Genomic DNA, 72,089 nt, shown 5'->3' with positions numbered 1-72,089 from the left:
CAGTATTTGAACCTTTAATCTTTGTGTTGGAAGCAGACCTTCGTAGCAGAACAGCTGATGTATGAGGCTATCTTACAGTAATAATTATAGAAAGAATGGGCCTTGTGCAAAAAAGCTGTGACATTGAGATCTTATTAAACCTACTACATGCCTATCCTCACTTATCTTATAGTGATGCGAGTTTTATCCCCCACATCAAAAAAATCACAGCCTGAACAGTGTCCTCAGTTGTTCGCTTGTGAGATACGTATGAGTTTACAATTGGACACAATTTATAACATTAAAATGAGTGACAATAGTGAGAAAATAAAATGCAGATATACATGCTGGGATGTATAAGTTATGTAAATATGTCAGCAATGCATCAGTATCTTAAAGCCATCCAGGCTCTATTCCTCACTTAGATTGTCTGCTTAAACCCTGTGTTACTGCACCTATACACATCAACGGACAACAGAAACGTGTGACAAATCTTCCTTACTTATTACTAGCACAAGTTGTCTCTTCGTGTTCTTGTCAGTGTGTTCGTGTTAATTGTTTCGATTCCCCAGCCATACTGTGACATGAAGACTAGCCCCGCTCTAGGAATCGTCCCTCATGAACCTGGTTATGGCAAATTACATCACGACTACTGTGGGAGAAAGAGCATTATGTCCAACTTAACCTTTTGGGAAGTTTTTTTTATTTTCTAATATGGCTATTTTGCCCTTTGCACCGTCTTTTGCAGCACAGTTTTACCGGATATGCATCGCAGCTGAATTTAATTCAGCCAAAAGAAACCATTTCATCTAACTTGAAATTCCCGGAGGTTATAATTCAAATGAAATACCTAAAAGAGTCCCACCACTCTGCCTATTTTGGGGTCTGTAATGTCTGCCGCATGAGGCCTCATTTTCATATCTGAACAGATGGGCCAAATTGCCATTAACAGAATCTGACAACTCTAAAACTGAAATATAGATGGAGAGGAAGAAATCTGATGATTCAAAGCAATGCTATTGCGCTGAATTCCAAAGGAACTAATAATGACCTCCAAAATGTTATTCCGTATTTTAATGCCCACATATTTTATTATGTACAATTCGACTGTTCGCCGTATAGGTTCATTTTTAATGTTTAGCTGGCTGTAACACGCTCCAGCCTTATTATGATACAAGCCGTAGGAGCCAGGCATTGCGAGGGTTATAAAGAGCAGTACTTAAGGTGACCATAATGAGCATTAATGCAGTTAGAAGGCTCTGAGCCAAGGAGCAGTTGCCTTCTGGCTTGAAACATTATAATAAAGATTGGCTTTATGAGTTGCAAATAGGCGCATACAACTATATTTATATTGTAGTGTGTGCCATATGTACCTATTTTTCTTTTGCTCTGTATATTTATAATGCACATATTACCATTCAAAATCAGTACTTAAGTGAGAAGGTTTTCCTTCCTGTGACGAAATCAGGTTTATCGTGGGTAAAATCAAAAGCATTCATAAGCATCATCTGTGGAGATGTTACTACGTCGAGCACTTTGGTGTCTTTTTTTCGTCCGCCCTCTAATCAATTGTCACTCGTCTGTACTAGGCGAAATACAAGGAAAGATCATTTCCGGTTGATAATGTCTACGTGCCTAAAAGACAATGGCATAATTAATATATCCAGAAATCAAACTTTGAGGTAAAATTTTGACAGGTTCGTGGAAAATAAACGAGACAGGCAAAACATGAATTACGTGTATGCGTGTGTCTTTTTCTGAGTCTCATGTATTTAGATTTGATTCACACAAAAAGTATAATTGGCAACGTATATTAAAATACAGTATATGTATGGTATTCACATAAGTACTGGCAAGAAATGAAATCTGCACACAACAAGTTTGTGTTTGACTAGTCCTTGCCAGCCTATTTCCATCCTTCCAAAGTCGATTAATTGAGTGGGATGAAAATGGATGTAGTAGCGCCTGTTTAGAGCACTTAGCTATGCCAAAGCAGCGCTCTGAAGCACTATTTTAAGAAGTTAATGTTGGAACAGAGACTTACAACACCCATTTGTAATACTTGTGCTAGCGCACCTGGTCCTTAGTAGGTAAACTTACAAGGGGACGCCTATAGGCCGATGAACCTTTTGATTCCCATGGAGTATCCTAATCATGTAGTAACTAATTTTACCAATAATCAATACACCAATCAAAAAACATTGAGGAAAAACATTAATCATCAATCAATATTATCAACATTTCATGAATAAACACAATTCGATATACGTTTAACAAGATTTATTTCCCTATTAATTACAATTCTAATGCATGAGGTTAATCTCTAACTTTATTCAATCGACTCAATATTAATTCATTAGTGACCACCAATAGCATAATCTCATTAGAATTTGCAAAAACATACATTCTAATGCTTCAGCATACGCCAATTAAGAAGAATATGTCAACATCAATAGCAGAGTTCAGCAAAACAGTCTGTCAATCATTTGTCACTGCATGTCAATGTCTCACTTATAAAAAAACCCTCAACTATTCCAAATTAGCATCAGCATGTGGGACTTCATGCAAAAACAGTTTAGATCAAGAATTTGGAAAAAATCTAACTAGGAGAAAATCTATAAAACAGCGCAGTTGGCACCTCCTAGAAAAGGCACAAAAGTTAATCAGTCACATTGTCATAGCTACCTATCCACAGAATGGATCAGCAACAAAATCAGTCTTTGTCTTCAGGTCATCAATCTGTTAGCAACGCATCAGGCTCTCAGATGTTTGAGACCAATGATAAAGTCTCAAATTGCATCTTCTGACATCTAACACCTGCAGCAATTCTCCCCTCACATCTGAAGTTTTTGCTTCCTGTCATGACACTTTATTAGAGTTTCCCAGTCCATCGCCTAATTCCTAATTGGTCAATTAATCACCATATGTGACACTACCCAATACATTAAATTCTCAAATCTATGAATTCTAATATTTTGTCGCTCTCAGGTTGATGATTTGTTCAGGGTGCGATGTCCTCATCATCCAGTTCGTCAGGTATCGAAAATGTTGCATCTTCTTCTCCAGTCAGTGTCTCTATTGTTCGAGTCCTGGGAAAGTATATCCTGTCTGCCTTTCACAGTCTATGTTTCAATTTAATTCCATCATCTCCAGTCCGTCGGTTCAGTGAAGAAAAATCGAACTAAGCAGACTTTATTAACATGAACAGTTCAGGGTCAGTTCAACATCTCAGCTTCTCTACAGTGTACGGATATTCAGCTTCAGCTTGAGGCCTGGCAAAACTAGGCCCCAACTTCGGCTAAGTTAGCTTCTACAACATAATGTAAAACACACCTTATACATCTTACTATGACATAGTACTACATTTTTATTCTACATTTTCATTGTTTCACTCATTTTAGTCTTTTTTAGTACAACCCGTGAACATTGGTAGCCACTGTTCATGGTCTCATATTCAAACGTGCACATTAATTTATCTAGATTAATAATTTCTACCATTTTCTTATTAATCAAAAATACATAACACCCATTAATAATGTTAATTAGCATATCTGCTTCAACAGTCCTTCCTCTGATGACTAAAAATGTCATCACACCACTTTACCACCACCATTTTCATAATTCTATTTCCTCTGCATTTTGACTCCTTCTCAAATCTTTTCTATAGATTATTTCCCTGTTTCGTTCTTCCCTTCTCTGATTATTTTTAGCCGTTTTTAATTTGATCTTTTGACACAATTCACATGAACCCCATAATCCTAATGTGCAAGCAATCACAATTAATATTCCGTGTATAATTTTAATAATCCCCCATTCCAATTGTTACTAAGCCAAATTCCCACTGAAGCAAATCCCTTTCCAACCTTTTCCCAAACACCTAGTTCTTCCAATTCCTTCAAATCCTTACTTGAGTAAATCAGGTTAGTGAGTAAGGGCCAGATTTACCAAAGGATTTTACCCATTCTCTGTCTATGGGAAAAAGCTTTCGTACATATGGCCCTAAATCTCTTATCTTGTTATCATTGTTAGGAATATATGAGCAACAATGTCTAGAGTTAATCATTTTATAGACTCTGCCATCTTTCGCTAAAAGGATGTCTAAAGCAAGCCAATTCTGAAGCGTCATAGCTCTATCCACGGCTAATTCAGTATCTATCAGGAGTATTGACCCTGTAAAATTTGTCAGCATGTTATCCACAATAGTAGACAACTTTCATATCTTGATCGCATTTAGAATGACTCCCACTGAAGGACTCACTGCACCAAAGATATCTCCCACAACTGCTTAAGAGGTTTCCCTCCTCTGTCGCTTACGATGTAATTCAGTCAAGTTCGGTAACTTCTTTAGGTCATCTATCTGATAAATCTTTGAGAAAACTATCCCCAAACAACACGTCCCATACCATCCTCTTGGAAGAAGGTAATAAGCATTAAGTCCACAAATATAATAGATACCAGGAATCGCAGGGTTTTCACCATTCAACATAAAAGTCCACTTACTTTGAAACAAAAACACATGCCTACATTCACTGGTTCCCACAAATATAGTGTCAGTGAGTGATTTTGGCCTATAAATACAAAGCTTCCCTAAGTGTAATGCATCTAATGCTAATTTCCCTTGCGCTTTAATTACAGTGTAAGCATAACCATTCTTGTAAGTCCTTTTTTCTAAGACTTGTTCTAATTTTTCTTTTAATGCTTTTTACCTGTCATCAGTATGCCCTATGAAGCTCTTTGCTAATGGTGTAAGCAAGCACGTAATATTGTTCTTATGTGCGTAAGCTGTTCCAAATGTTAGTGTAGGCTCAAAGAATCCTCTAACTAATACTATATCATGCTCTTTAGCTACTCTACTCAAACATCTAATAATAGGAACAAACAAAAACATGACATCATAGTCAGAATAAAAATACTGTACATACTCTTGGATATAAAATTTTGTTAGTAGCAGACTACAGCTTATTCCATAGGTTAAAGGTAAGCTGTGGTGTGTAACTTCTTCCTCTACTGATGAAGGAATTTGCGTACACACCAGACAATCCTTTGCATCCATCGTTTCAACATACTCAGTCAACAAGCGATAGAAGACAATAGAAGAAAGCTCTCCTTGTGCATTAAGATAGTCATGCAAATAATTCTTGTCTAACTTGAACTTTTCTAAACCAGTTAGTGCAGTAGTCTCAAAAGCAGGTATTTTATTCCTCTCTTTCACGTCAAATACAGATATTCCCACAATCACCACTATAAACAATATCCCACACATAATTGCCAATCCAACACTAATTTATCTACAGCGCCTACCTAGCTTGATTATTCAACTCACCCATAATCTGTAAAGAATCAGAAAGCAGAAGTATCTCTCATATAAAGTGCAGTAAAAGAAAACTTCTTCTCTCTCAGTTTAGTTTCACACTCAGGAACCCTTTTCCTTTGTCAGAATTGATTAGCAGCTTGTCACATCTGGTTTTCAATGTCAAATCTGTTTATCAATGTCTCTTCCAGTTTACTTTATTCCACAGTCTCTTCAAAGCTTTTCAAATTAGTTCACCAATTCAGCTCTGTGATCGCCTTCAGGTTACATCAAAGTACTGACTTGGAACTTCTCTATCGAAACAGATATGCTAATCTCTTTCTTTTCAACTTTAAATCACCACTTAGTTCTCCTTCACTCAATTCTTCGTTCCTTGTAGTGCCTACTTCTTCCTCTATTGTTTCATTTATGACCAATTCCTTCTTCCCTATCTGCGATTCAGGCCAGTTTTCTCCCTTTCTTGATCCTTATGTCAGTATTATTCTCAGGATTGGACTCTTCTCCTTCTCTTTCTCTATGGTGTTTTCTCTTGATGGACCTGCAACAGGCTCAGGAGGAGTAGGATCACCTTTACCTTGATCCGTCTCGACTCTTTCCCCCTCATGGTCTGGCACTTGCTCTGTTTGTTTCTCAGCACCATCTGCCTCAGTGAGAACCTCTGCTGAGATAGGCTCTCTGGCTGTATCTGTTGAAAATGATTCTTCTGCACCCTCCTGTAATTCTTCTCCTTCGTCTCTTACAGGGGTAATAGGACCATCTTCCACAAGCTCTGGTTCAACTTCAGGCTCTCTTGGGTCTTTTTCTGGTTCAGTTGCGGTAACATGCTTCGCTGTTGTCGGTGCTCTCAACAACGCTTCTTCATGCTCCTGCGGACACACCACTGTCTTTGTATGACTCACGTGTATCCAGTTTGGGAGTCCTGCACACTTTACAGCTATCGTAGTTGTCAGGACCACCTGGTAAGAACCTCTCCTGTGTGGCTCTAAACCCGTCTTGCGAACATGTTTTCGGATAACAACCCACTCTCCGGCTCTCAGATTGTGCCCTGGTCCGTGGATGGGTGGCAGGGTGGTGGCCTGCACCTGCTGAGAGAAAGAGCGAACCACATCAGCCAGACCCTTGCAGCAGTCCAACACCATATCACCTGTAATATTCACAAGTGCATTGGCTGGAACTGCTGGTAACCTCATTGCTCTACCCATGAGGATCTCATGGGGCGACAGCCCTGTCTTTCTGTCGGGTGTGTTTTTCATCCACATCAACACCAATGGCAATGCATCTGGCCATTTCAGATTCGTAGCTGCACACATCTTTGAAATTCTTGATTTCAAGGTACCATTCATCTGTTCCACTAGTCCTGATGCTTCAGGGCGATAGCTACAATGCAACGTTTGCTCAATGTTTAGTGCTGCATAAGAGTTTAATCACCTCGTTATTGAAGGGAGTTCCCCTATCTGATTCTAAAGAGAGCGGAAACCTGAAACATGGTATCAACTCCCTAAGTAACAGCTTTGCTACTGTGAGACTGTCATTCCTTCATGTGAGGTATACTTCAATCCTGTAACTAAAAATGCACCAATCACCAACACATACTTCAAACCTCCACATGCAGGCATCTCGATGAAATCCAGTTGCATTCTGCTGAATGGTCCTCCTGCTCTTCCAATGTGGCTCAAATTCACCACTGTCCCTTTCCCACATTTTGCTGCTGACAAATTATACACCGATGACATACTGCTTCGGTTGCCTGTCTAAAGTTAGGATTGAACCAGTCTATCTTGAACAACCAAACAATGGCATCCCTCCCAATGTGTGCCTGGCCATGATAATAACAGGCCATTTGCAACAATAAACTATTTGGAAAAACCATCTGATCCTCCTCTGACACCCAAATCTCATCAGGTCTTTGGACACATTTTAATTTTACCCAGAGTCGTTTCTCTTCTTTGTCAACATTACTCTGCAATGTTTTCAACTCTTCCAAAGTATCAATCACATTCAATGCAAAAGTTGAACATTTACTTCTTCCTCTGACATCAATTCCCACTTGTCCTTAAACGATATGCAGTTTAATGCGCAAAACCTTGCGACTTGATCCGCATATCCATTTCCCAATGAGATGTAGTCCTGTGCCTTTTGATGTGCACTGCATTTCACCACAGCAATTTCTTCAGGCAACTGTATTGCATACAGCAATTCTTTATTTCTGTCACTATTTCTTACTGGAAACCCAGTAGAAGTCAGGAAACCTCTTTGTGACCAGAATTGACCAAAATCATGAACAATTCTAAATCCATATTGGTTGTCAATATAGATAGTGACTCTCAATCTGGCAGAAACATGGCATGCTCTAGTAGGAGCTACCAATCCTGCCACTTGTGCAGAATACACACCTCGAAGACAAGAAGATTCTAATGTACCTGGAATTGTGCATACAGCATATCCTGCTCTCAATGTCCCTGTGCCATCTCTGATACATGAGTCATCAACAAAGACAATTTGGTCATTTTCTTCCAATCGTGCATCTTTGATTTCAGGTCTTGGTTTTGTGCACAACTCAGTTACCTCAAGACAATCATGCTCAATGTCTTCTTCTTTTTCGATTTCAACAGTATCACTTGGAAGTACTGTTGCCTGGTTCAGCACTGTGCATTTTGTCAGTGTTACATTTGGAGCCCTTAAAAGGCTCGTCCCATACCTTGTCAGTGTGGCACCAGTCAAATACTGGGTTTTTATTCTTGTCAGTAAGATCTCAACAGAGTGAGGAACCATTACCGTTACAGGGTCTCCCATCGCTACTCCCTCACATTGGGAAAGATTTTGATCAACTGCAGCAACGGCACACAAACAACCTGGTAAGGCTGCTGCAACTGTGTCCACGGTAGCTGGAAAATAGACTACTGGGCGATAAGCACCTCCATGGACCTGTGTCAAGTTAGACAAAGAACAAGCATCACGTTCATGACAAAACAACGTGAATGGTTTTGTGTAATCAGGCACTCCCAATGCTGGAGCTCTGCACAAACTCTCTCTCAACTTAATAAATGCCTTCATCTGATCTTCATATAGTGTAATGGGATCTGTAACATCCTTATGTAACATCCATTGTCAGCAATGGTTTGGCAATCTCAGCAAAATTTGTAATCCACTGATGACAATACCCTACCATTTCCCAGAAACATTCTGACATCTCTCTGTGAGTCGGGGGACTTCTCTGCAATATCATTGTAATCCGTTCTCTGGATATTCTCCTTGACCCTTTCTCAATTTGGTGTCCCAGATATTTTACTGATTTCCGACAGTATTGCAATTTCAAAGGTGACACTTTATTTCAAAATTTTCCCAAATGATTCAACAGGGCAATCGAGTCGGACTTGCACTCGTCCCTTGTCCTTGAAGCAATCAGTAAGTCATTAATGTACTGCACTAGAGTCGATTTGTACGGTAGTTTCAACGAATCCAAATTCTTTTTCAGAATCTGATTGAACAGAGACGGTGACTCCGTGTACCCTTGAGGAAGCCTGCACCAGCTGTATACTCTGTCTAGAAATTTGAAACTAAAAAGAAACTGATTATCCTCATGAAGAGACACGGAAAAGAAAGCGTGTGACAAGTCAACCACTGTGTACCACTCTGCATCGCATGGAATCCGAAACATTATTGCTGCTGGATTTGGCACTACGGAACAACATTTCACCACCATGTCATTTACTTTTCGCAAGTCCTGCACAATGCGTACTTTCCCACACAGCTTCTTTATGCCCATTATCAGTGAATTACATGGACTGCTCAACACTTCTTTCAAAACCTTGTTTCAGAAAATCTCCAGTTATCTGCGCCACTTTCATCAGAACATCCTGGGCCATGTTATACTGTGAAAGCTGCGGGAATAAAACATTCAGCTTTAAAGTGACTTTGATCGGTTCCACTCCCTTAATCAGACCCACTTCTTTACCTGTCAGGTCCCACACATTTGTTTGTACTGTTCCCTGTAAGTCCGCATGTAATTCTTTCATCGTAAACATCGGGAAAAACTCAATCAATGGGTATTCCTCATTAATGGCTTCATTCTCAGTTCCAGGAGTTTGTTCTTCCTCGTCATCACTAATTGTCTAAACCGCTATTTCAGCAATTGAACAATTAATCGAACATCTGGTTTTGCACAATAAGTCCCTTCCCAGTAGGGATACTGGACTTGAGTCACAAACGTATGCGGTCCTTGAAAGTTGTCAACTGTCTGTTTGCTACTCCTACAACCTGAACCGTTCTACCTGAAAGAGGTAAGTTCGACATTTCTGCACTTCTCACTGTAGAGCATGTAGCTCCTGTATCCACTAGGAATGAACCCTATGACCCATCACCTTCCCTTACACGAAAGGACCTCGTTGATCTACTTCTAATGAAGCTGAAAGCATACATGGCTCCTCATCCGAACTAATACTCATACATTTGTGTTTTATTTAATTCTCACTATGTAATGGGAATTGGGGCACTGTGTCACTATTTCTGTCTTGTCTCTGACCAGCGACCTGCTGAATAAGCATCATCTGTTGCTGTTCCATTGGGGCTTGTGGTATCTGCATTTGCTGTCTAGGTACCATAGGAACCTGCTGCTGCATTGGTTGCAACTGTGTCAATTGTGCGCAAGGCATTTGCACCTGCTGCAAAGGTTGAAAATTCTGCACTTGATTTGTGTTATTCTGGAAATTCGGATAAAGTCCTCTCATTCTAGGGACTTTCACATTTTGAAATGTATTGAGAACACCACTTTGCTGAACAACACCATCCTGCACTATCAACGGACACTCCCATTTCCAGTGTCCCACGTTTCCACAAAGATGACACAGTAACATATTTTTTATCCCTTTCACATCATTCTGAACCACTACAGTACTGAAATCCGGACCGCGATTCATATTGGCTCCACGTCCCCTACCCCTCATCTGAGGTTGGAACATAACAGTTCCCTGCTGCTGCGGTCTCTGTTGTACTAAAGCTCCTTGCACTCCTGTTTGAGCTGCCTTAATCTGCATCACCATGGCCTTCTCCTTCAACTTCTTCTGCTTCAGCTCAATCTCATCACTACAATATTTCGCATACTGCAACACCTCATCAATCGGCTTCGCTTGCCAACAAATCAAATGACTCTTACTCATCTGACCTACTTCAGGTCTTAATCCTTCCACGAACCTGAACACCAAGTGCAACATGTCTTTTGGTTTGATCGCTTCTTTACCACTGTACTCTTTGAACGTTTTCAGCAATCTCTCATAGTAGGTATGTATCGACTCCTTTACCTCCTGTACTGTCCTGTCAGTTCTTTGCCAATCAATATTTTTAAGTGAGATTCTCGTCTTCAGGAAATCAATCACCTTATAATAATGTTTCATTACCTCAGGTGACGGTGCACCTGTAACTCTATCCCTCTCTGGTTCACTTGTCGGCCAATCCATTGCCCTTTTGCATTCAACCCACAAGTCAGCTTGAACCACTATCTCCAGTAAAGTATTCAAGTCTTCCCACAGACATTTTGAGAGCTTCACAAACCTATCTGTCTGCTGGTACCACTAAACCGGGTTCTCTCTTAGTTTTGGATAATCATTTGTGAATGACAGAATATCACTACTGTGCCAGGGAACATGAACAAACTGCCCTCCTGGAATTTCCCTCATCGGCAAAAGTTTCACTGGATCCTTTTCTTTATGAACACTTTCAGACCCTTATTTGTTTATCCTTCTTCTTTGCCCATCTGCCTTCCCACTTCTCTAATGCTCCCCAACTCTGAGCACTCTGCAATAATTCTTTAAGATGCGCTTTCATCCCTGCTGACCTCATGTGTTCAAAATCTTTTGCCTCAAAATCTAATCTTTGTCTTCTCAATTTCTATTTCATGTTTATCTGCCAGATTTGTCAATTTCTGATGTATCTTACCTACTTCTCTCCGAATTCTCGGACACAAATATCTCAGCTCTTCTTCTGTGTAGGATTCTAACCTGTTCACTCCCATTGATCCCTCGATTAGTTCAGTTATCTCTGTAGCCAGTCTCACATGATCAATCTGCTCTTCACCCCTGGATGTATTTCGAGGTGTATTTAGACTATCTAACCACTCATTTAATTGCTGTGCTGTCAATCCCTGCAATGAGATATTACTTACATTTGGCAGCAGCACCTGTTGTACCACTGCATCTGGAGTTTGCGGTGTCAAAAGCTTCAAACTCTGACTTACACTCGCACAATTTACCACATCTGGAAGCGCTACAAGTGGACTAAGGTCCATTAATGGCCTAGATCCATCAAAGGTCTGCCCCATAGATGATATTACTTGCACATGATCTCTCACCCCCTCCTCATGAGGATCTGTGACATTTTACCTTGCTCTCCTGCAATTGGCTTCTTCTGCGCAAACAATGGTACCGCTGGACCAACAGTAATTGGCAACTATATTGCATCTGGTGCTGCTCTCGCACCCGCCTTCTGTGGAAGGGCAACTCCCATGTCCTGATTCATCACTGGTGTCATATCTGACTGTGTCCCTGTCAATGGTGTGAACTTCGACAAACCCTGTGGCTGTGCCTGAGGCATCAATATTGGAGCCCGCTCAGTCTGAACTAACACCGGCCTCGGAACCACTTGCTCCGTAGGGACCACTAAGTTAGAAGCTTTCTTAAGAATTGGTACCTCTGGATAAGCTCTCTGTACCAGTGGTGGGTGCATCTGTGCTTGGACTCCTAAAGTAATCACTGCATTTGGAGTACTCTGCACTACCCCCTGTACCTGTCCACTGTCTATTTGTACTAGTCCTACTGTCCCCGACACTTGGGTTGGGGCAGTTGGAGCGGAACTAGTACTTGGACCCCTTCATGTGCCGCATATGGCTGAGGTCGAGCCCTCCACATCTGAGTAATAAGATCCTCAACATCTGAATCTTCTCCTTATACGTAAGACTTCTTCTTCTTCTTACCCCCTGATGAAGTCTTATCACTCTTACCAGTATCTTCTTTCTCTTCTGACTCATCCTCCTCTGTAATAGCAGGAAACAACTTAACATCCTGCAATGTCGCAATTCTCCACTTTTTCTGTTTCCAATCCCATCCCGCCTCTACTAAGGACTTCTCTACTTTTCTTATTCTCCTCTGGAATTTGATCTGTTGCTGCTGCATCGCTATGAGTTCCCAAACCGCTAATGCTTCAAACTGTGCTGGTCTCGGAAGTGGTATCGTCTCATTTAGTGTCATTCGTAACTGATCCAAAATTCTCAAATTAAGCGTTCCATGCTCTGGAAACACTAAAGCTCCCTGTTTCTCTGTCAATTTGCACCACTGCTTTAACCAAAGACATGGCGTGACACCTCGCTCCTCCACCACAATAAATGCCTGAGAATTTTCCGGTGGGGTAGGCTTCCCCACTGTCGCCTGAATGTAAGTATAACCCTTCATGGCACTCCTGAATGCTTTGAAAAACTTCATCTTTCTGTTTTTTGTGTATTTGATTCAATGAGGAAATGACCTTTTCTCCCAAGATTCCTTTCTCCCGCTTTCTCAACCAATTGCCTCTTGCGGACAGCTGCCAATCCTCTCACGACTCTTCTCACTAACCAACCTATCCCAGCGTGACTCACTCTGACGTCACACTCACGCACTGCGGCTGACACAGTCTTGCAGCTTGTCCTCCTGATCTCCAGTTCACGCAAACTAATGCAAAATGATTGCGTGCATTAACCAAAAACCAATAACCAAAAACAAATTAGCTGGTTTACTATAGGAAGGTACACAATCGCTTCAGAGACCTTACGGATTTTCACTCATGGCCCTTTCGCTCATGCAGTTATTCGTCTTTCTCAGTCTCCCACATTTGAAGTTCGATGGCTTCTCTACTCTCACGCTGCAGAGTACGCACACTCCTACTAAACCTCAACTGGAGTATGCAGACTCCCTACTTTACCTCACCTACATCACAATTCATCTGCGACTCGCTTAAGCTGTGCAAGCGCAACCTACCACTTTCACACTATCACTAAAAATGCCGAGAACATCCCCAACTTTACTAGCGGGATCCAGGATCTGAGAAAGTCATTTCTGGCTTAAGAGGACATCATTCTTGCTACAATTGCCATTCCGAAAAAATAAAATCCAAATCACAATAATAATGAGCAACTAATCCAAACTCAAACTACCACCATAACCATTAGTCACACATAACTAGTTCTTCAAGGAAACTAACCATCAAGATGCTACCAAAAACTGCTAGCGCGCCTGGTCCTTAGTAAGTAAACTTACAAGGGAACGCAAATAGGCTGATGAACCTTTTGATTCGCATGGAGTATCTTGATCATGTAGTAACTAATTTTACCAATAATCAAAACACCAATCAATAACCACTGAGGAAAAACATTAATCAATATTGTCAACATTTCATGAATAACCACAACTCGATATACGTTTTACAAGTTTTATTTCCCTATTAATTACAATTCTAATGCATGAGGTTAATCACAAACTTTATTCAATCAATTCAATATTAATTTATTAGTGACCACCAATAACATAATCTGATCAGAACTTGCAAAAACATACATTCTAATGATTCAGCATACACCAATTAAAAAGAATGTGTCAACATTAATAGCAGAGTTCAGCAAAACAGTCTGTCAATCATCTGTCACCACATGTCAACATCTCACTTATAAAAAAAACCTCAACTATTCCAAATTAGCATCAGCATGTGGGACTTCATGTGAAAAAAGTTTAGATCAAGAATTTGAAAAAACATCTAACTAGGAGAAAATCTATAAAACAGCGCAGTTGGTACCTAGAAAAATAGGCACAAAAGTTAATCCGTCACATTGTCATAGCTACATATCCACAGAATGGATCAACAACAAAATCAGTCTTCGTCTTCAGGTCATCAATCGGTCAGCAACGCATCATGCTCTCAGAAGTTTGAGCTCAATGATAAAGTCTTGAATCGCATCTTCTGACATCTAACACCTGCAGCAATTCTCCCCTCACATCTGAAGTTTCTGCTCCCTATCATCCCATCTGCCTTTCACAATCTATGTTCCAATTTAATTCCATCATCTCCTGTCTGTCAGTTCATTGCAGAAATTTTAAACTAAGCAGACTTTATTACATGAACAGTTCAGGGTCAGTTCAACATCTCAGCTTCTCTACAGTGCACGGTTATTCAGCTTTGGCATAAGGCCTGGCAAAACTAGACCCCAGCTTCGACTAAGTTAGCTTCTCCATCATAATGTAAAACACACGTTCTACATCTTGCTATGACATAGTACTACATTTTTATTATACATTTTCATTACTTCACACATTTTAGTCTTTTTTAGTACAACTCGTGAACATTGGTAGCCACGCTTTGTGGTCACATTTTAAAATGTGTACATTAATTTCTCCAGATTAATCATTTCTACCATTTTCTTAATCAAAAATACAGAACACCCATTAATAATTTTAATTAGCATATCTGCTTCAACACGTGCACTTTGAACTATTAGACAAACATAGGATGTAGAGATTCTGTGTGAGCTATACTTTCATATTCAGTCTTTTTCCTGTAATAAAACGTATTTCTATAAATGTTACAAATCTCGATAGAGTTGATGCTGTAGTGACTGGTGCCATTCACCCTACATTCCACACAACTACGTCCTATACTAGTGACACAGCATGTCCACAGAAAAAATGACACCTTTCTGACGTTGCTCTATCTTAAATATTTTAATTTCCAAATGAAATGTAACTCTGTGTGCATGTGTCCACACATGCCAATTAATGTAAATAAGCATAGCATACATTATGCACGGGCATCACACACGTACATGTGTTCATTGTAATTATACAATATCCTGTGCACATTCTGCATGTTTTCTGGGTAAATAATTACAGAGGAACACTTTATCTATTTGTGAATCTGCCACTTATGTTCTGGTTGTCTGAATTTGCAGAGATTATGATAGGTTTACAGTTTGAGTACCTTGTCTGCCAAACCAATGGTCTTCCTATCCTGCTTAGAGTCTTTGACTGCCATACATTAAACGGCTACAAACCTTTCTTTTTCAAAAACAAATACCCAAAGTGGGAGTTTGCTATTGAAAAACAAAACTCCTAATGAGCTCCACACCAAGCAAGTTGTTTCCTTGTTGGAAATTGAGTTACTGGTGGAGGTGGGTGAACCCCTACTTGAGCAGCAACCACAATCTCTGTCAGGGTGAAACAGAAGCAACCCCCAAATTGACATGTGCTTATCCCTCTGGTGGCTTGGCACAAGCACAGTCAGGCTTAACAGAGAGGCAATGTGCAAAATATTCATCCAGTTTTTCAAAAAGTAATAAACTACAAATAGAAGTAATAACATGAAAACACAAAACAAGAAAAGTCCCTCACAAACTTAGAACAATGAAGTAAAATTTTATAAATGATTAGAGACCAAAATGCTCAGTAGAAACAGATATATGCAATTTTAAAGATTTCATGTAGACATAGCTCCTAAAAGCACGAAGGGATGAAGGGTGCAGGCCCAATCTTCCTTTTCAATAAGCAGGACAGCAGGCAGTAGAGCAGTAAAGCAGCAGAGTATCAGGGCAGCAGGGTTGCATTCCTTCTCACAACAGAGCAGCACAGCTATGTCCACAGGATCAGATATGCACTGCAGAGTTGGGTCTGAGGGTCCAATATTTATACCTGGTGTCAACTGTGAAGTTGGAGAAGGTTGTGGAGGTCTCCACCCCCAGAGGTATCTGGAATTTCCTGTCTCCTTGCCCTGGCCCCGGTTTTTCTGGGGTCACAAATGACTAGTGTCAAAATCCTTATGAGGTTGCTCAGGCAGGATCTTTGCAATGTGCAAGTTTAGCAGGTGACAGCTCCTCCAGCTTGCCAAGTCAGAGGTGGTGCATCCCGTCAACACATATTTTGCCTGTGTCTCACTGTCTGGGAGCAGTAAACAAATGCCAACTGCCAGCTACGCTAAGTCATGTTAACCAGGATGCAGGCTGAAGGCACCAAATAGTTAGGACAAGAAAATGCCACATTTCTAAAAGTGGCATTTTCATAATTGTGAATTAGAATCAATCTTCATCATTAAAGAGAGTTTTAACAAACAATCCCATAGACACCAAACACGACATTCCAACCTGCTCCCAACTAAGCTGTATCACTTATTAAATGTAATAAGTTAACCCAGTTTTATCTTATGGGACAGGTAGGCCTCACAGTAGTGAAAAACAAATGCAGGAGTTTTTCACTACCAGAACATGTAAAACCTAAACGTATGTACATTTTAAACACACTGCACACTGCACTCTGGGCTGTGTGGGCCATACCGTAGAGGTGTCTTATATGTATTAAAAAGGGAGGTTTGGGCCTGGCAAGAGGTTATCTTGCCTTGTAGACATGGCAGTTTAGAACTGCACACAAAGGCTACAATTGCAGGCCTGAGACACATTTTAAAGGTCTACTTATGTGGGTGACACAAGAAGTGTAGCAGGTCCAATAGTATCATTTTATTTACAGTCCCTGTGGACACTGAGTACTTCTCTGCTAGGGACGTACGAGTAAATTAAATAGGCCAATTAGGTGAAAGCCAAATTTATCGTATTCAAAGGAGAGAGCGCAAGCACTTTAGCAATAGTCAGCAGTGGAAAAATTGTGCAGAGTCCTAGGGCCAGTAAAAATAAAGTCAGCAAAAACAAGAGGATGGAAGGCAAAATGTTGGGGGAAAGCCATACCAAGGATGTCAGGGTCAACAGTAATTATTTGTTTTTTTCTGTTCCTCACCTCCAGGCTGCCAGACAGATAGAGAAGACCTCACACCAGCCCCCCAAAGTAGAATGGAAGGTGTAATGTCCTTCCTCTGATGTTCCATTCTTCATCAGTCGTTTGGAAGACATTTTCCTCTGTTGGAGGTAATAGGGGCTCTATCAACAGAAAGCTGCTGGTCTTCCTTACTCTAAATAGGGTGGGCAAATCATCAGTTTGGCGGAAAGGGTAATCTGTCGCATTTCAGATGGATTACTTGTCACCAAACTCGAAATCACCTCTTAATTCAGAAAATGAACTCAATGCTAGCTGAGTTATGAGTTGGCATGTGCCACATATAAATACCTCCAGTGTTTGGGAACTCCTCTCTCTCTAGCAACCTTCAAGATCTCTAGAATCGATCCCTGGAACATGCAGTTCTTCTTTACAGGTACTGCGACTTTTTCTTGTTCTCCTTTCTGCTAAGAAAGATCTCACATCATTTTTATACAGTTTGAAAGGAGCACAGCTCTTCAGTCAGCGTGGAATCAAACAATATTATTTATCACATTGTGCACAATGAAAACTAATGTTATAGTCAACTGTATTAAATGTCAAATGTATTAAATGATAAAATGTTCCAGGGGAAACTATACAAACAAAAACATCAGTAACAAAAATAGCTTTCCTCACCCTCAGTAATGCAATACATTTTACATACTGTAGGTTTGTTGAGAACGCCTGAGAATTCAACAAATTCACTCAATAACTTTCACATATTTCTTCGAAACAGAATATAAAGCAATGAATTTTATTGCCAACAAGTGGACAGTTTAAATATAATATGACAGTAGTGCGTGGCATATTATGCCCCCTCCAAGGTCCAATAAAACATATTGATCAGAGTTCCTAAAGTATTCGTCTGAGAAATCAACGTTTTGCTGTATTCTTCGAATTTCTTTTATTTTGTATACTCTTGTTACCTGATATTTAATCTCCGAAATAGCTAATCAGACCTACACTATAGGTGTGGTGCAATTAAAAGGAAAACAGTTCTTTCTGTGAAAGTGCCGTATTTGACACAGATTACTAAAGTGTAATGGTGCAGAGTGATGACGCAGAAATGAAGGTTTTACATTTATTAGCGCTTAAACGTAGTGCCGCAATAATCAAGTGTGACTTTAATCGAACAAATAAAGATTGTACGGGGACGAGTGTGCCCTCAGAGTAGTTTGCCAACATTTATAAGCGTGCTTTATATAACGTGATGTATTAGGATTGTACGAATCTGACATAATCGTAAACGTGTTCTACGATTTGCTTGTTTGAAACGTTTTAGCTTAGCATAACTTTAGTGCAGGCTTCGGCCTAGTTGCCTTGTCTCACGATTTGGATGCTCGTATTTTTCTAATGTGCTAATAAACGTGTATTTCTGCTTGAATCTGTACTTTTCAACTGAGATCGTTCACATGCTTATCTTAAGGTTTCGTGCCAGCCTGGCATCTTCTTCTTTGCTCCAAGGTCAATCTGCAGGTGCGGACAATGGAAGCTCTGAAAGTGAGTTAATTGGTATAAAATGTTGCAACTTACGTAACCGTCTCCAAGGATAATGTATGCCTAGGTAGAAGCTTGAGAACTGTTGTTTTTGATTGGACAATTTGAAGCCAACCTATGAACCCTCCAATGGAAGACCCTACTGGATTTGAACTGTTGTCTATTTAAACCTGGTGCACGAGAAGAAAGTAGCCATTACCCGGACATCATTGCCATTACTCGCCATTACCCGCTATTTTGCAGGACTTTGCAGCTATTATGGCCCACCTTGCTGCGACGCCATTTTGAAAGAGACTCTGATGCTTTCTCTAATCGAGAGAAAGAGACTTTTAAGAAATTCTCGCCCTAGAGACTTTAACTTTGATCTGTCCCTTTGCATGAAGTAGTAGTTCATCTTGCCGCCGTGAGGCAATTGCCCCGTTCACCCTGCCCCCTTTGCCCCCGTCCCATGCTGATCGAAAACGATACCTGTGAGACGAAGACTTCCTTGAATGCTGATTGAAATTGGTAAATATGAAAGGAAATTATACAATTGCATTGTGTTTCTTTTAGGTAACCAACTGCTGATTTTTGATAAGAGCCCTAGCTAGGAGTTTTCCAAATTAATGTTGCTAAATTGTTTTTGCATGAAGTCCCACATGCCGATGCTAATTTGAGGTTAGATGAGGATTCCTTTTGTTGCACGATGCAATTTGAGACCTTGTTATGCTGACTAATGTATGCAATTAGCTCATTACAGATTATAGTTTTAGTAGTTTGCGTTGCCATTATCGAAGGCATTGTTATTCAAATGCTGCATAGATTGCATCTTTTCCGCCGTTATGGACAGCTATTAATGTTCATTTACATATATCATTTGGTGTTGAGACACATCTACATTGTGCTAGCTTTGTTAATATAGGGAAATAAATTCATTAACTTTGAATAAATTGGTGTGGTTATTCATGACCGAAAGGTCATGGTTCGCCGAAATGTATTCTGGATTAATTGTGAAATGTTATGTTGATCAGGGTATTGCTTATGTTCGTTATTGATTATTGATTGGATTAAATTGACTGATCTCGGGTGAAGAGAGTCCCACTTGGTCAAAAGATTCATCGGCCCAAGAGCGTCCAAAACCCAGGTAAATTATTAATACGGAACGCTCTATCAAGAGCAACCTTCCATCGCTCTCAAGATCAAATGTGGGATGCCAGCCGATACTATATGCACTCATACATAAAATATGAAATGCTCAAATCTCATATTTGCAGACGCCTGTTCTTAAATGTGTGACAAAGACAATAAATATACACCTGTTATCTTTTCTTTGGAACATGAGACTAATTTCAATTACATGGCATAAAGGTAAATACCTATACCCAAATTGTGGTGAAACTTATTTTTTGACCATGTACATTCTTTCTACATTTTATAGTCTGTCATTTGCCTGACCACTGCTATGCAATAGTGTTACCAAGTCCTGATATAATTTCTGTGGTTGAACCCATGGTGGTTCACATCTTATCATCTACTTGAGTGATTCCCAATTTTCTGACTTCTGTGGACTCCCACTTTATCATTACTGGAACCCAGGGACCCCCACTGATTCATTGTTGGAGTCCTGGTGCCCCCCTCCCCACTGAGTCATTACTGGAAGCCAGGGACCCAGGCCTAAATGCTATTGATGATTTGAACTGTAAAACAACACATCAAAAATACGGAAACAAGCATTCCATCAACCACCTACACAAATGATAACACATTTTATTTAATTTTCAAACCAATAAAATAAAAATAAAAGCAATAATAAAAAGGTTGGAGCTTTTCTGAATTCAATTGAAGCCAGGTATCATCCATACTATATTCTGTTTGATGCACCTGCACGGCTCCCATGAAACAATCTGAGAATACTACTTTAATTTTTAGCCACCAATTTCAAATTACTTGACACTTACAGCACGTTTTACAATTTTCACTTGTACATTTACTCAATTTATTTATATACCTTTGATTCATCTATTAATATTTTAGAGAATAGCGGAGGTGCGACTCCGAGTGTAGAAGTAGGGAAGTCGTCGAACTTCATAGAAATAGCGGAGGTGCGACTCCGAGTGTGAGAGTAGGGAAGTCGTCGAACTTCACGTGTATGTGGCGCTTTGTGCAGAAAAAGGTCCACGTGGTTGTTGTTGTTGTTGAGACGGGCCCTGCGAGGTCAAGAGACTCCGGAGTATGTTGAAAAGTGTATGAGACACTTGTTTTATGTTGTGGTCTGGTCGGTTTAATAGGTTGATCGGGCGTGGTCAACGAGTCGGTACGTGTGTTAAGGGAGTGAAAGAAACTTCGACTTCGGGCTTTGACAAAATTCTAAGTGCACTAGAATAGATCATTGACAAGTTGAGAGCAGAGTCTGCGGGTCAGATTTGCTTGCGAAAGTGGGGACCGAGAAAGATGGAATAACTGCTGAGGCTAGTGAAAAATCCCTAAGGTCCTGAAGCGATTGTGTTACCCTTCCTGTAGTAAACTGACAGATCTGTTTTATTATTTTTTTTGGTTGCTCGCGATACATGCTAGAAGTTGTTACGAGAGGAGCTGAGTGAAGGAGGACAAGCCGCGAGGCTTTGTCAGCCGCAGTGTGTGAGTGTGACGTCACTAGGAGCCGCGCTGGGATAGGTTGGTAGCAGAGAAGGGTCGCGCACGGATTGGACGCAGTCCGTGGGGCTCGATTGGAAGGGGAAAGGCAAGCGAAGAGTATTCCGGGAATTAAAGTCACTTATTGATTACAAACTTTGTGAAATAAAGACGAGAAAATGAAATTTTTAAAAGCATTAAAGAGTGCGATGAAGGGGGAGTCTTACATTAAAGCGAGCGTAGGAGAGGAGACGCCACCCGAAGGTACACCAGCTTACATTGTAATGGAGGAAAAAGGGGTAGCTCCGTGCCTTTGGCTAAAACAATGGCACAAACTGACAGAGAAACATGGGAGCGTAGCGTTCCCGATCCATGGGACATTCAATATAAGGATCCTAGAGAATTTGAGATTCGCGATGTACGACATGAAGGTACCTCCAAGGCCAGCACAGTTTGAGGCTCTAGCGATTTGGGAACTGATGTCTAGACAGCAACAGCAAAATAAGTTCGAGACCAGGATGAGAAAGGTAGAAAAGACACTAGCGGACGCTAGGTGGGATAATGCACAGAAGGTGTGGAGGTCAGATGTATTGCAGGGGATAAAATTGTTTCCCGCAATTGCTAAGGAAGAAGAGGCGACAGGCAAGAAAGCTACCTGTAAGACAAACAGGAGGTGTTCCAAAGATAGAGAAGACGAGTCAGAGGATGAGGAGTTCATCATCCAATTGCTGAACGACCGTCCACCACCCTATGCAGCGAGTGGGCAAGGTCCAAGTACCAGTTCTGCCCCTCCGGCACCGGTACAGAATAATGAAACTCCGAATTCAGAAACGCCATCGGGATCTAAGGACCCGAGTTTACTGTTCACCCCGCAGATACCGCAGGTTAGGAGAATATATCCAGATGTGCCTATATTGAAACCAGCAGAAAATTATCAGCCGCAGGTCCCAAGGTACAACAGCAGTGACAACAGTGCAGGAATGATTCTAGATCCAACCGTAATAGGAGTACAGAATGGTTGCAACCCAACATTGGCACAAGCGGAATCAACTCAGCTTTTGATGCCTCAAAAGCAAATGCAGGGGGGAACCGCACATGCTCAGATGACGGGGAGTCAGATGGGCATGCCGGCAATGATGACCCATAGTGTGGGAATGAACATGCCTCAGAACATGGGAAATGGACAGAACCCAGATGCGATAACCCTACCCATTACTGTAGGTCCACCTGTACCTTTGTACACTCAGCCTAACTTAGGTATGAGCGGTCAAGGATCAATGGTGCAGAGTGGGACGGAGAGGAGGTTCATAGAAAACACTCCAGAGATAACTCCGATAGCGGCTCTGCCAACTGGATCTGGGTCCTTGATGGAGTTTAGTCCCATATGTGCTCAGTCAACAGTGGTGAGGTCGAGTCCCCCACTGATGATACCGCTATCATCGAACACTGAAAAGTTGCCGCAACCATCAATGGCAGTCGATGCGAATGCTACACTGATGGGGTTGAATGCGCAACAGCTGACACAGTGGTTCAACAGTCTGAATACCACACAAAGCTCAACCAGTGGGAAGGGAGAAGACTATCTGAATAGGGTCAGGTTGAACATGGAAGCGGAAGAATTGGTGGAAGGGACTATGGGTTTGAACAGGTTGGAGTCCTACTCGGAAGAAGAGCTGAGGTATCTATGTCCCAGGATTACGAGAGAAGTGAACAAGGTACACAGAAGGTTGCAAGAAATAGCTGACAAAAACGGGATTGAGATAGATAAGACAAAACACTTGAGCAGGAGCTATAGATTGTATTTCGGGACCACAGACTTTGAACACATGAGGTCAGCAGGCATGAAAACGCACCTTAGAGAATTGCTGCAGAGTGCACAAGTGTGGGGGTGCTTAGACAAATGGGAGAGCAGATGGGCAAAGAAAAAGGAAAAGAAGAAAGACAGCGTCCCAGAGCATAAGGAGAAAAGACCACAGAGTAGTGATGCAATAGCCATGTTACCAATGAGGGAGACAGCAGGGGGAAAATTAGTACATGTACCGTGGCACAGAAGCGACATTCAGTCTTTTACGGATGATTTTCCCAAACTGAGAGAGAAACCGATTGAATGGTATCAACAGACTGATAGGTTTGTGAAGCTTGCGAAATGTCTTTGGGAAGACCTGAACACCCTCTTTGAGATTGTGGTTCCGGCAGATTTGTGGGAGTATTGCAAAAGAGCTGTAGGTTGGCCGACAAGCGAACCAGAGAGGGACAGGGATACGGGTGCACCATCACCTATGGTAATGAGCTTGTACTATAAGGTGATTGAGCATTTGAAGACGAAGGTTGCCGCGAAAAATGTGGATTGGCAGAAGATTGATCGAACTGCCCTAGAGGCTAAAGAGTCGACTCATGGTTACTATGAGAGGTTGTTGAAGGCGTTCAAGAACTACAGTGGCACAGAAACAATAGAGGCGAAGGACATGCTTCATTTTGTGTTTAGGTTTGTGGAAGGGCTGAGACCAGAGATAAGTCAGATGATAAAGACGCATTTGATTTGTTGGCAGTCGAAACCTATTGATGAGGTGTTGAATTATGCGAAATACTGTAGCGACGAAATTGAAGTGAAACAGAAAAAGTTGAAAGAGAAAGTGATGATGATGCAACTTAAAGCAGCTCAGACAGGTCTGCAAGGGTTGCAAGGGTTCCAACAGCAGGTACCGCAACCGCAGCCGCAGTTGCAGGGAAATATGATGTTTCAGCCACAGGCGAGAGGCAGAGGCAGAGGAGGTTTTGGGAATAATGGTCCGGATTTGAACACTGTTGTAACTCCGAATGGTGTGCAGGCATTGAAAAAGGTGATGCCGTGTCACGTGTGCGGAATTGTCGGACATTGGAAACGCGAGTGCCCGATGGTGGTGCAGGAAGGTGCAGGTGTTGGTCAGCAAAACAATGATGTCAATGCATTTCAGACAATGTGGGGACCGAAAATGAGAGGTCCAAACCCAAATTTTCAGACCATAAATCAGCTGCAGGGATTACAGCCCATGCAGCCGCAGCAGATGCAGATGCCCCGTGTGCAGATGACGCAAATGCAGCCAATGCAACAGCAGTTTCCCATGGTACCTAATCAGCAAATGCAAATACCTTTGGCACCAATGAATCAGCAGCAAGTGATGGTTCCTCCACAGGTCTCGAGTCAGGTGATGAATACAAATGGCACGGTACAACAGTTTCCATTACACAGTGAGAATGGAATAAACAATGTATGGGAGAGTGAAAGTTCAGATGAGGAGGGAAATTGTGTGCTTGCAGCATCCTTGGAAGTTGATCAAAAGGGTCCATATGTGGAGGGAAGAGTTATGGGTCATAGTGTTTCATTCTTAGTTGACACAGGAGCCACACGTTCAACTGTTAGGAGCATTGAAGTACCAAATTTGCCACTCTCAGGGAGGACAGTTCAAGTAGTGGGAGTAGCAAACAGGTACCTGACGAACCCAATCACAGATCCAGTACCAGTCAGCATTGGTAACTATCAAGGGTCACATAAATTTGTGGTATGTGACTCAAGCCCGATAGCACTATTAGGGAGAGACCTATTGTGCAAATTGGGATGCTCGATTAGGTGTTCGGACGATGGAATTAGAATTCAGACGAGCAGTGATGGGGAAGAAGAGGAAAGTGTAGAAGGGGACGAGATGGAAACTGTCAATGAAGAGTATCCTCTGATTACACTTTTTCCGATGATAACTGAAGAAGATATTCCAGTTGAATTGCGAGAAACAGTCGGAAAAGAAGTGTGGGATATGACAGGAAAGGAAGTGGGATTGGTGAAAGGAGTGGAACCAGTGAAAGTGACAGTAAAACCCAATGCAACCTTTCCCCAGACCCCACAATACCACATGGCACAAGACACCCTCATAAAAGTCGCCCAACTCATTGACGAGTTTGTAAAACAGGGAGTACTGAAAGAAGTGTTAAGCAGTCCATGTAATTCCCCAATCATGGGACTAATAAAGCCGAGTGGAAAGGTCCGAATTGTGCAGGACTTGAGGAAAATAAATGACATCATAATTAAATGCTGCCCTGTAGTACCAAATCCAGCTGTGATAATGTTTCAAATCCCTTGCGATGCTGAGTGGTTCTCAGTCATCGACTTGTCACAAGCATTCTTTTTGGTGCCTCTTCATGAGGACAGCCAATTTCTCTTTTGTTTCAAATTCTTAGACAGAGTTTACAGTTGGTGTCGAATTCCTCAAGGGTTTTCTGAGTCACCGTCAATTTTCAATCAGATTCTAAAGAAAGACTTGGAAGCGTTAGAATTGCCATTCGAGTCAACCCTAGTACAGTACATTGATGACTTACTGATTGCATCTAAGACAGAAAGTGACTGCACAGCTGACACTATTGCCCTACTGAACCACTTGGGAAGGAATGGACACAAGGTGTCTCCTTCAAAATTGCAGTTCTGTCAGAAGGAAGTGAAATACTTGGGTCACCAAATAGAGAAAGGGTCACGGAGAATAATGAAGGAAAGAATAACAAGTGTACTTCAAATGAGTCCACCAAAGACAAGGAGGGAGGTGAGAAAGTTTTTGGGAATGGTGAGCTACTGTCGCCAGTGGATTCCCAACTTCTCAACTCTAGCAAAGCCTTTACTGAAACTGACCCAGAAGGATGCCTTGGATCAAATTGAGCTGAAAGGAGATGAGATGGATGCTTTTATTGAATTGAAAGAATGCATGTGCACGGCTCCAGCTTTAGGTATGCCTGACTACACAAAGCCTTTCACATTGTTTTGTCATGAACGTGATGCATGTTCTTTGTCTGTCTTGACCCAAGCCCATGGTGGCATAAACAGACCAGTAGCGTATTTTTCGGCTACTTTGGATCCGGTCGCAGCAGCACTTCCAGGGTGTTTGCGCGCCGTAGCAGCAATTGGTATCAGCCTCACTCAGAGTGAAGGAATAGTGATGGGACATCCATTAACAGTCATGGTCCCTCACTCAGTTGAGATACTTTTGACCCGCTCCCGAACGCAACACATGACTGGAGCAAGACTCACAAGATATGAGACGATAATTCTGGGCTCACCGAATGTGCAGCTGAAAAGGTGCACTACGTTGAATCCAGCAACCTTGCTTCCTGGTGAAAATGCTGAAATTGAGAACGCTGAAGACGTCGAGCATGACTGCCTTCAGGTGACTGAATTTTGCACAAAACCTCGACCTGACATTAAGGATACTAAGCTTGATGAACATGACCAAATTGTTTTTGTTGATGGTTCATGTCTAAGAGATGGGATGGGAATTTTGAAAGCAGGATATGCTGTATGTACTGTAACAGGTGTCTTGGAAGCATCCTGGCTCCAAGGAGTCTATTCCGCACAAGTAGCAGAGCTTGTAGCCCTTACCAGAGCATGTCAACTGTCTACATTGATGAAGGTTACCATTTACACTGATAGTCAGTATGGGTTTGGAATTGTGCACGACTTTGGGCAACTATGGTCACAGAGAGGTTTCCTGACTTCTTCAGGGTCCCCAGTGAAAAACGGGGAGAGAATAAGGGAATTGTTACACGCCATTCAGATGCCAGCCGAAGTTGCAGTGGTAAAGTGTAGTGCTCATACAAAAGGACAGGACTATGTTTCTCTGGGAAATGCATATGCGGATCAAGTCGCAAGATTTTGTGCATGAACTGTATATTACTCAGGGACGAATGGAATTCGATAAGCGAACCAGAACTCGAACCAGCTGAAGCATTTGCCTTGAAGGCCGTGGATACAATGGATGAACTAAAAGCATTACAGAATAGCGTCAGGGAGGATGAAAGAGATTCCTGGATTAAGTCACAATGTACAAAGAGACCAGATGAGTTATGGGTTTCAAATGAGGGAAAATTTGTTTTGCCAAATAGTCTCTTATCGCAGCTAGCACGGTTCTATCATGGGCAGGCTCACCTAGGGAGAGATGCCATGATAAGGTTGTTCAAAACTGATTGGTTTAACCCCAGATTCCGTCAAGCTGCAGAAGCAGTTTGCCATCGATGTGTCATTTGTCAGCAGATGAACCCAGGGAAGGGAACGGTTGTGAACGCGAGCCACATTGGTAGGGCGAGTGGCCCGTTCAGCAGAATGCAGATGGACTTTATTGAGATGCCTGTGCATGGAGGTCTGAAGTATGTGTTGGTGATTGTGCGCATTTTTAGTCACTGGATTGAAGCATACCCTACACGTAGAAATGACAGCCTTACAGTTGCAAAACTATTGTTGAGGGAGTTGATACCACATTTTGGATTCCCGATCTCTTTAGAATCAGATAGGGGAAGTCACTTCAATAACGAGGTGATAAAGTTACTTTGCGCAGCGCTGAACATTGAGCAAAAACTGCATTGTAGCTATCGCCCAGAAGCCTCAGGACTGGTGGAGCAAATGAATGGTACACTGAAATCAAGAATGGCAAAAATATGTGCATCGACAAATTTGAAATGGCCTGACGCATTGCCTTTGGTGTTAATGTCAATGAGAAACACCCCTGACAGAAAGACTGGATTGTCCCCGCACGAAATTCTCATGGGCAGGGCCATGAGACTTCCTGCAGTTCCCGCAAACGCGCTTTTGAATATTACAGATGATATGGTGTTAGACTACTGCAAAGGTCTGGCTGACGTGGTTCGCTCTTTCTCTCACCAGGTGGAAGCAACCACCTTGCCACCGATCCAAGGTCCAGGACACACACTGAAAGCAGGTGACTGGGTCGTGATAAAGAAGCACGTGAGGAAGTCGTGTCTAGAACCCCGTTGGAAAGGCCCTTTCCCAGTGATCCTGACGACAACTACCGCTGTGAAGTGTGCGGGGGTTCCCAACTGGATTCACGCCAGTCATACAAAGAAAGTGTTGTGTCCCACAGATGAGGAAGTTGAAGCACTGAAACTGCCAGTGCCTGATAAAACAGTGCTGAGCGCTGAGACAGAGCAAAACCGAACTGAAAGCGAACAGGCAGGAACAGGAGAGAGAGAAATATTCTCTGAGGACGAAACAACCGACTCACTTGGGGAAGACCAAGGAGAAACATCAGACAGCGACGAAGCAGCTGAAGGTGACAAAGAGCCTGAAGCAGCTGAGGGTAGCAAAGAGCCTGAAGCAGCTGAAGGTGACAAAGAGCCTGAAGCAGCTGAAAGTGACAAAGAGCCTGAAGAAAGTAACGGTGACAAAGGGCTCGAAAGAGGTGAAAAAGCAGGAGAGCCTGATCGGAGGAGGGCTTTCCCAGAAGCAGACGGTACAGAAAAAGAAAAGGAAAACGTGACTGTCTCCCCAGAAGGAGGGGACAAGGCAGAACAGAACGAAACTGCTCAAACTTCTTCAGAAGAGGTCGCAGGTCCATCAAGTGGACACAGTGCAAAGAAAAGACAAAGTATATCGCCAGTAAAACTAGGAACTAGAGAAAAGTTGAATGACGAAGGGCCAAAAGTGAAAGAGAAAAGAAAGGAAGTGTCTGTCGTGGTACCAACCTCAAGTGAAGGAAAAGACTTTGCAAAAGAGGAAAGTACCAGTGAGGCAGAATCGAAAAGAGAAGCAAAATTGAAAAGGAAAAGAATACCAAACAGGAGATATTCTGGTCCAGAATGGGCATATGCAGTCAATGACGATTGGACTGATGAATTTGTATCTCTAAGCCTCGAGAACGAAGAAGAAGAGATACCAATAGAAAAGAAAAGTTTTATGGACACTGTTGATTGAAAGAGCTATGATAAATGACATTGCTTGCTACAATCTAACGTGATACAACCAGCTGAGACATTGCTAAACCGGATGAGACATTTGCTGTACTGATAAAGGACTGAGTTATTGCCGAATTGAGACAAATGCTGCTAACCGATAAGTGACTGGGCTCCGGAAGAAAACTGTGTGAACATTGCGCTCGTTCAGCTTTGTAACTAAATTGCTAAATAGTTTCTTTATAAGTGCTTCTAGCTCTCTGATTCTATACAGATCATGGCTACACAAAACAGTAGAGTGAAATATTGTAAATATGCGTGTATAGGCTTGATAACTGCATGTGTACTAATAATAATGGCAATAGTGCTTGCTACACGTGGAAAGGGTGAGAACGAGAAAATTGATGCTTCTACTTTTGCTCCTGTTACTGTCACTGAACTAACTGCACTGAAAAGACTAGAATTAGATGAGACACTTGCATGATAAGAAAGAGCTTTCGTATAATGTTTTCTATCGCTTGCTAACAGAATATGTTGAGACTATGGATGCGAAAGATTGTTATGTGTGTACACAGATACCGACATCGGTAACCGAAGGGGTGACTTATCACCACATGCCTCTTACATATGGGATTACATGTAGTATAGTAACTTCTAGATTTTATGGTCAAACCAACATACAGTATTTTTACTCAAATTATGATATTACCTTTGCATATGTTCCTATAATAACGCAACTAAGCCAGATTGCTAAAGATTGGGATGCAAAAATAATGAGGGAATTTTTCGAGCCAATGCTACCTTTTGAAACAGCTCACGCACACAGGGAAAATCTTACCTGCTCGCTCTCTGCAGTAGAAATAAGCTTTTTAGATCGCACAGATGATAGAAGGGCACAAATGAATGCGAAATGAGAAAAAGAGCTACATAAGAGGACTTCAGTAGATAATTATGCTTTTGCTGCAATAAAAACACAAGGGAGAATAGCTTTAGATGCTTGGCATGTAGGTAAATTTTGTATATATCGAGGTGAATCTTATTATGACAACATTTTCGTAGGAGCGAGTGAATGTAAACATACGTTTATCTTTAAAGCCAAATGGACATTCATGATGAACGGACTTGACCCTGTCATACCTGGTGTATATTACATTTGTGGGCATAATGCCTATTATCGTCTTCCAAAGGGATGGTGGGGGAGATGTTATTTGGGTATAGTGTTCGCAAAGGTTTATCAACTGGATGACCTATCGATGATTCCAAAGACGTCTGGATCCCATCGTATCCAGAAAAGAGAGACCACAGCTGCTGTGGTAGGAGATATATTTGGAGCCATGATTCCTTCATTGGGAGTTGTGTTGAATTCCATCAAAATAAGAAAGTTGTCTACTATAGTGGATAACATGTTGACAAAGTTTTCAGGTGCTATGATCCTGATGGATGCTGAACTTGCAGCAGAAAGAGCTATGACTCTTCAAAACAGGCTTGCCTTAGACATTCTTTTAGCAAAGGATGGCGGCGTTTGCAAAATGCTTGGTGCGCGCCACTGTTGCACGTATATTCCAGACAACAGTGCAAAGATTAAAACAATGCTTGCTAATCTAACAAAAGAGAGTGCAGATTTGAAGGAATTGAAAGAACCAGGAGTGTGGGAGAAGGTTGGAAAGGGACTTGCTTCAGTAGGAAATTGGCTTGGTGGCATTTGGAATGGAATATTGCTAAAAATAATACAGGGAATATTAATAGTACTGATTTGCATCTTTGGGATTTGGGGAATAAAAAGGGGAATAATAATGATTATGGCAAGAATAAAGAGAAGGAAGGAAGAGAAAATGATGAACAGAATGGCAGAAGAATACAAAGCAAGAACTAGGGGAACTAAAAGGAAAAGAGAACTGACAGAATTTTAATGGAATAAAATTTGTGGGAATAGTTTTGTGTGATGACAAGTAGTCATCAGAGGAGGGATTGATGACGCAGAAATGAAGGTTTTACATTTATTAGCGCTTAAACGTAGTGCCGCAATAATCAAGTGTGACTTTAATCGAACGAATAAAGATTGTACGGGGACGAGTGTGCCCTCAGAGTAGTTTGCCAACATTTATAAGCGTGCTTTATATAACGTGATGTATTAGGATTGTACGAATCTGACATAATCGTAAACGTGTGCTACGATTTGCTTGTTTGAAACGTTTTAGCTTAGCATAACTTTAGTGCAGGCTTCGGCCTAGTTGCCTTGTCTCACGATTTGGATGCTCGTATTTTTCTAATGTGCTAATAAACGTGTATTTCTGCTTGAAGCTGTACTTTTCAACTGAGATCGTTCACATGCTTATCTTAAGGTTTCGTGCCAGCCTGGCATCTTCTTCTTTGCTCCAAGGTCAATCTGCAGGTGCGGACAATGGAAGCTCTGAAAGTGAGTTAATTGGTATAAAATGTTGCAACTTACGTAACCGTCTCCAAGGATAATGTATGCCTAGGTAGAAGCTTGAGAACTGTTGTTTTTGATTGGACAATTTGAAGCCAACCTATGAACCCTCCAATGGAAGACCCTACTGGATTTGAACTGTTGTCTATTTAAACCTGGTGCACGAGAAGAAAGTAGCCATTACCCGGACATCATTGCCATTACTCGCCATTACCCGCCATTTTGCAGGACTTTGCAGCTATTATGGCCCACCTTGCTGCGACACCATTTTGAAAGAGACTCTGATGCTTTCTCTAATCGAGAGAAAGAGACTTTTAAGAAATTCTCGCCCTAGAGACTTTAACTTTGATCTGTCCCTTTGCATGAAGTAGTAGTTCATCTTGCCGCCGTGAGGCAATTGCCCCGTTCACCCTGCCCCCTTTGCCCCCGTCCCATGCTGATCGAAAACGATACCTGTGAGACGAAGACTTCCTTGAATGCTGATTGAAATTGGTAAATATGAAAGGAAATTATACAATTGCATTGTGTTTCTTTTAGGTAACCAACTGCTGATTTTTGATAAGAGCCCTAGCTAGGAGTTTTCCAAATTAATGTTGCTAAATTGTTTTTGCATGAAGTCCCACATGCCGATGCTAATTTGAGGTTAGATGAGGATTCCTTTTGTTGCACGATGCAATTTGAGACCTTGTTATGCTGACTAATGTATGCAATTAGCTCATTACAGATTATAGTTTTAGTAGTTTGCGTTGCCATTATCGAAGGCATTGTTATTCAAATGCTGCATAGATTGCATCTTTTCCGCCGTTATGGACAGCTATTAATGTTCATTTACATATATCATTTGGTGTTGAGACACATCTACATTGTGCTAGCTTTGTTAATATAGGGAAATAAATTCATTAACTTTGAATAAATTGGTGTGGTTATTCATGACCGAAAGGTCATGGTTCGCCGAAATGTATTCTGGATTAATTGTGAAATGTTATGTTGATCAGGGTATTGCTTATGTTCGTTATTGATTATTGATTGGATTAAATTGACTGATCTCGGGTGAAGAGAGTCCCACTTGGTCAAAAGATTCATCGGCCCAAGAGCGTCCAAAACCCAGGTAAATTATTAATACGGAACGCTCTATCAAGAGCAACCTTCCATCGCTCTCAAGATCAAATGTGGGATGCCAGCCGATACTATATGCACTCATACATAAAATATGAAATGCTCAAATCTCATATTTGCAGACGCCTGTTCTTAAATGTGTGACAAAGACAATAAATATACACCTGTTATCTTTTCTTTGGAACATGAGACTAATTTCAATTACATGGCATAAAGGTAAATACCTATACCCAAATTGTGGTGAAACTTATTTTTTGACCATGTACATTCTTTCTACATTTTATAGTCTGTCATTTGCCTGACCACTGCTATGCAATAGTGTTACCAAGTCCTGATATAATTTCTGTGGTTGAACCCATGGTGGTTCACATCTTATCATCTACTTGAGTGATTCCCAATTTTCTGACTTCTGTGGACTCCCACTTTATCATTACTGGAACCCAGGGACCCCCACTGATTCATTGTTGGAGTCCTGGTGCCCCCCTCCCCACTGAGTCATTACTGGAAGCCAGGGACCCAGGCCTAAATGCTATTGATGATTTGAACTGTAAAACAACACATCAAAAATACGGAAACAAGCATTCCATCAACCACCTACACAAATGATAACACATTTTATTTAATTTTCAAACCAATAAAATAAAAATAAAAGCAATAATAAAAAGGTTGGAGCTTTTCTGAATTCAATTGAAGCCAGGTATCATCCATACTATATTCTGTTTGATGCACCTGCACGGCTCCCATGAAACAATCTGAGAATACTACTTTAATTTTTAGCCACCAATTTCAAATTACTTGACACTTACAGCACGTTTTACAATTTTCACTTGTACATTTACTCAATGTATTTATATACCTTTGATTCATCTATTAATATTAATTAATTTTCTAAGCAGTCACGGACCCCCTGAGCAGTATTTTGGGACCCCCAGGGGTCCCCGGACCACAGGATGGGAACCACTGATCTAGCATAACACTGAATTTTCCCATGCGGGTAATAGTGCCGAACTGCCAAGTTTGAAATGTTGATTGATCAATGGGAGGTAGATCTGGATCTGCCATGGGAGATGTTTGGAGGGGAACAGAAGGGAATGAGACTTCTGAGACCTTGACATTCTAAAGTCTGAATGTAAACCAGAACGCAGATCCACAAAGCATGAACCCAGTCACAATAATAAAAATTTTCAGAAAAGAAACTGTGAGAAGTTTGAATTAATTTGCACACAGGGTGTTGCCAGTCATAGATGATTTTCATGCTTTAAAAAAAATAAAAACTGTATAACAATCACAGGAAGAGAACTATGTGGTACAAATGACTGAAAGGTCCCTGTATGCTGTTCTGAATCATGCCTGACTGCCTACTGAAAGCGTAGGGATCTTTGAATCTCGGTCGAGGGTACAATCATTAAATAACCCCTGCCATTGGTCATGTGGACTTTTGTTCGTAGACAAGGTGAAATTAAATGGAGTGAACTTGTACATCAAGCACCATGAACAGTGAAGTCCATTTGGGGTTTCACAATAGTCAATGAAACGAGTTGGTGTGACTTAAAGGTTACATTTATATTGTGTTATTCAGCAAACATTAGCCTTTAGTCATCATCATTACAAGTTCAAATAATCCACTAATCAATATTTCAAAACAAGGTAACATGCCAAATAAGGGAAAAAAATACAAATAATATAGAGATAATACAACAAGCATGTTCCATAAAGGAATTCCCCTAATCAATTTAAGCCTGAGTAAAAGTGTCTGGTCATAAACCCAATGGGGATTTCTGTTGAGAAAATAAGATGCATAAACATGAAGCTTTTGCAATTGAAAAAAGGAAATCACATGCTGGAAATTACTCTCAACTATATATCAGCAGACATCTTTTTAAAAGAAGAACAGCTCAAAAGGAACACCTCTTGAAGGGAGGTACGCCTATGGATCTCAAGAAAGAGTCCAGAGTGCTCTCAAAGGCTAGAGGTCAGAGTGCAAAGAGAGAGAGTGTGTGAAGAACCTATCTATTCTAGGAACACATGCTAATATAAATCTGTAAGAACACATATTGAAACATCTGATACATTTCACATTCTCTGTGTTCAATAGGATTTCAGAAATCCTGGGAGCAGGTAGACACACTAGATTCTCACGCCTTCACAATATACCACAAAAAACAAGTACTTCAAAACATGCCCCATCTACATCTTGGGGTTTAGACGGTTCTCCCCATGAGTTATGCTCTCTTATGGTGATGACACACAACTAATAATTAAACGCGAGCAAGGTCCCACAGACTCATACAAGCAATTGTGCAGGTGCCTGTTAGATATGCAGACACAGATGTCTCAACATTTCCTTCATTTAAATGTGAACGAGACCAAGAATCTCTTAGTAAATAATGCCTAGAAAGATGGGATTGAAACCTTTATCCAATTGAGTTAGATCCTGTATTTTCTCCAAAACAAATGGTATTTGTTTAGGAATGTTTTAGACTCTCAACAATCTAGTAATATTGCTCAGATTAAAACAGTAGCATCCTCATTTTTTTTGTCAATTAAAGAGTCTAAAAGAGATTTTGAGTTTCCTTCAGTTATCACCCCAGATGTATTCATTCAAAAATGTATTACTGTAATCTTCCGTATACATGGCTTCGAGGTTCAGCACTAAACCGTTTCTAATGGATTCAAAACACTGCAGTAAGAACTATATTTGGACTCAGGAACAGGGATTCCATTTCAGCATCATACAGGAGTGTGTACTAGCTACCAATTAAACAATGTATTAAATTCCAGACCTTATGTAATTTATGGACTTGAAGTCCCTTCATTGGTTACTTACTTTTTAAACTATGGGCTTAAATTAACTCTGCAATTAAAAACTACTCTGATGTTTTCTTCTGAAAATTTCACAGATCCAGATTGGGAGTTAGATTACTGAGGGTGCTTGGTCCACACCTGTGGACTAACATTCCTATAAATTTGAAAGGTATTCCAGCGCAAAGTGTCTTCATTAAATCTCTTTATTTAGTTACTTTTTTAGTTATGGTTTTGGCCTTTTTGTCTTCCACTCAGTTTCACTGTTCAGACTTGTATTGTGTATGCTAGTGCTTTATAAATATAATATTAATTTATTCATATTTAATGTTACGCATTGTTCAGAACCGGATAAATGGGGGTGGTATTTCCAACGTTTGAAAGGTGTTCTCCCTTTGTTTAAGTCAGGATCTGTGTTCCTTAACTATCTGCCAAACAGCCCATAAAAGCTAGTAAAGTATTACCTCCTGAAATGGGACATCAAGTGTGAAAGAGCAAATGCTAAACTGCTATGCAGAGCCAATGTCTTGTATGAGTGAGTGGAATCACAACTCCGCCCTTCCACTCACAAATCCTCAATAACAAATTGCAGAGAATTGCCGTGGAAGTAGGATAGAGTAAAGGATGGTGAGAAGGGAGGGATGGCCACCTTCTAGTGAATGGTTTGCCTCTCTGACAATTTGAACTGTGCAACCCTTGGTGCTCTATTTAGTTGGCTGTAAATCAAAAATATATGTACACAGTAAGATACGTATCACTTGACCTTTAAGCATCTCAAGTACCTTGTTTTCTCCACCTTTTCATGGGATGAAGCATGTGTTGTTCCTCACCTAGTCAAGCTTTTACAACCATTGTTGGAATATATTTGGGATAAGGACCAAGAACACGCTATGAGTGATGATCAATGGGACAAAACTGCACAAGTCAATGAGATGATGTGTCCTGATCTAAAATTTGATAGCATGCCATCTCATAAACAAAAATAACATAGTTTATAATAGATTTCTTGAATGTTTTGTCTTGAGGACAAGCAGGTATGTAATCTAGATAACAGAACGGATTCATAGTTCTTTTGTTATCAAAGTTCCCTGCTTCAGGGGCATGCAGTTAAATGTTCTGATTACACACAGGGTTATCATCCTCTAACAGTAAAGGTCCAAGCCCTAAACTGAATATACTTGTTTGAGAGAATGTCCAAAGTGTCCTCCACATGCTTGTACGGATATGCACCCTTGCTCTAAGTAAGCTCAACTGTGGGGTTCACTGGTAGCCTATGATTTTGGTGGGCAGTGTGCATGATGATATACTAAGACAGGGGACGAGGAAACCAAGAATTTACAAGTTCCAGGATTCTGACTGTGGAAGCAACCATCCCTGTCAGCACCTTGTGGGACTCAAGCTTCCCTTCTGGATTTCAGATTTCATTTTGACCAAAGAAGAGGTACTCCACAGAGAGCCAGTGGAATTCCTGATATCCAGAACTGGCGTCACTGGCATAGGGTTTCCCAAAGATAAGGGGACATCAAATGGAAAGTCTACAAGGAGGTGTTGAAGCTGCAAAACTTCCTTGACATCAGACTCTACCTAGCATGTTTAGAGAAGGGAGCAGAAAATATCCCTTTATGAAGAGATTGTCTAGAAGTGTGGTCTTGTATTGGAGCTAGGCAGGAGTAGACCCAAGTGCTGTTAAGTCACCATTGGTGCGCTGCACCTAAGAAGAAGAGGGAATTATGGAGAGACTGACCAGATTGCTGGAGTGAGTCTCCCTAACCGCTAATTGCTGTTAAATCACTATTGGGACTGATGCAGGAGCTGATCCAAATGCTGAAGTGGGTCTCCCTGCCCCCCAATCGCTGCTGAAATCATACCCAACACACTGCACCAACCCTGGAGAAGGAGAGAGAGAGTGTGTGCGTCCTCACCTGAGGAAAGGTTGCCAGTGACTGAGGCATTAAATGACTATCCAACAGGCCACTAGTCCTGAAGACTGGTTATTCCATTTACAGTAAGCTGAATCTGTGAGAATACTCTATGCCTCACATGTTTTCACCTATTTTTCCTCTAGTACCTGCTATAGAACCCAGTGTCCTTGGGCGTAATCCTTTGTATTGTATTTTGTTTTACTATATTAAAGAACCTCTGTTTAATAAAAGATACACACTTTACTGGACACTCATTTTTGCATGGTGTTTGATAGGTGTGGAGTCTATACCACTCACATTACGGCCTTGAGAAGCCTTTGATGGCTTTCTCCACTATCACGAGGGTGACGTGTTGGAAGGATGTACTTGCTCTTCAGATTGGAGTGCCATAGAAGGTCAAGCCCTAAGATAGCAATGGTCAGATGCATTGACAACCACAGTTGATACCCATTAAGGCCAGCTTTGCCTTGGGTCTCTGAATAGGTACTGCCACCAGTCGATGGAAACCCTGATTCATGTCAGAGCTGATTAGGAAAGACTCAGCAACAAACCAACAAAGTTTTATTGTTTTTTTCTGCAGGTGATATAAAGTAGGCACACTAAAATAAAATAGACAACGTGATTGGAAGTGCAGCTGAATTAAAATAAAGCAGATTATGGAGGCTTGTGAAAACCTGCTTCAGAATCTACACATGTAAGGGCACCCAACCACTCTCACAAAAAAGTACAAGTCGAAGCAAGTGTTGTGGCTTTGCCTGTGGTTTATATAGTTACAACACTAAAGATGGCCTCAACACCTTGTAAGAGTTGGTTGCCCACAAAATCTCCTTCCGAAACATGCTCTCACAGGAACCTAATTCCATTTACATAGGATTGCCCAGATGGCCTGAATGGGCACACGTTGAAGTATACTGGGGTGAGTTTGAAAATTGGCAACATGGGGGTACAGCCAGATAAAGAACGACGAAAGAGGGGGAAGGTGACCAGATCAGAAGGGAATGGGGTATTGTAAGATATAGCATAAGCTGGTGGGGCTGATGATTGTGGTGACATTGTACTTAATAACACTTTGACTTTGAGCAACAGCATGATACAGGATAAGGATTCAGTCTGTGTGCCCCCAACAGTAATCCCCCTCCCCTGTACAAGGCCCCATCCACAGGGCTTGATTTGTCAATATTGTCTTGGTCAACTATGCATAATGCTTGGGGCATGCCATGGGACCAGCCCTCTACGCCATATCTCTTACAGTCCATCAAGCAGAGTAGTTGTCTCAGGATACATTTTAAATCAAGAATTCCTTGTGCCAACTGATCTGTAGACTGAGAGGGAACATTATACCTGGTGTGTTGAACTACAAGACTGAGGGGCACTATGTAGAGTACTTGGTATATACGTGATGTGGGTGGCAGATCTAGTCTTATATTTTCTGGACTCATCATCCAATTAATGGAAAAGGGTCCTCTGCACTGTGACTGTAACTTGTAGGCTCCTCTGAGGAAAAAACAAACCTTGTCTCCTACATGATTAGGAGGTTCAGGCCCACATGATTTGTCTGCTTTTTTATTCAGCAAGCAGATCCTCATTTCTGTTCCTGTTGGTTTAAACCAATGGTACAGTACTATTGTTCAGGTTAACAAACAATACAATCTTCATGTGAGAACCCAAGTTTGAAGATTATGCTCTTATGGATGCAAGGTTAGTATTAATGTAAGCAAAATCCACTTTCCAAAGAACTATGACCGATTGGTGCCAAATGACAGTAGAAAATAAAGTAAAAGCTGTTGTATTGTCTTATTTAACCCTTACCCTTACATCTGAGGATGATAATTGGTACATGAAAGGATATCCACCCACAAAAAAAAAACATATGGCCTTATAGAATCAAGAGGAAAACTTAGCTCTTCTATTAGTTTTTTTGTCAAGAAGGCGAAATATGAGGCTACACCCTGCCTGCTTATGTAAATAATCTAGTTATGGTAGAATAAGATTTTAATATCTGCGGTAAATAAATATGTTTTTGTATGAAAATCTAAACTGCATTACAAATTGATAATTAGACCGGTTGCAACAAATAAAGTATGTAGTTTGAGTGAATAACTATATCACAAACATCTGATTTTAAATATTTGTTTTAGTTTATGATATCATGAACTTTGCTGTGTTCATATTTGTTTCAATTGGAAATGAATTTCTATCTCAATCTCCTTTGCTGGAAGTAAAGCCATTATCTTATGTTAATGGCAATGAGGTGAGACCTAATTGTGCCAGAGGTCAAGGCCAATCTTGCACAGAGTTTGCAATGATGGATCATAGCTGTAAATGATTAGCCTGCTTCTGCAAGTTCTCTGATAATGAGCCCATTGTCTAGTGCCTTTTCAGACAAAAAAGCTCTGCCAGCCAAAAGGATCTGAGTGTTCTTGGATATTGGCATCACTTTTCCCATGTGGTCATTGGGTGTGGCTTTGTTTGGAAGTGCACCATGTTTAAAAGACTCTGCTTGCATGTGAGGCTTCATGTGGCTCCAACTCTTGGGCATGACTTCGGCTTTTGGGTGTCACATAAAAGCCACACCCGGTCTGGACCAGTAGGTTTGCCTTTGAAACTACTAAACAGGAGGCCCCACCGTCTCTCCAGACTTCTTGTTATCATAATCCAGACCAGCTGATTCCAGTACTTCACCGGGATTCCTTTAACCTTCATGGTACTCTCTCTAGTGCAAAGGCACAAGGACTGATCATGTTCAGAGTTTCACATCCAGTACTTGCTTTGCAGTTCTTTGTTTGGTACCTGTTGGAAGATAAAGATCATGGATGAAGTTTGTGTGTTTTGTTCACAGTTCACAGTTTTACAGCCAAACAATATAATTGGAACTAGAGTTCTAGCTTCAGAATTTTCTTTAGAGTAAGGTTTATAAATGTGCTCCTTGTGGGGTCACCTCATTTAAGATTTACCCAGTCTTTGCAGGATGCCATTTATCAAGGCACTACAGACTCTTCTTTTATTTCTTAAGACTTTATTTAGAGTTTGGAGGGAACTGAAAATCCATTAATTTCTGGACAAAACTTTATATACAGGGTGAAAACCAGCAGCTAAGTTTCCTTCCCAGTGCTATCCCAGTGGTGGAAGAACATCAACCAGAGAACTTTACTCTGTACATGGAGTTTCCTCTGAACTGTAAATGAGCACAGAGTATTTTTAGAACTCCTGTGCTATTTCTATCTCAATGCATAACGTACTATGGAAAAGCAAAGGAAAATCCAAAACATTACACCATGAGTCTATATTAATGCCGAAGCAGTGATTTTAACACCGCCCCTGAGGCTTATTGGGAGCTTTCAGAAATATGAAGAACCCTCACATCCACTGAGCCCTAGAAGTAAAATCTGTGAGGCAAATTGTAAATGAGATTAAGAACTGCACATTTGTAAATCCCAAACATTCAATTAAAATCGACTAGAGTCAATAATGAGAGTTTGAGGTCTATTTCAGGTCTTTATTAAAACATTAGTTCATCATATCCTTTATTAGCAAATCATTATTGCCAATCAGGTTACAGAAGAAAGCATATAGGGGGTGATTCTAACCCTGGCGGTCGGTGTTAAAGCGGCGGCCAACCTGCCAACAGGCTGGCGGTCAAAACAATGGAATTCTGACCCTGGCGGGAACCGCCAACACAGACAGCCACTTTAACACTCCGACCGCCACGGCGGTACAAACAAACAGCGCAGCGGTCACCGCCAACAGCCAGGCGGCAGACAATGTACCGCCCACACTATCACAACTCACCAATCCGCCACCTTTTCCGGGGCGGGAGCACCGCCGATAAAAACACGGCGGAAACAGACTACGAACGGGAAAACGCACACCACTACGCACTCCAGGAGGAAGGAGGACAGCATGGAACCCGAATTAAACATCCTACCTGCTCTCGTCTACCTTCTCATCTACCACGAGTACGAAGTCCGGCGCAGACGACAATGGTGAGTACTGCACCTACGACACACGGGAGGGGGAGGACGAAAGGTTACGGCCACACACATATGCGACCCCCCCCCCCAACTATGTACACACCAATGCAGAGCAACAAGTCACAGTGACACCACCCAAACACCCCTGAAAAATGCTATGACATAATCAAATTTGGAATAAATATTTATGTACCAAAAAGCTCCTGAAAATTATCGTACAACCATGAAAGATATTTACAAGAAAACAAATGATATACACATCAGTGTATAACTGAAGTAACAAGTCCTGCACATCCTACGAATTCATCATGTCCGTGGGCCAAAGTTTTGAGAAACAAGGGCAAAGCCCACACAGGAGACCTGAGTCCTTTGGAGAGAACACTGCAGGGGCATCAGATGTAAAAACTACAGGCACCTCAGGGGGAAGGGAAGGGGGGGGCACCACAGCCACATGAGTCCACGACGCCAGATCCACGAGGAGCCACCATGCCCACTGTACCATCCTGGGGAGTGCAAAGCCACAGTCTCTCAATGTCTCTACAGTGGGTGGGCTGCCCACTGTACCATCCTGGGGAGTGCAAAGCCACAATCTCTCAATGTCTCTACAGTGGGTGGGCTGCCCACTGTACCATCCTGGGGAGTGCAAAGCCACAGTCCATCAGGTGGATGACAGTCTCCACTGGTCAAGGAGGAGGCATGGTGGGCACAGTGAACCATAAACAGTGCTTGAGACGGCGGTGCCCAGCGGAGCGGTGCTTGAGAAGAAGGGCCCAGCGGAGCGGTGCTTGAGACGGCGGTGCCCAGCGGAGCGGTGCTTGAGATGAAGGGCCCAGCGGAGCGGTGCTTGAGACGGCGGTGCCCAGCGGAGCGGTGCTTGAGATGAAGGGCCCAGCGGAGCGGTGCTTGAGATGAAGGGCCCAGCGGAGCGGTGCTTGAGATGAAGGGCCCAGCGGAGCGGTGCTTGAGATGAAGGGCCCAGCGGAGCGGTGCTTGAGACGGCGGTACCCAGCAGAGCGGTGCTTGAGATGAAGGGCCCAGCGGAGCGGTGCTTGAGAGGAAGGGCCCAGCGGAGCGGTGCTTGAGATGAAGGGCCCAGCGGAGCGGTGCTTGAGAGGAAGGGCCCAGCGGAGCGGTGCTTGAGATGAAGGGCCCAGCGGAGCGGTGCTTGAGACGGCGGTGCCCAGCGGAGCGGTGCTTGAGATGAAGGGCCCAGCGGAGCGGTGCTTGAGATGAAGGGCCCAGCGGAGCGGTGCTTGAGAAGAAGGGCCCAGCGGAGCGGTGCTTGAGATGAAGGGCCCAGCGGAGCGGTGCTTGAGATGAAGGGCCCAGCGGAGCGGTGCTTGAGAAGAAGGGCCCAGCGGAGCGGTGCTTGAGATGAAGGGCCCAGCGGAGCGGTGCTTGAGAGGAAGGGCCCAGCGGAGCGGTGCTTGAGATGAAGGGCCCAGCGGAGCGGTGCTTGAGATGGCGGGGCCCTCTTCAGCGGTGCCTATCTTCACGGCGGGGCCCTCTTCAGCGGTGCTCTTCTGCACGGCGGGGCCCTCTTCAGCGGTGCCTATCTTCACGGCGGGCCCTCTTCAGCGGTGCTCTTCTGCACGGCGGGCCCTCTTCAGCGGTGCTCTTCTGCACGGCGGGCCCTGTTCAGCGGTGCCTATCTTCACGGCGGGGCCCTCTTCAGCTGTGCTCTTCTGCACGGTGGGGCCCTCTTCAGCGGTGCCTATCTTCACGGCGGGGCCCTCTTCAGCGGTGCTCTTCTGCACCGCGGGCCCTGTTCAGCGGTGCTCTTCTGCACCGCGGGCCCTGTTCAGCGGTGCTCTTCTCCACGGCGGGCCCTGTTCAGCGGTGCTCTTCTGCACCGCGGGCCCTGTTCAGCGGTGCTCTTCTCCACGGCGGGCCCTGTTCAGCGGTGCTCTTCTGCACCGCGGGCCCTGTTCAGCGGTGCTCATCCAGCAGGTCAAGGGAGCCAGACCTGGCCTGGACTCCCTGCTCAGTCGCCCTCGGACCGTGACGTTTCTGGACCCTTCGGGGACGGACTCCTGGCCTCTTTAGTGTCCTCCTTCCCAGCTGGGATGTGACATGTGGGGTCCACCATCTCCGCGCTCCTGCTGCCCTTCCGCTCCTTTGATGGGGATCTCGGGCCCTTGCCTCCCCTAGATGGTGTGGCTGGTGAAGTGGCCACACATTGCTCCTTGGGGGCAGCCCTGTCAGTCCTCGCACGGCGGCCCTTGTTTTTGCGGGTCCTCTTGCCGGGGGGGGGGGCTGGACGTGTCCTTGCTGCTGATCGATGTGTCACTGCTGGCAAAGGGTGGACTCCAGAACCCATGCACAACAGTGACACTCGAAGCTGGGCTGGTGGTGGCTGCAGTGCTCTTGGGACTCTTTGCAGATGGAGGGGGGAGCTCATCGGAGGGAAAGAGGTCAAGATTAGCCAGGAAAAGCTTTTTAGGTCCAAGGTAAAGGGTAGGAGAAGTGGTGATGGGAGTGGAGGAAGAGGATGTGGTTGTAGGAGAGTCAGGTGTGCTGTCATTGGGTGAAGGTGCTGGTGCTGTAGGCTGACGTGAGGTGGATGCCTGTTGGGTGGGTGTCTGCCGGCGTTTGTGTGTCTGGGAAGAGGGGGTGACAGACACAGTGGGAGAGGACACAGGGGACGTGTAAATGGCAGTGGGGGTGGTGACTGCACGAGTGTGGACTGTACTGGAGGGTGAGGTGGTGATGGAAGCACTGGCTGATGTTGGGGTGCATGCAGGTGTGAGTGTAGACGTCACGGGGAGGGAGGAGGGAGACGAGGAGGAGGGGGACACAGAGGTGGTTGTGACTGCTGGAATGTCTGCATCTGGGTTTTGCTTGGGTGAGTGTTTGTGGGATCTGTGGTGCTTGTGTCTGGATGAGCTGCTCTTGGGTGTTGAGGTGTGTGCAGGCTGGTCTGATGGTGTGGATGGGATAGGCTGAGGAACAGGAGACAGAGACAGGCTGGAGGCAGTAAGAAGAGGGAGGCTGGAAACAGGGACAATGGTTGCCGTCAGTGCTGAGGCCAGAGCAGTGAACGCTCGTTGATGGGCAGCCTGACCCGAATGAATGCCCTCCAGGTACGCATTGCTCTGTTGCACCTCCCTTTGCACACCCTGGATGGCATTCAAAAGGGTCGTCTGCCCAACAATGAGTGTCCTCACCAGGTCAATGAGCTCCGCACTGAGGGCAGCAGGGGCAACAGGGGCAGGGGCTGAGGTGCCTGGGGCGAAGGAGAGGCGCGCCTTCCTGGGGGAGCGGGCACGGAGCGTAGGCTGAGGGGCTGCTGGGAGGGCGGTGCTGGTGCACTGGGTGGCGGCTGTACCTGTAGAGGCGGGGGGCCCGGATGTTGCCGCCACCGCTAGGGAGCTCCCATCCGAGGACGTGTCGCTGTCGCTGCTCTCACCAGCGGTCCCCGTCGTGGTGCTCCCCTCGCCCTCCGGATCACTGGTGCCCTCGGTGTCTGTTCCTGGGCCCACCGGGGCCTTGTGTCCTGCAGCTCCCTCGTGCTCCGATGCCAAATCTCCTCCGCCTGATGATGCTAATGCACACATGCACAAGAAGATGAAGAGAAAGGGTGGGGGAGAAAAAAGAAGACCAGGTTGAGTGCATGCAATGTCAACACCGTTGGCGGAGAGGACAGACACAGGAGCCTCATGCACTAAGCCGCGCATTCGGGGTACACTACTCAGTACTACTGACTAGGACAACAGGCCAAGAGACGTCAAACGCGCACATGGGTGATGCTGGACCATCAATGGCTGTACTTGTCACCCTACAGAGGTGGGGGCCGGGGGCACAGGGCCATGCCTAAGGGAGAGGACTACACTACAGAAAGCGCCCTGCCCTAATGTCACCCACAGCCCTCCTCCCCCACCCAGACGCCTCCACTGCGCAGAAAGATAGGAGAATGTGCTGATACTCACCCCTTGTGTCTGCTGTGATGTCTTAAAGCGCCCATCCAATTCAGGGTAGGCCACCGCCAGGATCCGGGACATCAGGGGGGTCATGGTGCGACTGGCACCCCTCCTAGGTTGGGAGGCCATCCCCAGCAGTGTTTCTGCGGTCTTCCTTGTTCCGCGGCGGATGTCCTCCCACCTCTTGCGGCAGTGGGTGCCCCGTCTGTTGTGGACCCCCAAGTTCCGGACTTCCTTGGCGATGGCACGCCAAATCTCGATCTTCTGATGGGCGCTGACCTATTTGACATGTACATGGTGGAAAGGAGGAAATCATCAATGACCTGCATGTTAGATGTGATTGGCCCCCCCCACCAACTTTGCCATATGGCACATGCTCTCATCTGTCGTGCGTTGCACTCCTCATTCGCCCCCCACCCCACCAACTTACATCCACCCCAATCCACACAGGCATAGCCCATTCCATGTGCACCCAGTGTACTCACTTGTTGGTCTGGAGGACCGTAGAGTAGCGCATACTGGGGGAGGACCCCATCCACGAGCTTCTCCAACTCTTCAGACATGAAGGCAGGGGCCCTTTCCCCAGTCGCAGCAGCCATTGTCACTTCCAGACCGAGGTCACAGCAGCACTTGCAGTATAGGTCCTCTCCTGTGGATGATCAGGTCTCGAGTGATCAATCAGCTAGGAAATGGCGGTCACGCCCGCGGTGGTGCGTACCGTGGCGGTGCGTACCGCGACCGCCGGCGCACATCGTCATTGGCTCCTGAAACCCATAGGGTTCAATGTTAACCAATGCGGCTTTGCGCCGCGGTCTTCGACCGCCTACCGCCACGGTGTGCCCCGCCAGCGCATTGACCTCACATCCCATTGTCCCACTTCACAGGTCAGGCAGCCACCATTTCAAGGGCCTACATGGCTTAATTTTGACTGCGACACACAGGCCTAGGCCTTGCATTGCCACACATACACGCCTTTCAACCCATTGCCATTCTTTAACTGTGCAAGCTGTCTGTACGTACCTGTGGTTTGCCTGACTCTGTGCTCCATGTTGTCCTTCCTAGGCACCGTCCGCTGGGACTTGCGAGGAGAAGGACGAATCCTCGCGTGTACCGACCGCTGGTGGACCTGTCGACAATGGAAGAACGCCATATAATACTTCGATACAGACTTGACCGTGCCACTATCCATGAACTGTGTGCCCAGCTGGAGCCAGCCCTGATGTCCCCCATCCGCCAACCCACAGGGATTCCCCCTCTGGTGCAGGTTTTGTCAGTCCTCCATTTTTTGGCAAGTGGGTCATTCCAGACAACAGTGGCCATGTCATCAGGAATGTCTCAGCCTATGTTTTCAAAGATTTTGAGCAGAGTGTTGTCTGCCCTGATGAAACTCATGCGGAGCTACATCATTTTCCCAGAGGAGGGTGACTTGCCTACAGTGAAGGGTGATTTCTATGCCCTTGGACATATCCCCAACATCATTGGTGCCATTGATGGGACCCATGTGGCTTTGGTACCCCCAAAAGACGATGAGCAGGTGTACAGAAACAGAAAAAGTTATCATTTGATGAATGTCCAGGTGGTCTGTTTGGCTAACCAGTACATCTCCCATGTAAATGCCAAGTTCCAAGGGTCAGTGCATGACGCGTATGTTATGCGAAATAGCAGCATCCCCTATGTGATGGAGCAGCTACAGAGACAACGTGTGTGGCTAATAGGTGACTCTGGTTACCCCAACCTGCCTTGGCTACTGACCCCAGTGAGGAATCCCCGGACCAGGGCAGAGGAACGGTACAATGAGGCCCATGGGCGAACTAGGAGGATCATCGAAAGGACCTTTGGCCTCCTGAAGGCCAGGTTTAGGTGCCTGCATATGACAGGGGGATCCCTGATGTACTCACCAAAGAAGGTGTGCCATATCATTGTGGCCTGCTGTATGCTTCACAATCTGGCATTGCGACGTCAGGTTCCTTTCCTGCAGGAGGATGGTGCAGATGGTGGTGTTGAAGCAGCTGTGGAGCCTGCGGAGAGTGAAGAGGAGGAAGACTCAGAGGACGACACAGACAACAGGGACAGAGTAATAGAACAGTATTTCCAGTAGCACACAGGTAATAATCACCCATGCCATTTTACATTTCCTGAAAGCCTCCTGCATCTCAACTTTGTCGATTTCCCCCCAGAACTATAAACATGATGTTTGATTTTCCCTTCCCTTTTCTGTGCTGTATGAGCCACTGCGTGACCTCGGCTTGGTTGGCCCATGGACTAATGCTAAGTTACCTCGGTATGTGTAATTCACAATGTTAAAAATACGTAATTGATATGTAATGTGTCATACATTTGTAAATAAGACAGGCTGAGTCCTGATTGATTTCAGTGCAGTGTGTGATTTATTATTAGTGCATAGATATTGGTACATGATAGTGAAACAGTGATGGGTGGGGGTGGAGTAATGTCCATGGCAGAGTCCAGTTTTCAGTCTCACAGGTGCATTGTCCATATGCCTGTGGCAGGATGGAGCAGGGGCAGTTCAAGGTTTGACAGGGTGGCAATGTGGAACAGTGGGAGGACTTCAGGGGGTATGTGATGCCGGCGGGGGTCTTGACATCCTACTCTGTCGGTTTTTTTGATCTCAGGCTCCTTTTGCGGGGTGGTTGTTGTTCAGCAGGAGGTGGGGTTCTGGTGGGCTGTCGTTGTGGTGGGGCCTCCTGTCCACTAGCGCCGGCGGAGGTGGTAGGCTGTTCCTGTTCCTGGCTAGTGACAGGGGCCCTGTGTGATGCCACATGGTCCCGAAACGTGTCCTCTATACGGTTCAGGGCCTGGACTATGCTCCCCATAGCGGTTGAGATGTTGGTGAGTTGGTCGCTGAACCCCATGTAGCGTTGCTCCTGCTGTGCCTGGATCTCCTGGAACCTGGCCAGTACCGTCGCCATCGTCTCTTGTGAGTGGTGGTAGGCTGCCATGATGGTGGTGAGGGCCTCTTGGAGAGTGGGTTCCCTGGGCCTCTCCTCCCCCCCCCTGTCGCACAGCAGCCCTCCGAGTTGCCCTGTTTCCCTGGGCCTCTGTCCCCTGGACGGTGTGCCCACTCCCACTGCCCCCAGGTCCCTGTTGTTGTTGGGTTGGTGGGTTACCCTGGGGGCCCTGTAGTGGTAGACACACCGCTGCTTGACCTGTCCTAGAGACAGAGGCATGGGCCCGCTGGGTGGGAGCTGTGCTGTTGTTCCCAGAGGGGGTTGGGTCTGCAGTGGCCTGTGTCTGGGTGAGGGGAACCGACTGCCCAGAGGTCCCCGATGGTCCGGGCTGGTCATCAGGGTCCAGGTCGACAGAGCTGCTGTCATCACTAGGGGCCTGTTCCGGGGGTGGGATGGACATTTCTGGTCCCTCCTGACCGGTGTGTTGTCGTTCGGGTCCTGCATGGGGTAAGAGGGTATGGTTATTGTTTCTGTCTGTGCATTAGCTTGCGTTTTATGGGTGCCCTTGTCCCCCAGTGCTGGCATTCCCTTGGGGGAGGTGTTGTGAGGGTGTTTTGTGGGGGGGGGATGGGTATGTGCAGTGGTCATGCTTAGGTGATGGGTGTCCATAGTTTGGGGATGGCATGCAGGGGTTGGTGTTGGGTGGGTTGTGCTGGAGAGACATTCTCAGGGAGGATGTGTGCTGGGGGGTTGGGGGTGAGGGTGGGGGTTAGCATGCTGGGGGGGGGGTGAAGTGGTTGGCCTTGTACTTACCAGAGTCCATTCCTCTGTGTACTCCAGCTAGGCCATCAGGATGCAGGATGTTTAGTACCTCTTGCTCCCATGTTGTGAATTCGGGTGGAGTGGGTGGGGGTCCCCCGCCAGTCTTCTGCACTGCGATGTTGTGTCGCGAGACCATCGAGCGCACCTTCCCCCGTAGGTCGTTCCATCGTTTGCGGATGTCCTCTCGATTTCTGGGATGCTGTCCCACCGCGTTGACCCTGTCCACGATCCGCTGCCAGAGCTCCGCCTTCCTTGCTATGTGGTGTGCTGAACCTGTGAGCCGAAGAGCTGGGGTTCCACTCTTATGATTTCCTCCACCATGACCCGGAGTTGTTGGTCCGAAAAGCATGGGTGCCTTTGTGGTGCCATGGGGTGGTGTGTATGAGGTGTGGGGTGGTGTATGTGATGATGTGTGTGTTGGTGTGTGGTGCTGTGTGCTTCTATGTGGTGTGTGTGATGTTGTGGTGTGCCTCTGTGTGTCTGGCTATCTATTCTCTGATGTGTCTCTCTCTCCTTCGTCTCTGGTTTTTGTTGGTAGGGGTTTGTGGGTGATGTGGGTGTGTGTTTTATATGGTATTGGATGTGTGGGAGTGGTGTGTGTATGTGTTTCAGGTGTGTGCCTTTCAAATTGTCCAATGTGGTAGGGGTTTGTAAAGGTGTGTGTATTTTGACCGCGGCGGTGTGTACCGCCAATGGAATACCGCGGTTGAATGACCGCCGCGTGGATTTGTGGGTCATAATGGGATGGGCGTATTTCTGTTGGCGTGGCGGTGGAGGTTTGGTCTTCTCCAGTTTACCGCTGGCCGCTGATGTGGCGGACTGCAGTGGAGGGCGGATTTTTGGAGGTTTTGCAGTTGTGGGTCAGAATGTCCGTGGCGGCTGACCGCGGCCGCAGCGGTATTGTGGCGGCCTTCTGACCGGCGGTAAGCGGCTTTTACCGCCGAGGTCAGAATGACCCCCATAGTGTGTCTCATCAAATCTAGTCCATGATCATATCTAGTTTCAGGGAAAAGTAAAATTCAGCAGAACTCATAAAGAGCTCTTGTGAAAGCATGTATTTTTCTAATAGAGCATCTCATAGGAAAGAGACTGAGAACCTAAGTAGAATCTCTCAGTAATAGGCTTGAGCAGAATAAAGCCAATCTCAGAATGAATTCAAGACTCATCAACATAGAGAATAAGACAGAAATTTTCTGAGTGTTCCCAGAAGCTTCTCAGTCAGTCTGTGATTCCCGTGTATCAAAGGAAAAGGTTAGCTGTCGGTCTAATCTGAAAACACGCTTTTATAACATTGTGTACTTCCACGAATTATAAAACTCAAGTAGATAATCTTCAGCTCTTGTCTAATCAGACCTTGATGTCTCCATGTGAACAGGGCAGCTTCTGTTGAGAATGCAAGGTTTAACAAAGACCATTCGAAACACACAGTACATTTAACTATTATCTAAAGCAGAAGGAAACATGCCAGTTTCTTCTCACCAACTACTGCCTATAAGGTAAGAACAGTCAAGGTAAGTGTTCGACCTGGCCCTTTCTGCAGGTCCATACCCAAACTTTTTGCCTACCTTCTTCCTTTTTCGCTGAATTTGTTTTTTGGCTTCAGGACTCTGGGCACTTTACCACTGCTAACCAGTGCTAAAGTACACGTGCTCTCCGCTTAAAACATGGTAACATTGGCTTATCCACAATTGGTATATTTAATTAAGTATGCGTCCCTAGTAAACTGTACTACATGTGCCAAGGGCCTGTAAATGAAATGCTACTAGTGGGCCTGCAGCACCAATTGTGTCACCCACTTCAGTAGCCTCAGGCCTGTCACTGCATAGCTTATGTGTGCAGTTTTAAACTTCGCATAAAGGCTCTTTTTTCTTACCGGGTAGGGTGTCTTTTTGTGTGGGGTTTACAGTGTTATACTGAAGGAAGTGTTGCACAAATATACATTGTCTCTGAAGTGAAGCCTGCCTGCTCTGTGGCAAGCTACCAAAGGGTGAGCACAGGTTAACTCATCGTATGTATCTGACTTACCCTGACTAGGATTGAGGTTCCTGCCTGGACCGGAGGCATACCTCTGCCAACCAGAAACCCAATTTCTAACAGTAAGTATGATACAAATTTCTGATAGAACCTATTCATAAAGAAACATCTTTCAAGATGAATCTAACATTGCAGTAATTACTCTCATAGATTAAATGGCCAGGAAACAAAGTGTTAACACTCTCTATTATTTGTTACCATAAGATATTTGTGTCATGAACTGTAATAACCGTGACACAGGTAAAAACTAATAAAAAGGAAAGAAAGAAGGAGGGAAAGAAAGAAATAAGAATGTGTCCTTGTCAGCAGTTCAGCCAAGTACACTTCATTGTGCAAGTTTCAAATGTAAAATCTTGTGTTGCGTTAAGGCCTACAAAAACTCTTTCATACAGGTTAATAATGGTATGCTTTTATTCTTAGAATGGACTCTCTATCATTAGTATAGAAGAATAGACAATTACTACTGTACACCATGCTTTATGGGGAAGGTAGGAAAAACCTCTTCAGCATGAACATAACTTAAGGGGAAATTCCAATGACAATTGTGAAAGTGTTCACTGCTCCTAAATGAAGTAATGATTACTGTATAGTGTACACATTACATGTCCATATTGGGATGTAATGGTAGCATTACTTCTACCATAGAACACATTAAAAGTTGCAGCTCTTCAGCAGGTGTATGGTACAGAAAGGATGAGTGGATAGATGTGTGGGACAGATGGACGGATGCAGGGGCAAGTGAGAGGGAAAGGATGCAATCTTATCATAGATTGGTGCACATGGAAATGCCTATGGTGTGCCACGTGCACCCAGCCACTGGGAAAGCATGTACAATATAGTCTTACTAAGGCTCTGGAGGTGGTGTCACAAACCACCTGGCACTAAAAGACAAACAGGATGTTGTTAGAATGGATAGAACCATGTTGGCTGGTGGAAAAAAGTAAGGTGTATTCAAGAGGAATAAAGGTGTAAATAAATCAAGAACAGATTCATTTGAAAACATTTTTGGATTTACGTTACCCATGATCAACAGTTTTCTTTTTTAATCATACCATGAACAGAGACAGCACATTAGGCCCTTACCACTTGCCTGATAATACTGGAGGATCATTAGTAAAACGGAGCTGTGGTTGATGTTTTTTTAAATGAGCAGGAACAAAGATTTGTGAGAAAATTGATTTTGTGTGCCCTGAGGAAGCAATTAAATGATTCTGAAACATGTGTTGGTGAATATGTGCACTGAATTTAGAGTCTGACATGTATTTGTATTTGTATTTGAGTTTCTTATAAAGTGCATTTCGACCAGTAGTATCAAAACCCTATGCCAGTAATAAGAGGGTGATGCTAATCCAGAGATCTAAAGTGAAAACAACCAAGTCTTTAATTACTTACGAAACGGAAGCAGGGAGGAGATACCTCTAATTTTGAATGGGAGAGAATTCCATAACTTAGCAGCAGCTGTTGAGAATGCCCTATCTCCCCATTTTAATTTTTTGCTCCTCAAGGATCGTGCCATTTTGAGATCTGATGATCATAATGGGTGGCTGGGAATGTTCCACTTGATTGCTGCTTGCAAATATCCTGTGCCTTGAAAATGGAGGGATTTGTGAGCTAGACATAGCGCCTTGAAAGTGATACTCTTCCTAATTAGAATCCAGTGCAACTCCCTCATGCCCTCCTTGGCTGATGTAAACTTGGATAACCCAAGCACCAGTCGGATGCCATAATGCTGGATAAGTTGTAGCTTGTTCAGGGATAGTTGATTAATATTAAGGTAAAGAGCATAACAATTGTCCAATTTGGACACAATGAGGGCCAGCACCACAATCGCTCTGAGTTCCAGTGGGATAAATGGGAGCACTTTCCTTAACATTTTGATTAGCCAAGCACAGGTGCTGGTGACTCTGTTTACCTGGACATCAACAGTTAAAGATGAATCGCAAATAACTCTGAGGTTTTTGACTGTAGATGTAGTAGTGGGTAAAGTCCCACATGTCTCAGGCCACCAGCATGAGTTCCAGATGGAGGTATTCGCACCGAAAATGATAACCTCGGTTTTGTCCCCATTTGTTTCTAGCCAATTTCGGAGCATCCACTTATTGACTTCTCTCATACAAGTTTGAAACCTGTCGCCTGCAAAGTGAACCTTGTCTTGAAAGGAAATGATTATCTGGGTGTCGTCAACATAGGAGGATACCTGGAATTCAAAAGATTGAACCAGTTCAGCCAGGGTGGCGACATTGAGATTAAAGAGAGTCTGAATCAGGGAGGACCCCTGGGGGTCTCCGCAGGGGAGCTGAAAAGGAGATGCCCTATCGTCCCCACATTTGACTGACAAAGTTCTGTCTCAGAAAAATGTCTCCAGAATACTCAGAGCCGAGCCCCTTAGGCCTGCCTGACGTAGGCGGTGTGTCAATATCAGGGGCGAAATAGTGTCAAATGCCGTTGACAAATCTAGTAGGATTAAAATTGAGCCACCTCTCTGATCTACCTGTTTCCTGATAGTGTTTGTAGTTGCAATCAAGGCAGTCTCCGTACTGTGATGTTCCCAGAATCTGTGTTGGGAAATATCAGGTAGGTGGTAAGTTCTTGGTCAAAAGGTGTTTTTCTAAAACTTTTGGTAGCACAGGCAGGAGAGAAATTGAGCTCTGAAAACCAAGATAACAGCTATCGTCAATGCTCTTTATCCACTTTGTTGTGTCAAACTAAGTACTGAGAAAAATATATATTGCCACTTCTCAAAAGTAAAGATTATTTTTTCATATCATATATTGACTAGGCAAGTTGCTATACATCGAGGGCAGCATAGTCGCAGTCTAATATCTACCTTTTCCTAAGTGTACACAGTTTATGGACACTTTCCTGTGCAATGATCTGTGGAAATGAGAAAGGACAGCATTCACTAGTACTGTTGTCATAGGTTGAAGCCCACCTCCCATTTACCTATTATTTTTCTCCATTATGATCCAATGAAAACGTTGTAAGTACGAAGAAATGACCGAGAATTAGTCAGTTACATCCAGTCACCAATGAAAATTTGGGAAAAGTTCATCCTAAATTTTCCAATCATGTTTTTGTTGTGTTGATTACTTTTTGCTCATCCTTGTGAATGTTATTCAAAATTGTATCTTGGAAAAATATAGATAAGCTGAAATATGACTGACATCCTTACTTTTACAAAAGGCCGGTCTTCATTTTCCAACACAGACCTGCACATGAATACACCAGATGGCCGGACCTACCACTGTTTTCAACCAGTTTATCTGCAGAAATTTACAGGCACAGAGCAGCGCTAATTAGAGCACACTGTTGCCATGTTGCAAGAACATGACACAGCCCGAATTAGACATTAAACTATTTATTCACAAAGCTTATTTAAGCATGCTTAAAAAGTCCTATTTAACGTAGTTCTGATTACTTCCTTATTACTGAATTGCATTCACTTCATATTCAAAACAGATCTCCATTCAGAGAGGAGCAGCCTGTATAGACGACATCGTCGTCCTGTTATTGACCAGGAATTACATTTGGAGCAATTTAAAATGGTGTTGATATTAAATATGTTTATTATCTTAACCTTGAAAATCAGAAAATTTTAGTAATGTGGGGAATCTTCACACTAGGCTAGATTATAAGAAGATGAAGGGGGCATATTTATTGAATTAGCGCATGATGCAGCACAAAAACCAGAGTCGCAGTGCACTGTGTTGCGCAGGGGAGGGGGTAGAAGCAGCACAGAGCCATTTCTACTAAATATTGTCTGACGCTGTGCTGCTGAAGAAAGTGCCACACACCTAAACACATTTGCAACATAATTGAAAGGAACATGCCTGCTCTCTGTTGGAGCTTTTTTTTACCAGAAGGCTGTGGTTTCACTCTAGCTGTGGGCATTTACATACAGGAAGGTGGACAGGCTTGATGACCAAACGCTCAGAGAACTGAGACCATAAGAAAACTCTTCAAGATTTAGTTGGAATCCACTAATGGGCTCCTTGGTAAAATCAGTGGAACAACAAAGCAAAGCAAAGACATTGGAAGCCAAGAAATGTGGGCAAGGTGAGTCACGAGAACAAGCTTGACAGGGTCATAGCAGAAAACTAGATTTTTACCTGGGTATTTACTCTGCCACTCAGAAAGCTACTTATTGCTTCTTTAGGGTTAACCTTGCTTGAGGATCAGCAACACTCATGCTTGAATGAGATAAAGGCAAGAACTTAGAATGTGAGTGTAATTTTTTGATGACTCTTTTTCATTAGTGCACTGGTAAGTGGCATTGCTTCTTTGCTGAGAGAGCATTTAGGAATTTATTGCAATTATTGGCCCTCTTGGGGAATGGGACAGAACTCTGTGGTATGCTGTATTACCAGCAGGAGAAAGAAGACCGTGGGGATTCGGACTCCATAAGGATAGAATGTTTTGGGTGGCTAGTAGAGCTTAAAGAAGTGTGTCAGAATTTTGTTGATGTCCTTCTAAAGGCGAAAAAGGATTGTTAGAAATGGGGTCTTTGGTTGGCAGTCAGGTTAGCCCCTGTCCAAGCAAGGACCCTCGCTCTAGTCAGTGTAAGTCACACACATTCCAAATTATCCTGTGCCCACCCTCTGGTACCTTGGAACTGAGCAGTCAGTCTTAACTTAGAAGGCAATGTGTAAAGTATTTGTGCAATAAATCATAAACCAACACCATTTAGCACCACAAAAATACACCACACAGTGCTTAGAAAAATATATAATATTGATCTGGATAAATTCAGGTCAAAATGATCAAAGATGCAATAAGTAAATGTTGAGATATCACTGAAAAGTGATATAAAGTGTCTTAAATCTTTTAGAAGCAAACAAAGTCTCTTTCAAGCACAAAGTACCTGGTTCACGTGAAAAATCTCCGCAAAGAACCGCAGAGGAGGAGATGCATGGAAACAAAGGGATGTGCATCGATTTCTTGGGCTGCACACGGCAATGTGTCATTTAGTTTTCACACAGGGACGGCTGTGCGTCGATTTCTGGTGCTTGGTCGTGGATCCTCTTTGGGTGGCAGGGTTTTCAAACGCCCCGGGTATGATGCAGGGATTTCCTATGCTGGCAGGACGAAGTCACAGGAGCTGCGTCAATTCGGTGGGCGTTGCGTCTAATTTTCTATTGCATGGCAGGAGCTGCATCGGTCATGCGTCATTCAGGTTCAGCTGTGCGTCGCTCCGGTGGGCCGTGCATCAAATTTCCGGTCGCTATGCTGGCACTGCATCGATCTTCTCATTGCGAAGTCAGGCTGCGTCGTTCCGGATTGGCGTGCGTTTAAATTTTCACTGCAATGCAGGCTGTGCGTCGAATTTCACTGCACAAGGAGTCCTTGTAGATATGAAGTCTTTTTGGTCCTGGGACTTCAGGGAACAGGAGGCAAGCTCTATCCAAGCCCTTGGAGAGCACTTCTCCACCACAGCCAGAGAGCAGCAAGGCAGCAGGGCAACAGCAAGGCAGTAGTCATTCACAGAAAGCAGTCAGGTGAATCCTTTGGTCAGCCAGGCAGCACTTCGTGGTAGGATGCAGATTCTGGTTCCAGTTTTCTTCTCCAGGAAGAGGGAGTTGGTAGGGGCAGAGGCCCTGTTTAGATACCCAAATGTGCCTTTGAAGTGGGGAAGATTTCAAAGAGTGGCTTAGAAGTGCACCAGGTCCCCTTTCAGTTCAATCCTGTCTGCCAGGGTTCAAGTAGGGGGTGTGGCACTCCTTTGTATGAGGGCCCTCCATCCTACCAGCCCAGGAAGAACCATTCAAAATGCAGATGTATGCAAGTGAGGCTGAGTATCCTGTGTTTGGGGTGTGTCTGAGTGAATGCACAAGGAGCTGTCAACTAAACCCAGCCAGACGTGGATTGTATGGCACAGAAAGATTAAGTGCGGAGAAATGGCATTTCTAAAATAGTAATATTAAATCCAACTTCACCAGTCAGCAGGATTTTGGTAATGTTAGTCAGGTTGCAGTCCAGGGTTATAGTTGCAAAAGAAGCCTTTATGCTGGAGTGGGCAGATACAGGGGTATTGCTATGGAAGGGTAGGTATGGTATGCAAGAATACACATTTATAAGGTTACTTTTTTAAAAAGCTCTTATAATGCGCTCACTTTGTCAATTTATAACTCCATTTTCAATATCTGTGTGCCATATACTTAACCCATTAATGACTTGTGCTGCCTTTGTCAACTATCTTTTTGGTCACTAAGTATACAGGATCAGGTGTGGACCATTTTGATATCTTGGCCATACACGAGCAGGTGACATTCAAAAGTAAAGTTTGGTTCAAGTTACCATTTATTGTTATTCAATGTGTAAAAATGATATGATGGACTTGTTTTGGTTTACTATGTGGGATTTCATGCCTGACATTTCACAAGTGCATTATATCCTGCAGCACTTGTGATACAGTGCATGGTTTATCTAACACATTTCTGACAAACTAAGCTGTCTTGCCAGCTCCATATCAATGGTTATTTAGTGTACGACTTTGAAGACTTTTTTTTAATGTTCTTATTTTTATAATCTAATTTGTAAGGCCCTCAGACAGAGTGACAGTCCAGACGAACAGTGGAAGCAACCCACCCACCAATCTGACAGACCCTGAAGCCTTCAGTGGATAGAGCTCTTCTACACGACTTAATTGTGCGAAGGAACATGTCGGGAAATCTGGTTTGCTTGGTCAGGATGCAAGGGTAAGCCTCACTTAGTCCAAATTTACTGCATCGCCAGAGAGCATTGCATAGGCCCCCACTTCCCAAATATACGAATTTCGGACCATTATTTACAGGCTTTTGATGCAGGGCACAGCTCAATGGAGCCAAAACAGAATTCATGATTCTAGGAAATAACTTTGCCATTCAACAAGCTCTAGGCTGGCCTACTCGCCTCTGCCCCCCACCAGTCCCCAGACGATCATAAAAGGCTTAGGGATGTGGTTTGAAAATACTTTAAAGAGGGAAGTCCAGACAATTAAAATATCTGCTAGTTGCTTTGGATTCCTAGGAATGATGTGTGAGGTCCTGCCCCTGATTCCACAAAATTCAAGACAGGTGGTAATCCAAGCCCTGGTTCTCTCACGTCTAGTCTATGGCAGCTAATTGCACTTGGAGTCTCCTAAATGAGTGACACGTAAACCGCAAGTAGTTCAAACTGTGGCTACATATGTTACTTGGAACTCCCAGAGTGCAATCAGTCAGTCAGGGCCTGAGAGACCTTCACTGGCTTTCCATTGTGCAGATAAATGAATTTAAGTCACTGTGCATTTTTCATTGTGCATTGCAAGGACACAGTCCACCTATTCGATGCCAGTTTGTTTCCCCTTATGTTCTTAACAGACCACTACCGTCTTCGAACCTCCATTTGGCCACAGTCCCCAGTGTTAAAAGAGCCAAAAGTAGAGGACGATCTTTCAGCTTTAATGCAGCTAAGCTCTAGGAACTGTCTTTCACTTGCTATTCCTGCAATAGATAAAGAACTATCCTTTCGAAAAGCCCTTAAAACCTGGCTCTTTAAATAACAACCTTCTTTAGTTTCCGCGTTCGGTATGTTGCAACCTCTTCTAACCCAGCACTGGGATGCCTTTGGGTCGCCATGCGCTCTATAAGTGCTATAGGATAGTATAATATGGATTGGCTAGTCCAGAATTAGCAAAGCATAGAACAGTCATCCTTGTCTCTGTCATGCTCAAGACATCCACGTTGTGTGTGGGATTGACTGATTTTGTATCATTACGATCCCATTCTGTGCACCTGCCTCTGACAAGCATGAATGAGAGCATTTTGCTGGGCGAGCTGGCATGGTACACGTGATTGGTAAGGGGAAAAGCCTGACTTTTTTGCTGGAACATGTATTTTTATTTGGCTTTGCTGTCTTTGAGATGTGTCTGTGGTTGCAATGTGGATAAGACAGTCTGCGTTTCATGCTTCAACAGGTCCAAACAGGAGACTCCCTAACTGCTAATTGTCCTCTTGCAAGGCATACGAGGTGAAACGTTTCTGAGTTCGACTTGAAGAAGAAGAGGAAATTCAGGTCACATGATGTCTTCCAGGAAATGAGAGTAGCCAAGATGGCCATTAGCACAATCAGTCAGTGAGCGGTAAAACAGTTTGAAAATGGAAGATGAAAATTTAGATCGGCAGACTATTATCTCTTCTTTCACGATATTGTCATTAAACCATTCAAAATGGCAACGATTACTGGCAGCACACGAATGAGGTGATGAAAGAGGGTGAGTTGGCTTACATTGGGAGTAATTGTTTTTAACTTTACATTTTGAAATTTACTGAAAGGCCAAGGACAGAGCTCTAGGATATAGATATCATTTGATTGGCTCTCTGAAGTCGCCTGGGCAGGATGAAGAAATAAACAAATCTATCAAGTAGCATAAAATAAGGAGAGGTCAAAGGCACTGTGACAAACATTTACCATTCAAGTTCCCTTAAAATACGATGTGCTCTCATTTGCTGATTATGTTTGGATTTTTTGGGTCTTGGTCAAATTGAACGACCCGGCATTTTGATAGATAGCATGTTTGGTTTCTATTACAAATCATCTTGGTTGTATCAGCTCGGTAGTAGGCGACGTGTTTTACAATACAGACCAAACTAGCTGCATAGATTGAATAAAATGTTTATTCAATCACTTTAAAGATAACCATAAAAGCACTTGAACACAACACACAAAAGTGTATTTACATAATAAAAACATAAAATAATCCTGCAGTACAGACTGGTAACCCCAAACTTCCACCAGGGTTAAAACATAAACGAATTCCTTTGCCGCAAAGCAAATTTGAGGGAACAAGTTGTTCCCAGAGAAGATTCAGGAAAATAGTCAAACTCAATATCACAACTGTGGTTGATAACCATAACGCTGCTCATGTGACTTTTCTAGCTCGCCTGAGATGCAAGTCTCAATTCTTGCAATATGCTGCACCCTGCCAGAATAATGGCTCATAAGAAATACAGTATTACCAATGGGATGATAAGATTGTCTTACAGATTCAAAAACTTTGTATTGGTGTACACATTCTACTAATAACATTTGTGGCATGCACTCTTCCTGGAAGATCTTTTGGCTTCGGGTCTATCTCTAGCTACAAAGCATATAGGCCACCCCTTTTGTGGGCTTTTGACATAGGTGACCCCCAAACATCAACGTGGTGCGTTTAGTGGTCGCTCCTTCACAGCAAAGATCCCACTCACACGGCAAAAGCTGCCTGTGCACCCAAGATCGCTCTTTCCTACTGGAATTTATGAAGGTATCATAAAACCCTAGCTGTTCTTAAATGTTTTGCGCATTTTATTGTAAAATGATCATTTGCTGGTGTGCTGATTTTAATCTTCAGTGTTTGATGAATTTAAAACAATACTTAATAAATGCATTCACTACTAGGTTCGTCCCTACTTTTGTCCGGAGATTGAGGATTATTAGACATGTACTATGGGGCCTCTTTAGATTTCTAACACACAATCACTAATTTATCAATTAATTCGTTCTACCATCCAAATGTATACAGCACTTCTAACCAGGGTCCTTTAGCAGAACATTAATACTCAGCTCAGAAATAAGGAAAACAAACACTTCATATTAACTGCTTCTGTTGTAGTCACAGATTTTCGAAAGAACTGTGCAGAAAAGAAATAGTATTCCCCGAACCGAACACGTACAAAAGTAGCAGGTTGGTTAAAAAAAAACTGAAAGCTGTCGAACTATTCATGCTTCAAATGCGCCGACATCAAATATGTTTCGTTTTGAAACGAAGTCTTAGTTTGCACTGTAAAAAAATGAGAACAAGAAAAGAAAAGTGTTTAAAAGCACATATGGCATAATTTTATTTGACATCTGTTTTGTAACAAACAATATTTAGCTCATTTATTCGCTGATACATATGGCAAACAAAACGTCCAATGTGCATTTTTTTCCTGCATACTGTGCAATATTCTGTATCAATATTTAGTACCAAAGAATGCGGTATTTAAACATCTCAAGGAACAGCGGCTAATCAGATGCACAACAATGATTAGTGCCTTTTGCTGTAGCAGAGAAAGTCGACTGAATCTTTCTAAAGCTCATGAAAATTAGGAATTGTTCTAAAACGATGACTGATGTTGTCCCACTGGTGACATTTCGGCAAATGCCCTCACAGCCTAATTTGTGTCAGTTTGCCGGAGACAGCTGTCAATATATGCAGGACAATTCGGCTCATAACAACAAAAATGGCGAAACTACCGACTTAATTCCGGCTCTTATTGATTTTAGCAGAAACAATATTTTAAAATTCCTAAAAATACCTCTGGTTGGAGGAACTATTAGTATATCATATCGATTTGAACATTTTAAGACACATTTCTCCGACTAGCAATACTCAATTGAGGCAGTGACCAAATATGTGCCAGGCACAAAAGAAAAGCAGGGTTACAACATGAGTCATACCATTTGGAATACAATTTTCCCAGGCTAAAATAGCTGTTGGTATGTCTGTCCGTCTACCTAAAGTGTGGCCTCAGTAACAAGGAGTGGTCTGACAGACATGAATGAGTAGCGTGAATAGTTGTGTGATAAAAGTCTTAATCAATATAACCTTCACTGGTTAACAGCAAACCTAAAATCGGACAAATATAGTTATTTAACGTTTTTAACGCTTCATTTTTATGAGTAATTATTTATAATATATTAGGCCTGTATTAGGCAAGAACCATAACCTTCAATGCATCTGGTAACCCTGTTCCAAGCTGCATCTGAAAATGTGAGTTCTGCATTGTTACTGTGGCCGTGTCATGTTCCCCCTTGGGATTTAGCAGCCAAAATCTCTAGGGTGATCTGTGGTATATAATGAGAAATGACAAGGAGTATCAGACCTGGAATTACCAATGCTCATTTCTCAGGGGATTCCCAGTCTTGAAATTGTAATCCCTGTAATGCTCACACTGCTGGCGTTCACAATACTTGGGGCAGTCTCTGTTATCACCCACGCCAGAGCATTTGTAATGAGGCCCTTGGCAAGGTTCATAGAGAATACTTAACTCTTTACAAGTAAATATGTCTCAGTCAACAGTAAAATCACTATCCTCCTACCTATCCATCAATCAGCACCACACCAGCGAAAGAACCACATTCCTGTGCCCAGCTGCTCTTCAATCATGTCGACAGTAAATCTAAGTTGTAACTCAGGCCTTCTATTGTGACATAAAATACTTGTATTTACAGTTTAGAGAGACACTGAATAATTTGGGGATGTCTGATTTGTTTTACATTTAAATGTACTGCTATCATTCAGGGAAATCAGGTTCTTAACATCCTGTAATGTTTGGAACTCAGATGTGGTGAATGGAGTTTGAACCCTACCACATAACTTGTCAAATGTGTTCTCTGTTCTGCTTGAATCTCACCTTCATCTACACATCCGTAGAATAGGAGTAGGAACAACGCATGCTGGAACCACGCATGCCTAAGCTACGCAGTCGGAACAACGACAGCGTTGTTACCACAAATGCCTTTACCACAAATGCCTTAACGATTTTTAATTGTAAAGGCATTCCTGGTAAAGGCATGTGTGAACGGCATGCATGGTTCCAGCATGCGTCTCCCCCATGCCCTAACACAATCGTACCCCAACCCCCACCCCTTAAAACAATTCTACCACTAACCCATCCTCCACCCCTAAAACCTAAACTACCCGACCCCACCCCCACCCCTAAAACTACCATGGCCCCCAACCCCCCTAAAACCTAAACTAATCAACCCCCGCCCATGCCCAGACCCAAACCCCTCACCCCCCTAAAACTACCCCGACTCCCCCACCCTCCTAAAACCTAAAGTACCCCACCCCTAAAAACTAAAAATACCCCAACACCCCACCCCACCATTGTACCTAAACTACCCCAACACCCACCCCCAAAAACTAAAAATACCCCGACCCCCCACCCCACCCCTAAAACTACTGTGACCCCCAATACCTAAACTACCCCGACCCCCACACCTAAAACTACAGTGACCCCCACCCCCAAAACCTAAACTGCCCAACCCCCACCCCGCCCCTAAAACTACCCTGACCCTCCACCCCTCTAAAACCTAAACTACCCTGACTCCTGCCCCTAAACCTAAGCTACCACGACCCCACACCCCACCACTAAAACTAAAAATATCCTGACACCCCACCCCCTATAACCTAAACTGCCCGAACTCCCACCCCCCTGCTCCTAAAACTACCAGGACCCCCCACCCCCTAAAACCTAAACTACCACGACCCACCACCCCGTCCCTTAACCTAAACTACCCGACCCCCACCCCTCCCTCAAAACAAAAAATGTCCCAATCCACCCACCCACCCACCCCGCCCCTAAACCTAAACCACCCTGACCCTCCACCCCCAAAAACTAAAAATACCCGACCCCGCACCCCGCCCCTAAAACTTAAAAAATTCCCATCCCCCCTCCCCGCCCCTAAACCTAAACCACCCAACCCCCCAAAATCTAAAAATGGCCTGACCCCCCCACCCCACCCCATAAACTAAAAATATCCCAATCCCCTCCCCGCCCCTAAACCTAAACCACCCCGACCCCTCACCCCTCAAAAACAAAAAATACCCCAACCCCCCTTCCCTGCCAATAAAACTAAAAATGCCCCAACCACCCCACCCCTAAACCTAAACCACCCCCACCCCCAAAAACTAAAAATGCCCAACCCCCACTCCCACCCCTAAAACAGCTCCAGCCCCACTTACCTGATCATGTGCTCCGACGAAGCCGACTCCCTTCTTCTGTGCCTTAACCACGCATGTGCATTGTCCACACATGCGTAGTTAAGGCACCGAACAAGGAAGTCGTGGTTAACGAAAACGTTGCTCCGCTCTCGTTGTCCACAACTTCATTGTTCCGGAGTCGTGGTTGGGGATGTTTCCCAACATCCGTATCAAACCATGATCTGGTGGAGTCCCTTCCATGAAAGGCCAGATCCTTACCTATGGCATGCACATGTTTGTTTTCCAAATAAAAGATCTGCTATTTGTCTTTAACAATTAATTGAACTAACGACCTCATTCGGAAAGTCACAGTAGTAAAGTATTAGCTGGACTCTTTAAAGCAGAGTCTTGTAACATGAGTGTGCACTGCCAGTCAGAGCCTCCAAAAGTTGACCACTTGAAAGTCTTATCTGCTGAGGGTTGCTAATTTCCTTGCTGTCTTACATATTACTTCTCAGAGTAGGGTTACTTTAAAGTTTTATGGGAATGTGGCAGTAAGAAACTGTCCATGGGCATTATTTTTCTCCAGTCGTTTCATAGGCTAAGCCTTGGTCTAGTTTTCACAATTCGGGAGCTATGGTATTCACTTTCAATGAGAACAACAAGGAGCCTCATAAACATGAAATTGTGAGCTTTGTATTGGCACGATATGAATGAATTAATACTTTTTCACGCATAGCACACAGTAAAAACGAAAGCTTCTGGCCACTCTCAATACATTTCAAGATACAAGAACTTTGGCAGAGACAACAAAAGAATGCGTTCAGAATCAAACAAATTGATTAAGTGGAAAAGTTGTGTCTCAGTGTCTCCAAATAAGAACCTACACCATCCCTATGAGTAATTGATATCTGTCCAAATCTTTATCACTCAATGAACAATTTGTCATTCATTAGGAAATCCACAGAAAGATACCTATAAAAGTGAAATCAACAGTTTTATATGTGTAACAGACGCTTTGCAGATAGTTTAAAATAGTTTCAATATTTCTTCTTCTTTAGTGTTTACTTTATCAGTAACAAATGTGGATCTGTTTATCAGTTACTTTTTCATCTAGCAATCCCAGAAGGTCAGATATTAAAACTCAGTGTAAGTGTCTTTGTTTTAGAGGGTTGTTGGGTTTCCAGGGGAACTACTGCGAGAAATGTTTAAAAAAGATATTTGAATGTATATTTAAAAAAATGTATTGCTCTATTAAAGTAAATATAAAGTTACATTTAAAGGGTTTTTGGAATTTTAAGTTAAATAAGATGGACAACTATTTATATATAAAACATTTATATGCTTTCAATCGATTAATTATTTGAATTGTTATTGATCTATCAATATCTATCAAATTTACCAATGAATAAAAATGGATTGATTATACGATTTCAAGGGAATATATTTGGGAAGTTATTTTAAATGAAAAATGTATGTTTTCAACAAGTAAATTATTTACACTTATTTTAGTTAATATATTTTATTAGTTAATTTAATGATTTAATTATTTCATTTAAAACAGAGGTTGTTGGGTTTGTAGTGAAATACGATGTGAAGTATTCAATAATAAAAAGTAAAAATATTGTTTAAAAATAAAACATAAATAATATGGTGAATAAAATTTCAAAAGATAATAAATCATTTAACAAATAGAGAATACATATTATGTTATAAATATTAAATAATATTGAAACATAAAATATAAAATGGGTATAGAGGGAAATTGAATTAAAAATGATTTTTTTTAACAAATAATTAAAGTTAGAATAATAAACTAGAAGTCCCCAAATTTAGCACTTACCCAAATGCATTTTAGGTTAGGGTTATTGAGCAAATATTAAATCCCCTAAAGTACATACATCCTCCAATGGATGTTGAGTTGGAGTTACAATAGTGAATCTTATCCCTCCAGAATTAAACATTTCACTAATAGGATTAGAGTAACAATATTAAATATGGAAGGGGTGTCAGCGACCGCCGCAGAAGATGGCCGCACCCTAAGGTGCCTTCTGTGACCCAACATGCTGATCCTTTAACATCCGCTACACAACCCAACCCAGAAGCGTCTGAGCCCTTGCACGAAAGGCAGCAACACCTAGGGACTCCATTCAACCATAGTAAGTGACAATACGAGACACTGGGGAAAATAATTCTGACTGGGCCTTTGGGGTGTGCTGAAGCCACAGACTTGAGTGTGTGCATTGGTATCAGGGGGCGGAGGTAGCAGACACTGGCAGCTTGTGGTGCGACCTATCAGCGATGCTTGGGAGTACCCTGATTCCATTGCTATATCTTCGACAGGGGTAGACTAGGCCAATAAACACCTCCATGCATGTGTGGAGGAGACCCAATGGACTGACAAGACCCAGAGAGGGAGTGCCACGCAGGTTTGTCCACAAGACAATGAGCAAGTAAGAGGAGCACATATTAATAACATTGTGCCTCGTGCATGGTACCTGGGGCAGATGGCACCTGAAGAGCGCCCTGAGAGTGGCAGGCCCCATGTAGCAGTAAGATGGCAGTGACTTTCCGGAGACCTGTGTCAGTGAGGGAAACAATCTGGGTGGGGCCTGAAGGCCCCCCTTGGGCCAGGAGAGCAGCGGGCCCAGTGTGGTGGGGGAGGGTGATGCAGTAACTTTATAGAGATGTGTGGCAGTGAGGAAAACAACTTGAGGGAGCCCCTGGTCCCACCCTTTCTAAGAGTCACCTTTGGTGCCTCACCACCCTACAACATAAAAACATGCCTGTTGGGGTGACCTCAAAGTGCAAATGCACCCTTGAAGATCGACCCCTGAATTATCCATGTTGGCTCAATCTGGCCCGCCGCCGCTGATGAGCCACTTGCAATGAGAAGCCTGGCCATGGATGTGCCCAAAAGGGTTCCCGGGAGGCCTTTTGAGGGTCACTGCAGAGGCCCTGCTCTGAACGATGTTGACAGGGAACTTCATATGCATTGTGGGATAGTGGCTGCTTACTCCTGAGACAGCTGAGCTACCAATCAGTTTAAACAACAGAGGTCTCCATATGGAAATGTTTTAGCAGTGACTACATTGATCCTCTACTGAAGCAGTGGTTGGTCATGGGGAGAAGCAACCAGAGAGGCACTAAGATGGTCACAGGGTGACTTTTATGCTCCCCGAAGGTGAGCAGAGGGGAGAACTGGTGCTCCCCAACAACGCGGGGTCTAACATGCTGCTGACACCCGCTACACAGTTCTACGTGGATATGGGACTCCTCACAACTCCATGACAGTGCTCATAGCAGTGCATACATCCTTGGAAAGAAAAGCCAACTCAGTCTCCACCGAACGTACCTTCATCAGAGATGATCTCTGAAACATGGGTGCCGGATTGACTGATGTTGAGACCACCATCACCACCCTCCAGAGTGTCAACACAACTCTGGAGGTCCAGGTCTCCGAGTTGAGGGCGGCCACAAAGGTGCTCGAGGACCGCCTGGAAGACTTTGAGGGGCAGCCTAGGCGTAACAATGTGTGGATTTTGGGGGTCACTGACAGTTCTGAGGATCCAACGGTCGACCTGTTCATTGAAGAGCTCACTTCATAAAACTGCAGCCCAGAGGCTTGCAGTTCAGGTCCGCCCAGTTCCAGGTGCTCCACCTAAGCCAAGAGCACCTACTCAATCTACTATAGCTCTGATTTTCAACTACCGCAACGTCATTTTACAGACAACGCACACAGCTAACATTTGAGAACTTGACAAAACCTTCATTCCAGATTTGACCTTGAAGGTGCAACAACTTCAACATAGTTTCCTGGAAATGGGAGAAAGAAATAAAATACTCAATGATCTGCCCTGCAAAACTGTGGGTTGTTGCGGAGGGTAAGACCTGGTATTTTGGCATAGCAGAAGATGCCTGGGAGTGGCTGGATGGAGGTCAGTTAGCGGCTCTCAATCAGGGACCTGAGAGGTATGGAAATGGTGGGAGGTGGCCTAGCCTGGGATGCCGGTGACATAAGAAACCTCGTGGAGTCAGCCCTCCACCTCACCAAAGTAGAGATCCTGAGAAGCTGCAACAAAACCTATGGTATGGAGAGATCTGAGGAACATTGCTCCTTGCTGGGACACAGCCCAGTGGCTCAGTGAGGGTGCACTATGTCGCGACAGCCGGTGGGGTCTGCTTCGTCTCCATATACAGTGTAAATGACTGACACATGCATGAGGTGACAGTGAATGAATCACAATCTTGGTAACATTTCTTAGTTCTTTAGAGATCAGAGGCAGGCTGGCTGTTGGTACTAGCTACCCATTGTTGATGTAATGATTTGGGGTGACAGGTGGTCTGCAGAGTTGGTGGGGTGGTCAGTTCTAGGTTTGCCCTGAAGGGAGGCATGGAGGGGGGGATTAGTTATGGGGTTTTCATTTTGTGTTTACATTATATTTGATTGTCAGTTCTTCAGCAATGCACAGCAATTAATAATTTATCTGTTTCCGAGTGAGACACTCATCCCCAGTAGTCTTACTCAGTCTGGAATTGGTTATCTAAATAGCCCAATACAGTTCTATAGATGCAAATGGCCAACCCACCGACAGACACGTTTATCAAAATGCTCTCCTAGAACATTAATGAGCTGGGTGATAAATACAAACACAGGACGGTTCTCCACTATATAAAGAGGCAAACCCCTGATCTAGTTTTACTTGAGAAGACCCACCTCAAAGGGAATACTTACCAAGCCCTGAAAAGATGGGGGTACAAAATGGCTGCTCATGGGGGATTCACTATGGGCTCTAGAGGGATGAGCATTCTTATATGCAAAACACTGCCATTAACCATTCAACCTATCTGGTCTGACCACCAGGGCTGATATGTAGCAATACCTGGGTTGTGAGGAGGTAGGTCAGTTAACATAATGTCAGTTTATGTTCCCCTGTGATTCCACGACACCACACTCCCAGAATTGAATGACTTTTTACTCCGATTACCAGAAGGTATATTATTAAAGGGAGATGATTTTAATTTAGCTTTGATGACTAAAAGGATCATCTGCCCCAAGACCCACAGGCACATCCATCCATCGACTAGCAGACTTTTTGTCTGCCCTGGGACTTGTGAATGTTTGGACTTACCATAATCCACTGACCAAAACAATTTGCATTCCACTCCGGGGCACATGTGAGTCTCTCCCATATTGATTAAGCTCTTTGCCTCCCACTTCACTGAAAACCATCACTTAAACAGAGGAATTTCAGACCACTTGCCGCTCTGGGCAGTGTATGGTCTCACAGGTAGGTCACCCATACGAAGTATAATACTAAATCCCTGGTATTTTAAGATACCCCCAAATAAAAGAGGGTTTATGTGTAGCCACAGACCAATATTTTGTGGAAAATAAGGGATCAGTGGACTTGGGAATCAACCTATGGAAAGCATATACAACTTTAATAAAATGACAAGGCCTTTCTCTGCTTGCAGGCCATAACAAAGAAAAGAGGCCACAAATAGAGAAGTTGGAGTGTGAAAAAAAAACTTCTAAAGACAAACCGGTCGACCAGTCAGATGGAGACACCCAGCATGAATTAAGCCTCAAAAATTGGGAATATAGAGACACAGCCCTCAATGCCACTATGATTAGTCATCGGGCAACACAACAATGCCCCTATGAAGCTGGGGACAAAGCTGGAAAACTTCTGGCCTGGCTTTATAGATGTGAAAGGGCAAGCCGCTGGGTATTTGACGTACAGACTACTACAGACCATCATGACCCTTATCCACCCTGAACAATCCAGCTTCATGCTGGCAAGAACTACAACTTGTAATTTGTGATGCCTTCATAGGGCCTTATGACAGGCTGAGTCCCTGCAGGAGTATGCCTTAGCACTCTCTCTATACGCTAGGATTTCATTCAATACAGTGGAAATTGCCCTATTTATATGAGGTGCTTAATACAATGGGATTTGGCCATGCCTTTTGAGCTCTATGAAGCTCCTATCTATGGAACTACTGGCCCAAGTTGCAGTTAACTGAGATCTGTCCCCAATATTTAACTTCTGTTATGGCATCTGTCAGAGGTGTCCCTAATCATCTTTAATATTTGGGCTTATTTTGTAACTAATGGCTGCTTGAATCCAACAGGATTCCTTGATTTGTGGATTAAATTGAATGGAGGACTGGGAAGATAGAATTTCCCTGTATATGGATGATATCTTGCTGTACTTCTCTGACCCAACATTAACCCTTCACAGGATTCTGCACATACTCACTCAATTCGGTGCCTATTCTGGCTCCACTGTCAATTGGAACCAATGCCTAATCGACGTTGTTTATGGAAAGGACCAACAGCTACCTCGAGATTGTGAGGCAAGGGTGGTTTGGGAGGCTTTAGATATTTAGGAATGTCCGTTATGAGGCATCCCACTCAATTTCATGATTGCAACCTTGCCCCACTGCTTCAAACGGGATGTCCAGCATTGGAGTGCACCTCCTCTCTTGCTGCTGGGCAGAGCACCCTTTTTTTAAGGGATGGCTCTCCCTCATTTCCTGTATGCATTACATAATACCCCATACCTGGTCCTAACCTCCTTTTTTACAGAAACAAATGTGAGTTGAGACTGTTGCTTTGCTATGGGACTTCACTTCACATTACCTATACAAAATTGACACAATGCTGGTGTGATGGAGGCATTGCTCTTCCTGACATCTGTAAATATTACTGGGATGTGCAATTGACAGTGGTCCATTACTGGATGCACCTTCCACCAACTGAGCCTACGCATCAAATGGATAGATGGGTCATGCACCTCAGGGAAGTGATCTGTTTTCAAGACTTGAAAGCAGAATATCAACACATGCCATCTAAATATTATCGCTATCTACAAATCTGACATGCCTTGTTGGCTGCACTCCCAAGAGGTTAGGTACTCCCAGAGACCTCCCCCTGGAAGATAGACTCCTTGACACCTACATGCCCCACAGAGCGCTATCACTCACCTACCAAAAAATAGTCAGCAACTCCTCCGATACTCTAAATTATCTACAGGTACAGTGGGAGCGGGACCTGGCTGTACTAGAGGATGATGAATGGCAGGAAGCAGTGGCTATACACTGCAGATTTAGGTTAGTGAAGCTTAAAATCCTACATAGGGCTTATGTTTCATGCACCATGCTAGTTAAAATAGGCTGAGTAGCTGACAATCAATGCCATAGACGTTATGTCTAGACATGCACCTTCCTTCATATTTTGTGGAGCTGCCCTGTGTTGCAGAAATATTGGACTATGGTGATTAAGTGCATTAATGCAGTGTGTGGGCAGAATAAAGAACTCAATGTTAAGTGGTGCCTCCTAAATGTATGAGTTGAATCACTCCTGAACCACATGGATCGTATCCAGGTCACCCTGGGTCTGAGGATGGCCAAGCTCAAAATTGTTTGGCTTTGGGGGCTGTGACACCGCAACAAGACTGGAAAACTGATATGGATTGGTCCATGCTGTTGGAAAAAGTAATTTATGAAGGGTAGGCTGTCCAAGCAAATGGTGGGGAGAAATTTGAATAATTATGTAGGAAATCTGTGTGCTGCAATGACTGAGCTACACTTGGAACCTACGGTGGGGAATTGTAGGTTTTTCTCAGGAGGGATTGGGAGGGTGGGGATGTATGAACCTGAGGATCTTGTGGAACTGTTGAGTGAGAGGCCCTGTGTCTCATTTGTTAAGACCATTATATTTAAGTGTACAATGCTATACTTTGTTTTTATACATTGCATGATACTGACTCAATAATCAATAAAAATAATTGAGTAAAAAATAATAGTAAATACGAAGTTCTCCAATTTGAACATTATCTTCTTTTAGTGTGGGGTTGGAGTCAGAATAGTCAATCCGGACTACACAAAATTAAACATTTTCCCAATTGGAGTTAGAATACTAAATCCAGACTTAATTCGCCAAAATGAACTCTTCCCCTAGGGAGATGTTTTCATTTGGAATTTGAATAATAAGTCTGAAGTCCCCTAAGTTAAACACTGTCCTCAATTGCTATGATTGGAGTTAGAACATCAAAACTGAACAATCTAAAACTAAACAGTACACCCAATGGCTGTGAATTTAGGGTTACAATATTAAATTTGAAGCCCCCAGAACTTAATACTTTCCTCATTTGGAGTGGTCATTGCAGTAAGAATAGTACATCTAAACTCTTCAAAATTAAACAATGTTACTAATGGATTTGGGATTGGAATAATAATAGTAAATATTAAATCTTAAAAATTAAGCATTTTTCCTAATGGATATGGGGTTGGAGTTAGGATAATAAATATCATGTCCACAAAATTAAACACTTCCATAATAAATGTGAGAGTGGGAGTTAGAACAGTACCTCTGAACTCCTCTCAATCAATAATTTTTCCTCAAATAGTGTGGGTCTGGAATTAGAATATTTAATCTTTCCCCTGCGATGTTGGATTTGCAGTTAGGATGTTCAATTTGATCACCACAACTAAGAATCATTTTGAGTATGTGTTGGATTGTAGTTAAAATAATTAGTGTGATTATTTCTTAAACGGTTAAGATCAATTT

This window comes from Pleurodeles waltl, chromosome 12 (genome assembly GCF_031143425.1).
Source record: "Pleurodeles waltl isolate 20211129_DDA chromosome 12, aPleWal1.hap1.20221129, whole genome shotgun sequence".
Taxonomy (NCBI): Eukaryota; Metazoa; Chordata; class Amphibia; order Caudata; family Salamandridae; genus Pleurodeles; species Pleurodeles waltl.
This window is presented reverse-complemented; position numbering follows the sequence as displayed.